The sequence below is a fragment of the Lonchura striata genome, chromosome 3 (genome assembly GCF_050655825.1).
Source record: "Lonchura striata isolate lonStrDom1 chromosome 3, ASM5065582v1, whole genome shotgun sequence".
NCBI lineage: Eukaryota > Metazoa > Chordata > Aves > Passeriformes > Estrildidae > Lonchura > Lonchura striata.
Genome location: NC_140705.1, coordinates 32,666,386 through 32,738,474, shown reverse-complemented (window position 1 = coordinate 32,738,474; position 72,089 = coordinate 32,666,386). Strand labels below are relative to the sequence as shown.

Sequence of the window (72,089 nt, the reverse complement as noted above, 5' to 3'; positions counted from 1 at the left end):
ATAATATGTAAACAGTGAAGAATGGTAAGATTTGAAATATCAGGGATTGTTTCCATTGCTGGAATTAAAAATATTTTTTAAACTTCAGCAAAAGAGGAGCAAACTGAAATTTTAGAATAGACTCAAAATGGATTTAAATGTTGTTTCTATAAAACATAAAAGAAAAAATGGAAGGAAAAAGACATAGAATAATAGATTGTTTAGGTTAGAAAAGACCTTTAGGATCACAGAATCCAACCACTAATCTAACATTGCCAAGTCCACCACTAAATCATGTCCCTAAGTGTCACATCTATGTACTCTTTCAAATACCCCCAGGGATGGTGACTCAGTCACTTCCCCTGCAGTCTGTTCCAGTGCCTGACCACCCTTTTGGGGAAGAATCTCCCCTAATATCGAATACAAATCTCCTCGGGCACAACTTGATACTGTTTCTTATTGTCTTTCGCTTGTTAATTTTCAGAAGAGACTGAATATTAAGTAAGAGAAGGAACTGGAGGGTGTAGTCCTCTCTTGTGGGGGATGTGGATGGTCTTCTCTGTGATGCTCCAGGAGATGCCTTTTTCAGTCCCTTTCTTCAAACGCTCCTTTCTTTGAAGAGAAGAAATTGATCATATTTACTTATAATTGCTATTATTCAAGCAAAAATTTATGCAGCTTGAATTGATGCAGCTTGCTGCTATTGTCAGTTTTACTGCAACATATTAGTTGGTCCCTGATTATTTTTATTATCTCTTTCAGAAAAAAAAAAAAAAGTGACTATGATCTAACATCCAGTTCTCAGGATGTACTGCTGAATACAAATCTCCAGATGTCTTTCTGAAACAATTGTCCAAAGGACATACCAGTACTGACACTCTTGTCCCCAATACTGTGTTATTGAAAGGGCTAAAATTGTGATACAGGGTGATGTTTTCTAACAAAAAAAGAACTGGCATTTTTTAGCTGAAAATATGATTGAAGATTGTACAGCAAAGCAAAGTGAATTAAAATTTTTAGTAGGCAGATTGCCCAGAATGGAGCCTCAGGAGATGTTTAAAAAAAAAAAAAAACGGATCTAAGCAAGACAAACATGAAGTACATTTTAAGATCTTATTACTAGAAATACATATGTAAGTGATTTTTATCACAGCTGTAAATACCAGCATGAGTGCCAAAAGATCCACCTCAGGACATCCTCGTTATAGCTCTTAATTTTAGCTCATCTTAAATGAGCTAACCTTGTTATTGAAAGCAGTCCAAGGGCAGCAACAGAGAGCAACATGGGTTCACATGCACTGCTGGGAACTGTTGAGCTGAGAAGCCATGCACTATCCTGCACAGTTCTCCATGCTGTTCCAATAAACAGAAATTTGCATCTGGTACCCAAATAGCATTTTTTAAGGTATACCTATAATATATAGCACAATAGTGACTGCTGCCTGATATGAAGTGTTGCTTTCTCCATAAGAATATGACAACTTTAAGAGATGATGATAATTTTGTGCAGAGCCATCTCTCCTATTCTGTTCTGACAGGTTTAAAACAAAGGTAATAATGAAAAATCAGGAGATTTCCCTGAGAATCAAATGTTGCAGGTTGACTGCATACTTCTCTAATTGATGGAGCATGAAAGCAGCAGAAAATTAGGAAAGGAACCATAGTTTCAGTAGCAAACTGTGCTTGTGTTAACTCACTGCAGCAACATCTCCTCCCAAGGTTTCTTAAGGAAGGAGGTTACTCAAAAAGTAACCCATAGATTAATGGCATGAAGGAAACAACCGCCAGGAGTGATGGAATCCAAGGTACGAGAGCTGAAATTAGCAATTAGCAAATGTCCAGACACACTCTACCAATAAAAGATTAGAAGGCTTTGTCCACCTGTTTCCACTGGGTGTGTGAGCAGCATGAAGAGACATGCACAAGTTAGGATAATCCAGTAAACAGAGGTAAAATAGCAGTCAAGATATGGCAGTACAGTGTGGGCTAGTAAGGAATGTATTTGATAATCACTGGCGACTGCTGGTGGTACAATTATCAGCACTGTGGTTATTTGAGGAACCCAGAGCACAGCCCACATTGTGGCTCTTACCAGTGCTGCTGCTGTCCATCCCATTTGTGGGTGAGCATGTGGGGAGGCCAGTGGAGGCAGTGGGTTATGCCATACAGAGCATTACTCCTGGTTGCCTGCCAAGGTAACTCCAGGCTCATTGGAAGGGCGACCTACATGCAGTAGTCTTGCAGCAACACTTGTTTACACTTTGTGTGGAATAGATACCCAGAGGTAAGACAAGACAAAACAAAACTTATTTTTAAAATTAAGGCTGTGAATAAACAGCTATCCCATACCTAAAGTGCATCACAAGAGGATTTGTCCCCAGGGAGAAAAATACAAGAGTAATCTAAGGGGGATCACCATGGCAGTGCACATTTCTGATGCTGTGTAGCAGAGAAACCCCATCAGTTGTCCTGTTTATTACCTTATGCTCTGGGAAAGTTGAAATTCAAGATTATGACACTTTAGAAGACCTTAAGATCATTGTCTTAAGCAAGCAAATGTTCTTAACATCACTGATATTAAATCCTTCAAAACTGGAGTAACAGCCACAGGTAGGCAAGGTTGCTGGCATTTTGACCCTACCTAGTATGTATTACATATACACTAGGAAAACTTGATTATTGGCTACAGTAATTACTTGGCAGGACGTTGGCACTTAGCCTCATTCTCAGTGAGGAGGTTCTGTAGCCATGTGGTGTTCCAGTGTATGAGCATGAAAACTAGTTTGAAAAACCTGTCCCCGTTTTCAGTGGTGAGAAGGGAGTATAATTATGACCAAATTAAATATCTTGATTGAGAAAAATGAAGATCCCGTAACACCAAGAAGCAATGCAAGGGCTGTCTTCCAAATAGAGAAGCCTCTCAGGAACCCTTCAGGCTTAACACTGTTTGAAGGATTGTATTGGAAACTTTAGGCTATTCATGTCTTAAATTCCAGTGGATGTTTAGACAGCACTGAGCCTATTGAAGATGGCCTGAGTTTCAAACAAGGCAGCAGCAAAGATCAAGGACTGAACTAGCATAAAGACAAAGTGGGCAAATGAGATGACTGGAGTATATTAGAATTAGCAGTTAATATGAACTGTCAATGAGTGATGTAAAGGAAATCTACTCTACAGATGTTGAAAGTGGTTTCAGCAGATGATCTCTATCATTTCTGTAAAGCCTGGATCCTGAATGTTTACAGGTACTCCTGCTTGCCCAGCCACTAACCAATACAGGCATATCCCATGCCTCAGTACCAGCTATTCCATACAAATGGGTAATCTAATACTTTCAAGATGCTTTAGTAAAACAGATTACAAATAAAAGCTGTCTTATTAACCAGAGGTATTACTTCAAAAAATAAATTAAAACTAAAGATAATAGAAGTTAGATTTTAAGATCTTATTAGAGCAGTAGTGAATTATTCACTGCAGTGTGGAAATTCAACATAATCTAGGTGGATAGGAAGGAAGATTTTTTTCTCAATGTTGAACTGAAAGAATCAAGTGTTCATGGCTGAAGAAATCCCATTCCTTATAGCTTATACTCTTATGTGAGCACTCTAAAAACACTGAGTCCCTGAGTCTCATTTTGTCAAAAAAAGTGCTTGCTGTCTCTCTGAAGTCATGATATCTGAGTCCCTGATTTATTTCATTTCTAAACCAAAAATACCTACAAAACATTTTAAAAGTCTGCCTAGTTCTCACTCATCATTAGGCAGGCACAGCAAAATTTTTTTTTCATTGGAATCTGAATTCCCAGGTGTAAAACCACAATGCTTTCTTTATACTAGTTGGCCAGAAGACTGGCAGAGCAACCAATAACATCAGATCTGTTTTTGCCCTGGTCTTTATCTTACACGTCTTCCAATAAGAAACCATATGTGGTCACATATTTATACCATGAAGGTACATTGAAGAGAGGAACATATCAGCCAGTTACTGTGGGCTAAGATGGGCTCTGAGTTTAGCCTAATTGCCCATGTTACCATGCACACCTGTCTGGTTTAACCTCCAAAGAATGTGGTAAACAGGTCACCTCTCAGTAAGCTCAATTTTACCACAAGGTAAGACTAGGCACAGAGGGGAATATTGATGAGTAGTTGATATGTGGGGACTTCAGATCCCTAGACTACTGCTTGCCATCTGCCCCCTTGCTGTTCTCCTAAGTTTGATTGCTTGTAGGTCAGGGACAGTAACTGAAATTGAGAAGAATAATTATTTCCATTCAGGAAACCCACAGCATCTAGCTTGAAGGTATATTTCAAGATTTCTCCACAAAGAAAAATACTTTCCTGTTTATTTACAGAGGTGGCAGATTAAACTGTGGTTTTGTGAATGCTGTTACATATTGAAAGTGGAAGGATCTGATTACATTAAATTACATACTTTCTAATGCAATTGTGGAATTATTTGCAGGTTGATTTTTTTATATCCTTTTCTGAGGAAAATATGTTGCAGAATACCCTGTAAAGGCCAGAAAAGACATTTTCAAGGACTGCTTTGGATGCTTGAAGAGAGAACCATTTTCTCTGAAATTTGCTTTCTTACAGTCCTCAGTTATCTGCCCAGTGGCCACGACCTTCCAAAGATAATTGAATGTCTTTTCAATTACATTGGCCAGTACTTTGTGGGTGTGTCCCATCAGGTCCAGTGTGTATGTCCAGTTTATCTAAATAGTCCCTAACATTAACCTCATCCACCAAGAAAAAGTCTTTCTTGCTCCAGAACCTTGATATATCTTAGGAAACTCTGAGATTTATATGAGAGGATTTTAAGGACAGAAATTTAGAACTATGATGGCATTTCAAAAACAAATTATTCAATTCTCATGTATAAAAATCATGTGGTTAGTGAGTAGGGGCTCAAACATGGTCTTATTTTTACATGTGGTGCTGGAGAGTCTTAAATTAGTTAACAGCAAATGACTCATTTCAAAAAACCAAGACATTAAAATACACGAGAAAGTCACAAAATTACCTCAGACTTGAACAAAATGCCTTATTATTTAAAGAGGACAGGATAAAGGTGCTTGAGACATAACTTAATTGCTGTTAATCTTTTCTGGGAGAAAAAAGTAAGTATTACAGTAGTCTCAAAGTTAGTAGGAAAAAATTCTGAGGAACTAGTGTCTGGAAGATAAAACTGGAGACAAAACACAGCACTAAACATAAGCACTGAAATAAAGCTTTAATGAGGATTTGTGAATAATCATTGACTCAAATTTACTCTGAAAGAATGCTTTTTGTCAAAGTTTATTTGTCTCAATACAAATGTAATACAAAGAAATGCAGCGAGTCTGATACATCAACACGGATGTTAATTTCAGGGTCCTGACTTAAAACTCTTATATAATTCATTCTAGAGGTCCTGTCAGTGAGTTTGAAGCAAAACCAATGTCAGACTTTAAAAGTACAGCCTGTGCTGAAGGGTATGGTTGATACTGTACATCTAAAGAATGCCAGTCAGGCTGAGGTATCTCTGATCACTATTGAGGTATGAACACCAAAATTAGATGGGAATTAAAAACATGCAGTGCATGGAAGATAGAAAAAAGCTAGGAAAACATGAGATCATTTCATCAGAAGGAGAAGAGATCCCACTAAACAGTGAACATTTTGAAACTCCTACTCAACAGTATTTCAATAACTTTTGTACTAATGAAGTTTCCATAGAATTATGTCCATTTTTTGCTATCATGGACTAATCATTTGAGTGTGTACATTACTTTGCATTCTTAACAATGCAGCATTGACTATGGTGTTGGTTTTGTTCTAGATAAACATGCCAGAACTATCAAATGCATTATCATGTTTGTTTTATATTTATTAGTTACTTTTTGTTTCCTATTTTACTTACCATACACTGAGTGACTGGGTTGCATAGCTGTATAGGAGGTGTAATTCATATGACATGAATATTTTGTGGAACTCTTTTTTGCATCAGGGTTTCTACCATTATGTATCTTAGTCTTCTCTCTTCTCTACTCCATCTGTTGAAATGGTGAATTTATCAAGATAATTTCAAAATAAGACTTCTGTGAGACAGTTGTCTCAGATGTGACCTTTATGTTGAACAGGGAATGCATAATTATTGCAAGATTTACGCAGCTTTTATTTGAATTATAAATTTATCAAAATTTTGCATCATAAGAAGCAAAAAGGAAGCAGAAAATAAGCTCCATTAGAGAATTGAAGAACTCATTAACAGTTCTGAGGGAATAAACGGAGTACTTTAATATACTTTCAAGAAAGGTGGTAATACTGTATTTGCAAGAGAAGCTACAGTTAGATTTATATGTGCACTACCTCTCTGATAGGATGATTATGGTTGTACTATATTAATGTCTTCTCCAAAAATCCCATCCTCTTTGAGAGAATTCCCAAGTCTACATTGTAAAAGTATATTCTTAAGAATTCTCTCTGCTTTCACATCATTTTTCCCAAGTAGAAGACCCATCTATTTCCTCACCTACATCTGTCTTGTTTGCATCCAGATGCAGCTTACTGCTGCATGTTTTACTCCTGTTCCAGGAGGCAGCCCCAGGTCCCTGAACACCCTACCAGCTGGATTGGTGCTGGAGCCAAGACTGGACCTCCCTTCCTTCCTTCCTTCCTTCCTTCCTTCCTTCCTTCCTTCCTTCCTTCCTTCCTTCCTTCCTTCCTTCCTTCCTTCCTTCCTTCCTCCCTCCCTCCCTCCCTCCCTCCCTCCCTCCCTTTCCAACCACAAGCCTCTATGCCTGTTGGGTGCTCCCTTTTCCTAGGAGTGGGACACCACACATACAAAATCAGGCCTTGAAATTATACCTCTAGGTTATAGGAAAATTCTGCAAATATCCCTGATATAACAGCTGTCTGGTATGGGACTTTCCAAGTGTCAGTAAGATCATCAATGTCACTCAAACACATGTTATTTATCCATTACATAAACACACAGAAACTGAATTGCTGAGGGTGGTCTTCCATCATTCTCAAGTGGTACTCAACATGAGTATGTGTCTGTATCACAGAGTCACAGAATTGTAGAATCATGGAGTGGTTTGGATTGGAAGGGGACCTTGAAAATCACTTAGTTTCACCCCCATCCCATGGGCAGGGACAACTTCCACTAGACCAGATTGCTGAGAGCCCTATCCAACCTGGCCTCAAACACCTCTGGGGACATAACAAAGGTATGTATTGTGACATTGTTAAAGAGTTAGGATGTTTGCCTTTTGGGACAAGAGAGATTTTATTCTCTTACTGATTAGGTCATTATAAAGTATGTGATTTCAGAGTATCTTCAAGGAATCCCACTGACCTGCTCCTGCTGTGGTGCCAATTGCTGGATGATGAAAGAATGTGCAGGCTGCAGTGAAAAGATCAGTGTATAGGGAAACTTGCAGTCCTGGCCATGTCTTTGCAGAATGCTGAGCTTACAGAGCAAGCACTTGCACACTATACACGTTATCTTTTCATTACTTGAGCAGATAATGGCAGGCTCTGCTTGCATGCATTTTCCCCACACACACTCAACTGGTAAATCTGGCACACACAGACAGAAATTCTATCCCCTCCCTCTAAGTCTAAGAGGAAGCAATCAGGGAAAATGAGGGATGCCTCCTGCTCCCACATCCCTTATTGCACAGTGACGTGGCTTAGGAATGAAGGAATGCCAGGCAGCCCTGTGTCATGTCATGTGTTGTGCACTGGTGTGGTATGCACATCCATTCTGCTGTTATGGACTGATTTATGTTGTGCATTAGAGACTTTTGGATTTATAGACTCTACCTGCAATAAATGTTTTGGGTGCAAAAACATGTTTCCCCTTCAATTTTCAAGTACATAATACCATTTTTAGGGTACACAGCCATTATGTACAAAAGTAAAAGTATGTGTAGAACAACAGAAAATATTTTTTAACAGAAGAAGTGGAAAATGTTCTCCTCTTAATCTGAGAAAATAAACCCTTGTTAGGAATTGTTATCAACATGACATGCATCTATTCCCATTTGAAATAATGTGCATTTGAAAGCCTGCTCTGAAGCAGTTTGGGACAATATAAACAGAGGGCTCTGTTAAGAATTTATTTTTCTTTATTAACTAGTAAAAACTTTTAATGACTGGAAAAATATAAGCAAGATTTGCTAGGGAAAATAATAATAGAGCATGATGATAATTTTACCAGAAATGGTTTCACTATTGCTTCATACGTGGTAGGTCCTGAAACACATTAGTAACAGAGACTGAAAACAAGCAAACTACGGAAAGATAAGCATAAGTCCATCTGTTAATGCAAAGAAGATTTCTTCATTACTTGGTGACTCAGTAGTGTATTATGGACTGCAACATGTATTAGTTATGGAAGTTGCCATTGAAAACAAGCACTCACTAGCATCTACTGACCACTGCAATTCCTGGGGTATGAAGTGGACTGAGGTGTACCTTGCCAGCTATAGGGAAAATATAGACAAGCATGAAAAGAAGCTGAGCTACGAGAGGAGTTCCAAAAAAGCAAATGTTTAACAAGGCTTTCCCCATCCCTCTCAGTCAGAAAAAGCTTGATGAGAAATAGCACAGTCCAATGACTGTAAGAATACCAAGTTCCACAGTCCATCCATTTGGGATAATTTGTCAGTGTTAGTCAATTCTTCTTAGTCTACTGCTATGTTAGAGCTACAAAAATATCGGAAGAGGTGGGTACTCTTCCTTAGTATACAAAATTTCTTATATTTCTTCAAATTGCAAAGACAAAAGAGGCCCTAGTTTCATACTTAGATCACTTCCCTTCCTTATTTGTAGTTTACCAGGTACAGGGAAAAAAAGAAGCGCAAGAGAAATGCTCTTTTCCCATCTTTACACAAAGACAAATACAACTCACAGCCATAAACCACTAATAAACTCAGTGAATAAACCTGGATACTGCAGCAAAATTGAGGATTCTCTTCCTGTTCTGTTACAGCTCACTCATGATAACCATAGAAAGAGTCTGTGGACCTTTTTCTAAGGTCCACCAACCTTAGAAAGGTCAATTCTCTAAGACACAGCTTTTTCTTAGTTCAGTGCTTGTAGCATTCAGAAGAACATCTAGTTCACCCACTGCCAGAGGCTGACTTTGAGATCTGTGGTCATCATGGTGTCTTCTCCTACCTCTCTGCCATTAGCATGCAGCTTCTCAGTTACTTTCACCCATATCCTACAGGGAAAGGTTGAGAGAGCCTCTGTTCAAAATTATATTATAGCAGTGATGGTGGCTCAAGGAGTTGGCTGTTGGTTGCTTATACCAGCAGCTAACTCAAACCATACTATGACTCAGAGAGCAGCAGGAAATGTGACTTGACATTGTGTTAGATGGCATAACTCTGACGAACTGTGTAGCAAATGGAGAGGGACACATGGAAAGTGAAACACTGTGCTAATGTCAACTCATTAGGAAGTTGTCCAGTACATGGAAGAGTGAAAAGGGAAAAAGCAGGGAAAATAAAAACATAGAGATAATTGCATTAATAATAAATTGAAACTAGTTTAGCAAAGTGTTTGCTTCTTTCATATAGCAAAGCAGGAAGTTAGCTGCACAGGATTTCTCCTGCAGCTCTGGTGATACACACTGATGAGTTGAACTGTAACTCAGTACAGTTAGTCTTTGGCTTGTGCCATTTCTCACACTGATGGCAGGTTTAGACATGCAAATAAGTGCTGGACAACAATGGCAGTAGGGGAATGAGGCCAGGAGGGAAGAGGACTGTTGTGGGGGAAAAATGTACAGCAAATCTTGATTGAAGGCAGGCTCATACGTAGGGACACCAAGCTCACTGAAGGTGTGAACAAAACCTGGCATTAATAGCCTATGTCCCCAAAAATGAATTGGCAGCAGGAAATATTCATGATGCTGAAATGAAATCACCTGCACTAGCAAACTCTAAAATGCTCTCTGTCTTCCTTTCAGCATAAACCAGCTGTGCTTCTTCACAGCTGTTCTGAAGACTTGTCCAGGAAGTAGGACTCAAACACTCTCAGACTGTCTTCATAAGAGAGATGCTCCACCCCTTTGATCACTCTTATGGCTTTCCTCTGTGCTTCTGTGCTAAGGATCCCAGAGCTGGACACCGGTGGGGTCTCATCAGAGCAGAATAGAGGGACAGAATCACCTCCTTTGACTGTCTTGTCACACTTTTTTTGATACAGCCAAAGGTATGGTTGATTTTTTGGGCTGCAAATGCACATTTCCAGCTCTTGTCCAGCCTCTCATCCACCAGTACTCCTAGTCCTTCTCATCGGGGCTATCAAAATGTTTCTTTACTAAAAGATTGGATTCCATGGAATCAAATAAATGAAACATACAGACACACAAATATGTCAAATATGTGGAACAGGTATTTGACCCTTTGCCGTGTGGCTCGGTCCTCAGTCTGGCTATATCTGTACCAAGTTTAGTGTATGATTGATGTGAACTCATCAGTAATTACTTTGTGCACACCACACCTCAACCTATTTACTTTGAATAGGCCGGAAGCAAGGACCATATTACACTGTTTGTATTGATTTGGGAACCACACCTTATGATTACCTTATCTTTGGGCTATGATTGTGAGACATCCTCTTGTATTTACATTTATGCCACTGGTTTTCTGTGCACCTGGGGACAACTTATCAAACATGCTATGGCTCCATTTCTTCATCTCTAAATTGGGGGCAATTCTTTCCTCATGAGATTGTTATGAAGACACATTCATTAACGTTGATAAACAAAGGATATCCTGGGGTGAATGAGAGAAACATGAAAAGTATTCTTATAATTCATATTACGACAGTACATTCTGCTCGTATGTACAGGGAATATACACAATGGCTCAGAATGGGTGAAGTTTACCTGAATAGTAAACTATACATTAAGGGTGGAATTAATTTTCTTTAGTCACCTAACACCTACTAGTCACTGCTCTAGGCTTTTTTCATTATTGATACAGGTGGAAAACCTCAGTCGATGACTTTTTTATTTAAGGGTGATAGAAAACATCTTCCTCTACAAGTATCTTTTTCTCCCCACTGGCTATGGAACCTGGAGCAGCTCATAGGGAATTTGCAGGTGCACAAAGGAAAGTGAGACTAAGCACAAACTTACCATTTTGATCAAGAAACTGCTATTATTTATTACTTGTTCATTAGAATGATAAGGCTAAATATCACCTATATTGTACCCACCATATCCTTTAAAGTCAAGTTGGATAGCCACATAACAAAAATTATACAAGTGCATACCCAGCTTTATTATTGCACATGTGGTTTCTTTTTACACTGTCTTTCTAAGCGTACAGACACAACACTGGAGAATCACCTGTAAACTCCAGAAACTTCTAATTCTGCAGGCATGAGCTCAGGTTTCTTCACTAAATGCATGGCAAGCCCTAGCCCCAGGAATTGAATATACAGCAAGAATCCATTTAAATTTAACATCAGAGCTGACCTCACATTTGGAAGAAGGAAGGAGGAGTAGGAAGAGGTGAAGGAGGTGAACTCACCTTAGGTACCCATTTAAACATCAATAAGATCAGTGAGTCATTGTTATAGGTCACTATACCTATATAGGAATATTATCTTGGCAGCCTCTAGCCATAACATGGACCAGATGCCATTTCCACTAGCCTTCCCTCCTATGGCCAGAGCATTTTTCATGCAAACATGTCAGAGTGTTCTAAAACTGCCAATAGCAGACTTGCCTGCAAGATATTTTTATCTAAACTTATTTTGCAAGGCCTTTATGGTAAAGGCTCTGTTCTTGCTGTAGGTGTGATTTCTAGCATAAAGGCTCCATTTCTAGTCACTGTGGCATTACAGATAAACTATTACTATTTGCAATTAATAGTATTCCACCCATGGGTAAAATTCCATTTATACATGTGTTAGACATACAGAATATTCACATTTTAGGATATAGTGCAAGATATTTTAACATATTTTATATTGTCATGCAAGAAAAATCTCAATACATTCATATGGAGTCTGAGCCCAAGTGGTAGGAAAAGTTGGTGTAATGCTATATGTGGTTTAGTGTTGGATTTTCTAGGTATAATGGTCTTCCAAAATTCCTGTGATGACCATGGTGGATAGTCTGCATTGTACTGCAGTTATTATTATTAATCACAGTATTGTCATTTCTACACAGTAACATATTTGTGGTTATCATTACACCTGTACATTCACAAATATTCCTTTACAGTATGACTTAATCTCAAAATGAATTTGAGTAAATTTGGGATTATAAGCATTACCTGATCATAAATCCTATATGATGTACTGTGAGATAGCATATACTGAAAGTATAGTTCAGGTCATGTAACATTGTAACCTGTGTCCTTTTGCACATATCACAAAAAAAAAAGACTAACTACATCTAGGAATAGATTTCATTTTTACTTATCATAGAAAACTTTTCTGTCAATTCTGACACATTAAATGCAGTACACATGGAACAGAATACAATCTGCATCCCACCTAGCCACTTCACAAGTAAAGCTATCTCATTTGAAACACTTGTAGTGATATTTTACTTCAGTGGATGCATATCTTTAATTATATTGATAATATTAAAAACCCCAAACAGAATAGAAATTGAAAAGCCAGAGTCCAAGAGTATTAAAACATTAAATTACTTGGCCAAATGACTCAGTTAAATATTAAAGCTGATTTTTCTCTAATCTTGAAACACTAATTAATTTAATGTGTATTAGAGAAAACAGATTTAAATATTATCACAAATGTGTAACTCATTAACATGACTCAGGATCATGACTCAATTACAAAGGCAGAAATTTTATTTCATTAAAACAAAAATAAAATAAGTAAGCAATTAATGGCCACCACTAGGTATTATGAAATACAGATTTTGCTAGATAGGTTCACTGTTTGAAGATCAGAAGTCAGACCAAAAAAGGTAATGGTACTAGTCTATAAGATAAAGCTTCTGTAAGCATCTGAATTACAGGAGTTTAAAAAGTTAGAGGTGCAAAAACTAGTTAATTTAATTTATATGGATTAACAAGTAACTAAGTGACAGCAAGGGTAACTGCAAATGGACCATCAGCTGTATGGAGCACAATAATTTCTGAGAAACCATTGACAGACCCGGCATTCACATTTCTGTAGAAATCCTAAAAACTTGCAAAAAACTTTGGTGAACAAAGTTTTTAACACTAACCATCCAAATAAGACTAATCTGGTTTGCAGTCCAATAAAAAATCAAGAAGTTACTAAATGAAGAAATATTGATTGAATTCCTACATAGAGAAGAGATTACTGACAATAGTCTCATCTATACAGTAGGGCTGGCTAAGACTAAAAGCTGCAACTGGAAATTCTGGCAAGAAAAAATATGGTAAGTAACATCTTATAAGTAATTAATTCAGAAAAAGAGAGAAGTGGAAACTCTTGTATGCCACAGAGATGGAAAATATGAAGAAGTCAAAAAATATATTACTTTTCTTTGCTGCAGAAAGTTACATAGAGGCTATTTGATAGGCAGCCAGTCTGGGCTAAAAACAGAGCAGAGATGGTGACAGCAACCAATAAGGATGTTTCATCTGGTTCTTGACACAATAACCAGCAAGTCTGAGGGCTATAGCCAGCAGCTCTGGGCTGGCACTGAGTTATGTGTGCATGGGCTTGCACTTTGGCAGAAGTTTCTGGTGCACTCCCTTACCCCTGTGTCAACAAAATACAAGAGATAGGTTCTCTTATAGTCAGGTACTGTCCTGTACTGCATTTTTCTTTAGGTACCAATATTGTACTGTGTAAAACCTTAAAAAATTAGAAGTATTTATTCCCCTCTGTACTTAAATAGCCTCTGTGGAATTTGAATGCAGCCCTGGAGCTAGCCATGTACCTATAGATACCTTTCCTAGAGCATGCTGGTCTAATGAATGCTACTATATATCATATATGGTGTATGGATACCAGTACTGTTGCATGGTGTTATTCTGTTGAATTTCAGAAAATGTTTGTCACCCATTTCTTCAGCTTGTCAAGGTGGCTCCAACAGCAGACATATCATCCAGCATGATGACTGCTCCCAACATTTGGATATCATCAAAGAACTTGTGGCAGATACATGCTGTTCCATTGTCAAAGCCATGAATGGAGATGTTAAATAATACTGCTCCCAATATGAACGCCCAAGGAATACCACTTGTAAACAGACAGCACATCATTTTCAGCATGTTGCTTAATACCTTTTTTTTACTCACTTTAATTCACCCAGGTAGTGAACAAAACTAATGGGTAAACCCACCTACCCTGTCTGCCTAGTTTAGCTCCAAAGATGCTGTAGGAGCAGAGACAAAAGTTTGCCAAAGTGAAGGGCAGAAACAAAAGTTTGCCCTCATCTTCAAATCCAGTCATTACAATGAAGAATGTAATGATGTTGGTCAAGCACAATACGCAGTTGGTAAATCTGTACTTCTTTTTTCCCAATCACTTTCTTCTCTCTTATGTGCCTGTACATGACTTACACAAGGATTTGCTTCTTAACATCCACAAAGATGAAAGTCAGGTGGTCTCTATTTTCCAGCTCTTCTTCCTTGTCATCCTGGAAGATGAGAGTGACATTTGCTTCTGCAGTCATTGGGAACTTCTTGATCACTGTAACCACTTGAAGAGGTAGGAAACAGCCTTGCAGTAGTATCAGTCATTCTTCCTATTTGGCTCTGTGTTCAAGTTGCTTGAGTAATGCCTAACTCAGCCTTCCTCTAACACTGGTTATATTCCACCAAACACATGGAAAGCCTGAGAACAAATTTTGCCAGTAAAAACTGGGACATAAAATCCTCCACCTTTCTGACTCCTTCATTACTACGCTACCTGTTCACTTGGCCTTATTCTTCCTCTTGCTGCTTCCTTCATGTACTTCACCAATTTTTACTTTGGCTAGTCTTTTAGTTTTTAATTCAATCACTTCAGACTTGGGTATTCCTTCTGTATTTATCCTAAGCAGCCCATGCCTTCTTCTGTGTCCCATAAGATCCCTTTTTCCTCTCCAAGCCCCGTCAGGAGCTCCCCATTCAGATAATCTGGCTGCCTCACACCTGCATTGTGTCCTGCAGATAGAAGCTGATGCTTCTCATGCTTTGAGACTCACTCTCCTGGGACCCTTTTTCTTTCAAAGGAGAAGATCCAAGGAACTTGCACAACAATAATCTCCCTGAGATCCTCTTCTTTTAAGTTCAGAATAGATATCACTTCTTGTCTCTTTTGCTTTCCTTCTTCAATCTTATAACTTACTATGTCTAGACCAAACAATCCTGGTTCATTTGTTATTAGAATCTGCTAGGCAGAAACGAAACCAATATTTTAAAAGAAGAATTTTTTTTTCATCTTGACATATATCAATAAATTGATCTTCAGAATATACTACTGTAAATATTTTATTGTACTCTTATAATCCACTATCCTTGGCCTTCCTCACATTGGCCACTTTCCCAATGAAAAGACAAGTATTATACTTCTCTTGGTGTTCTTGCTATAAACAATATAAAATAGGTGTCCATAAAGACTCTACTGAATTCAGTGGAGTCCTGCTCATTTACACAAGATCTGTTCCAAGTATTGATTCATAAACTCTTGAAATAATTCAGATACAGAGCTATCCTTTTGTGTCCATGAGCCTCTCATTACTTGTGATTATTTTGGCAGGTATTATAGTTTCTGATTGGCCTTTGTTATTTGGACATACTTTAATATTGCCTCTAACAGATAGATTCTCTTCCAATGTCAGGCTTCCCAGGTTTTGGTTTTAAGCATCCTGCTCCATTACATAGATAAGACCTAATAGTTTGAGACAAGGCCTGAGGCAAAATAAAGATTTGTGGGTAGATGCAGAGTTCATAAAATGTGTACATAGATAAAATGTGCTTATTTAGTGCATGTGCACTATTTATTTAGTGCAATGTGCATCTGCTCATATACAATAATTGTCTTTTAAAAACACTAAAGTTTAAGGTGTCAGCTTCCCCTTTGAGAGTCCACTTATCTGCCACGTAGAGCTGTGACTCTTACCTTGGGGACAGGTGACTTCATTCGCACCAGAGCTTTGTAATCCTGGTAAAATCTCCCTGAGTATTAATTGCCGCTTGCGCTAAGAATGGATGGCTCAGAGGCTAACACCAAGCCCAGTGCCACAACACCCTGTAATGGGCAGTGCAAATCCCAGCAGGAAGCACAGTCTGTCTGCAGAGCAGCCCTCCCTATGCATTTCCCTGCCTATCCCCAGGCAGGAGAGATGGATGCATGGAAACTTGAGCTGAGTGTGAGCAGGACATGGTAGAAGATTATTTCAAGGCCCTTTATGAGGTAATGACTGTGTTTCTGATTTCAACAACTAAATATTCATATTTTCTATTATCTCTTTCTGCTCTTGTTTATTCTCTCAAAGCATGACTGTGTTATACACACACATACACATAGATACTACAAAATTTTCTACTGTGAGTCCTGACAACTAAAAGATTTACAGTAGTCACTGCACAAAAACTTAGAGCAAAAGCTCTCATATGCTTAGTAAGAAATTTGAATTTCACTAGACAACAATGTTTTATGTGTCTGTCTTGCCTTCGACTATCTGCTGGATCTTCAGGCTCTTTTCAAGTAGTGTCCTGAGGCTCCTGCCCATGCCTGCATATGGCACTGAAAAGACCAGTGAGCCATGGATTTATACCAGGGAGTGGCAAAGACACAGCTAGTTTAAAGGACATGCCACAAATTTCTTCTCTATTCCATTCCAAATAGTTGGAAGTGGCATCACTTTTCTCTAGGCTCGGTTTCCCCATAAATAAAATTAAATTCATAATGCCAGATTACCTCAGTAGGGCTATATAACTAACCTATTGTGTATAAAATGTGTAAGCCTGTGGCAAATACTTTCACATGATTTTCTGAGGATAAGACAGCACACTTATAATGAGGACTGGCACTCAGTCTTGTCCATCCAGAGTGTGCAGTTCCACAGCGTATCCCCCTGGCAAATAGAAAGGTGGAGCATGAGCCAGGTCACACCAGTTCAGGGGCCCAGAGGCTGATACAGCCTTTATGTAACTCCTTTACCACAGTTTTGTCCTCCACACACCACACAGATAAAGGGTAAGGACAGCACCATCATTACCACCCATATTCACACAGCTACAGCCGGAGACAGCACAATGGCACCCAGCTTGCACAACCAACGCCCTTCCACCTGACTGCGTTGCTATAAGCAGCTTCTGCAGGGGACTATGCCCTACATTTCAGGCCATTACTAGCGCAGAAGCAAAGGTGCAAGATCATCCCTACAAACAGCTACACACCTTCAGGAGGCTGACACACCCAGTGAAGTGGGTGCAGTAGCAGTGACACACACCTATGGAAAAGGCTGGATTTGGGAGTTAGCGACTTGCTGCAGATCTGACTATACATGTTGCTGTCATTTCAACACAGTGCCCTCAAAACATCAGCCCATAGTTTAGCATCGTCCTTCTCCAGCATGTACACATATGAAGTCCTCATTGCAAAAGCGTGCTTGCCACACCTCACAAATGATAGATGCTGTGACAGATACCACTGCAGATAAAAATCTTAGCTGTGTAAAAGTATGAGAAACTATATAAGAAAAGTATCATTAAGGCAGAGTGAGGCACTATATATACAGGTTTTTGTCATCCTCATGTCTGTTGAACATATTTTTAAAAAGAAGCTGAAACACAGGCCTTTGCCTATGAATGTATGTGCACCTGTTGGGTACACAACACATTTCATATACTGGATATGCACATTAGCTTCATGGTTAGTGCCATTTCCAACACAGGTATCAATTATTAATTAATCGCTCAGAATGGTGCTGGGAAACACTGGACTAAGGGCTCCTCTTCTGAACAAGTACCAAAGTGCAGCAGTTCAAGCTAAATGCAGCCCAGCACTGCAGGCCAACACTTCCACCCTCTGCCCAGACTGCAGTAAATGGGGTTTGTCCCACAGTTTAGAAAAAAACTCTAAATATAACGATCCTGAGTCAAATCACAGATATATTTGAGAGTAAAGTCTGATATGGCTTGGGAGAAAACTGCTCACCACTTCCCTCATCTTCCTGGCATCTAATTTTTATGCAGAAAGATGAAGAAATGTCAATATGTATAGAAAGCCCTTTGGAAACAAAACTTGCATTTACTTCACTGGGAGCATTCAGTCCGGCTCTTGACCATTTAAACCAGGATATTAAACATACTTTAATTCTCATATTTCTGTTAGAGCCACAGTAAAAATGGTTGATGTTCAAAACATGAAGTTGACGCATATGAGAGATCCAATCCCGTGCTGGTGCCAACAGCGAGGTGGAACCTTGTGGGAGCTTACAGCTAAGGTAACTTTTGCCCAAAGCCTGTACTGAGCTTTAGCATCTCTGGACACTTTCTGATGCATCACTCCAATATATTTGGTTATTTTGATGCAGTTAAATGTATGAAAGGACAAATGGAATCTAGCAGATGGTTTAGAAAACAAAAAGCCAGATCTGTTTCAGATCCCATAGAAGACTGTACTGTGGAATACCTGTGTGCAGAGTTACCCCACCTCAAATTATGGAATTAACAGTGTGTTGCATAATAAAGAAATTAATTAGTGCTGAAAGACACATAATTGGTTTTAATGTTATTATTTTAAAATATTATGGTTGTATGAAACCAGCTTATTTTAAGCTTTTATAGTATAAAGCTGCCTTAAATCAGCCTCTCTGTTGAAGCAGATACCATTTGTATTATTGCATATGAATGCACTTGAGCCTGTACTTGTTGATTCAAAGATCAAATGAGCTTTTTTTGGCTCAGCTAGCAGTCTTTATAAGGCGTATCAACTTGAAAGTTTTAATGCAAGGAGCATTGCAATTGGACAGGCTGTGCAAGAAAAGCCCATTCACTGCAAATTAATGTGGTAATTTATTTAATCACTTTCCCTCCTAAGACATTGATGGAATCAAATGAAAAAACATGAGAATTAGATAATTCAAGTAATTAAAACACATTTCTAAACTTAAATGTGTTTTCACCATTTAAACACATTTAAACACATACTTTATGCACCTTCTTTACCGATAAGTGAATAGGTTGTCCCTTACCACATCATGTAACATTTAGATCTGTCGATTCAAGAGATTTTATGCTTTCCCACCAGGTAAGTTCCTGGTTTTGGTGATTCTCTTTGTAGCAAGGTAGAGTTCTTTTACTGCTGTTTTTGTCTTTAATTGAGCTGCCTGGAGGGATCACTGACGGCAACATACCAAGCTCCAACTGCTTTCTTCCTACTACACTTCATACATATGACCAAATATACCTGCATTACATTTTCCCCTTACAGCAATGTCATTGCTAACCTGAAGCAAAACCTGAGTGGGAATACTTTCAACTACTGCAGAAGCATCTGCTGATTCATCAGTCATTATGATAGCATATGCTTCACCGAAATTAATGAATAAATGCATTTTTACAAGCATGACTAAAGGCACTGATCATCGGGAGCTTGTAACATTTCTATCTCTGTTTCATGAAGAAGCAGGAAATGGTTTGAAACAGCTCTGAAATGTCATTGGAGTTTTTTTACAAAATACATGGAAGAAATACAGTTTGTATCTGGAATGGGAACTGGCAGGAGAGCTTTCTAGATCCACCTGTCCCACAACTTCCTGTTACCTTCTGCACCCTTCCTAAAGCACAGAGTTGCCTGCTGCCAGCATAAGCACCCTGGAGCACTGGGCAAACGGCTGAAGCACAGCTGGGAATTCATGTGTGTGCTCCTCTGGGATCAGCTGCCACAGATCTGCCTTTTCCTAGCAGAAACTTGCCCATCTGAGATGTCCAGGTTTTAGGAATAAGTAGATTATCAAGTAGAAAATTACAACACTGACCAACTAATGATATTGAAAAATCAAAAATCATCATTTTCTGACTACCATGCTGAAGATTTCCTTGGAGAATATTTTGATACTATGCCTTTGGATGCCTTCCTCCTTCTGCTCTCTTTAAGTAGAAGTCTCAGCATTCTTAAGGTAGCATACCCTGCAGGGTGCACAAATGTAGAAAACTAACTGGGATGTGTTTGGAAGCCTCAGACACATACCTAATCTTAAAAGTATGTCCACATATTTGCAGGCTGAAAGTAAAACTAATGAAAATAGTTAGCTGTAAATTTCAGCATATTTTTTTAAGGCAGTCTCAAAGTACAGAGGAAGTTACTCTTGTTAGATAGTTCATCTTCTCCCTTTTGTCCAAACTCTGCAACTCAGTTGTGGCTCCTCTCAAGCCTTAATGGCTCTGTGAAATTATCTATGTACAATCATATTGCTAATATAAAGGATTTAATTGCCATCAAGGAAAGTTACCTAATCAGAAATAAATGAAACAGTAAATTGGATGATATAAACAATTTATAAACAGTAATTATTGGTGTCAGTTATGCAAAAATACTTCCACAGAATAAACAGGCATTCTAATGAAGAATTAAGTATATGTAAGCTATAATAGAAATAATTATTAACAGAAATATGTATTCATATTGCTAATATATCTTATTCCTTTTTTGTTCTTTGGTGGACTGTGGATCTTCACTCCTTGTGCTGGTGGCACTCTCTTAAGTCCATATCTTGCACAACAGGGCAGGGAAGTGCAAATCTTTGCCATGTTGATTCACTCAGAAGCCGTTGTTTCCAGCATGTGGCCAACACAAATGGCCACATACAATTTGAGGATTATGACTCAATCTCCTGGTTTCCTTTAGATTTAAATGATAATGTTACAAAAAGTTCTGAAGCTGTGCTTTAGACAGTGCTAACCACAAATCAAGATACTAAATGTCCAACAATACACTGCAGTAGTTTCTCCTTTTGGAGGCAGAGGAAACACAGCTAACACTACACTGTCTGCCTCCTTGCAGCTTCAGAAAGCAGGTTGGTGTTCAACTTGCCCTACCAGTGATAGATCCATTTCGGAGCTCTCATCAGACCTTCTGCCACGATCATCACCATCAAAACAAGGCATAAGTCAAGTCACTGTAATTAATGAAGAATTTTGATTGACTGTTCTCATGTGCGAGAAGTAGCAGCTGTCCATACATCCACATGTGATAACCTTGCTTCGCTCCAACTTTCAGCCAGCACTGGGGTAAGTTGGATTTCCCTGTCCATTGAGGCCTCCAGGTGCTGACATAGCTCCTCTTCATTTTCCCAGCGTAGGTGATCCCTACTGCCAGCCACCTGGTTTTGGTGCAGTTACTCTGCTTCCACTGGATTAACTAGTGATGTCCAGTGTGCCTCTCCTGTCCATAGGGCTGGGATCGCAGCAGCCAGAGCAGTGCAGGAGCTAAGCCGGGGCTGACTCACCCAGGAGGAGGAGTGCGAGCTGTGCTCACCAAGACCAAGTGACAACAAGTGATAGAGGTGCTGCTGCACCGGAGGAGGGAGAGGCAGACACCATCTGATCTGTTGCCTGCTAGATGGAAAGCTTGCAGCTTGGGTGGAGCAGGTCCCCTCCTGCCCCTCGCTCCCGAGGGTGTCATGCAGCCATCTGCACTATGCAAGATCACAGGGCAGACAAGCTGCCAAGGAGATAAGAAGCAAAGGGTGTGAGGAGCAGGTGGTGCCTTTACACCAGACAGAGGGTTTGCTGGGACTGAAACACAGGGTGCAGAACGGATGCTTCTCCTGCAGCACCCAGCAACACTCCGGGCAGCTGAATCTCTCTGCTCCATGAAATGACCATAAAGGCCATGGTCCAGGAGATAAGGAGAGGTGTGAGAAGGGCAGCTGGGTGTTACTTGGAGAAGGCTGGTCAGGGAAGTGCCACCAGGTGGTTGGGCAGGGAGGTAGTGAGGTCCCGTTGCGGTTGCTGGTGTTATCCGTACTGGGAGGAGAAGGGATCTTAGCGAGGGCTCCTGGAAGCAGCAGAAGAGCCTCCATTCGCACTGACGGAGGTAACGCCAACACCGCTCACGCCGGTCCCTCGGCGTGTCCGTCAAGGGGTAGCAGGAGGGGAAGAGAGAAGAAAAATCCAAACTTTCCCCCCCTTTCTGGTAAAATAAAAAATAAAAAAAATCCTATTTGAACATAAAAAGCCAGGCTGAGAGAACAAGCGCCTCCCCGCCACCCCGCACGCCCTCCGAGGGAGGAGGAGCGGGTCCCGCACCTGCTCCGCGGGGCCGCCGGGCGCCTGCGCGGCCGCGCCGCTGCGCGGGGCCGCGGGCGCCGCCGGGGGCAGCGGGACGGCGGCCACGTGACGCCCCCGCCCGCCCCGCACCGCGCCGGGGCTGCGCACCGAGCCGGGGCACCGAGCCGGGGCACCGAGCCGGGGGCACCGAGCCGGGACACCGCGCCGGGGCTGCGCACCGAGCCGGGGCACCGAGCCGGGGCTGCGCACCGGGAGCACCGAGCCGGGGCACCGCGACGGGAGCACCGAGCCGGGGCACCGAGCCGGGAGCACCGAGCCGGGAGCACCGAGCCGGGGCTGCGCACCGAGCTGGGGCACCGCGCCGGGAGCGCCGAGCCGCGGCACCGAGCCGGGGCTGCGCACCGAGCCGGGGCACCGAGCCGCGGCACCGAGCTGCGGCCGCGCCGCGCCGCCCCCCGCCTCCGCGCCCTCCACCCTGCCCGCGGGGCACGGGAGCCGGTGACGGGAGCGAGGCGGAGTCTGGAGGGAAGATACGGAGAGATAGAGATTTAAATCACATCCCCGGCTGTAGAAGGGGCAGCAGCAGCAGCAGCCCCGGCGCAGAGGCACGGACGCACGCGCCGAGACAGGTCTGCCGGCTCCGCCGCTGCTGCTGCTGCTCACCATGGGTGCCGCCGCCGCCGAGCCCCCCAGCGCCATGGGCCTGGTATCCAGCGTGGTGAACGACACCCTGGAGTTCTACCGCTGGACCTGGAGCATCCGAGGTAACGCGCCAGGGCGGCCGCGGCCCCGCCATCGCCGTTCCCGGCGCCCCCCGCCCGCTGCCACTGATGCGCAGCGGCTCAAAATGGCTCCATCTCCCGGGAGACGCGGAGCGCGCTCCGGCTCCCCGGGATGGGGCCGCGGCGGGGGCAGACCCCCCCACTGCCGCCTGCCCTCCTGGCCCCTCCGGGTGCGCTCGGTGCGGTGTTTGTTTATCCGCCGTAATCCCGTGTAGCGGCCCGGGGTGCGCGGGGCATCGATCCGCGGCAAGGTGAGCGCGTCCCCCCGGCGCCCGCGGATGGACGTAGCGAAATCCGCTTCCCAGGGCCGTGGTTCCTCCGGTTCTCTGCCGCCGCGGCGTGCCTTGGGGTTGTCATACGGGCATCTGATGTCGGAGGTAAGCGAGGCCCTCCGGCACAGCCGGTCTTTGGCTTCTGCGGCAGGTGGGAGCCCCACGTCGGCATCGCGTGGAGTTCAGCAAAAGAAATGAGGAAATGGTTGTTACCGCCAGTGCAGCAGCTTTTCATTTTCTGTTAAATGTGTTTGGGTCAGTCCTGCTGTTTTCCGTTTTCAATGTGCTCCACTCCTGTATTGGCACTCCACGACTGCAATGTGGCAGATGCTGAAGGAAGAGTCAATGTCTTGGAATATGGAGAAATGTGCAAAAGCAGCTTGCAGTGCTGGGACAGCAAATGAGGTGGTACCTTGCTGCAGTGACCGGTAGCTCTGGAAGTGTTACTGGTCAGCGTGAATGGTTCTGTCTCGTGTGTCAAATGAAAGGAGTCGCTTTCACAGTTGCTATTGTGAGTAGCCACGGGCAGCTGGCAGAAGGATCATTTACTCCTCTGGATGTTTTCTTCACTTTCTCGTTGTTCACGCAGCGATGAGGTTTAGCTATTTTGAAGCACACAGAGCAAAACTGGAGTGCGTGCAACTGTGGATGTATTTCGTGGCAATGTGATAGGTGGGAATGCGGGGCCTTTGCTACAGACGGGAAGCTCACTGCATCAGCAGTCTTTGCTTTTCCGCCCCCCCTCCCTTCTGCCATCTGTCAGATAATAAATTAATATTATGTTATAGATTGAATGAGCTCACTTTTTTCACAATTTGCCTTTCCATAGCTTCTGTGTTTTGCTATATTTTAAAAATTGAGCCTGCATTATTTTTCTCTTCTGTTTTTAAAACTGCCAGAATATGAGAGCAAATAAAAATGCTTGCAGCAGCACTGCATTGTAATCTGCTAGTGTTTGCTCTCTGACTCTTGCAACATACAATTGTTCATAGACTGCCAGGTAACAAATGAAAGAAATGCTATTCTAGTCAATCAATAGCATTTTCAGATGGATATAAAAATAGATGTGGGTACAAAGTTGATAACTTTATCAATTACTTGATTTGTTTGAAAAAAATAACACAAGTTCTGATGTATTTCCTCAACTTCAAAAATGTTAAGTCTGTCAATTGACCGGGTCTGTTGTAAGCAAAAATGATCAGAGGAGGGAAAAAAAAAAAAAAGGAAAAGCAAGTAAATATTAAGAATGTAACGATAAGTAACAGTGATGCTACACATAGAGCAAAGTTTTTTCTTCTGCTTCTTTGGAGGATGTTATTGCCCCTAACATATGTTTAAGTCTTACTAATTTACTAATGGAAAAATTTTAATTTTTGCTTTAAGTTCGGTAGCATTGCTGTTAAAGCAGGATTCCATTGTAATGAAGTCATCAGTGCTATCTTGTGGAGCTTCTTGTTCAGATTTTGAATTACAGCAGGTCCCTTCAAGGTTAGTTTTGAGTAGAGCCTAAGTCACATGACAAACACATTACAGTTCTTATTTATACCCAGCTGTATGTGGAACAAGGTTCTTCTGTAGTTTTTACAGTCAGGTAGGGATAGATGAAATATGTAATATGTCACATTGTAGTTACAAGAGTTACAAAGTAGCTCAGGATAGAAAGTGTTATTCATGAGGCAATGCTGTGTGGCTCTTCAATGCTGTGAAACAATTTTTAATGCCCTAAGTTCTGCAAAAATACCTGCTCAGTTTGCTGCTTTTCTGCATGTTTGTTTGTTGAGATAAAAATAATTGTCTCCCTTTGCCATTTCTGAGTGAACATACAGCATACTTTCATGTAGTGATATGGACAAGGTAAGGACATGTAGTGATAGGACAAGGTAAGGGCTTCAGACTGAAAGAGAGTAAGTTTAGATAACAGGAAAAAATTCTCTCCTGCAAGGGTGATGATGCACAGGAACAGGTTGCCCAGAGAGCTTGTGGATGCCCTGTTCCTGGAATTGTTCAAGTCCAGGTTGGATGAGGCTATGAAATTCTAGTGGAAGGTGTGTCTGCCCATGGAAGGGTGGTTGGAAGTAGACGATCTTTAAGGTCCCTTCCAACCCAAACCATTCTATGATATGTTAAAATTGTAAATTCAGCACTGTTATGAATTCATGCAATTCACCTTTGTGTTAAGAGCTATGACAGTAATGTTGCTCAACAGAAAACACAAATTATGGCATGCAAGGCCATTGCCTAATGTTCAATATCATTAAATAAAAAACTATACCACGCAGCAAAGTTGCTCAACAAATGATGCTATGCAATAGCATTACACAATAAATCATACTGAAACACTACTACACAGCAAAATTACACAACAAAATGTGAAGAAATTTTATTCCCACTACTACTCCTACACTTATTCTCTCCATTTCCCACTTCCATGTTTTATTGAACACTTGTGTCTTTAGCCCTGTTCTCTGTATTCAGCAAGATTGTCTTGCCAGTAGGTGTTTTCTCCTGCTGCCTCGGACTCCTGTGATGACACTTGTGTAGAACTGTGCCAGAACATCCCACTGAGTCTTGTGCTGCTTTATTTTTGCACATTAAAGGTTTGATCATTTTTCTCCTCTGCTTTGTGCTATTTAAAAAGCAACTGACCTTTTCTGAGACCAAAAAAAAAAAAAAAAATAAACCCCAAAAGGCCAAGTATATAATGAGCCTAAATGGATTTTGAGTTGATGTTACAATTTCTTTTAGCATTAAGCATGCTGTCTAAAGTTGATTTGTTTGTGGCTTTGGTTTTTGAAGTCTTGCATTTGGGAGTAATAGCAGAGTTCTGTGACTTTTTTCCCGAGTATATTATCAAATACATTTTCAGCATTAGCTTGATGCTTTTGCTTGTTCATTTGTTGTAAAACTACTTTTTTCTCTCCACCCTTGACTACTTTTCAGACCCCTTTCATGAAAGCCCAGTATCCATTGTAACCATATATTCACTTAGGAGGCTGAAGGACATAAGTTAGGAAGCCATAATCTTCAAGAAGAAATAGAAAGGTCAAAAACATGTTCTTAGCAGTCATCGAGAGCAAAAAAAGAGGTGGTCAGAGGAACAGTTACTATCAGGAAATATGATCTAGGAATTCCATGCTCTTATTTCTGTCAGGGCATGGGACCAGTTGCATGTAATTGTTAGGGCAGGGCTTCCTTCTTTCTCTCAGCTCGAGTAGCTGGTTGGGGTTGGATTTGCCAGGAAGGATTAAGGGTATGATTAGATGACTGAGCAAGTGACTTAAAGGGAGGTTCCAGGCTGAGTCCAGGGGAACTATTAAGATGAATAACTCAGGACACAATCCAGGAAAGTAGAGTGTGGAAATCTCAAAATGTGGGTGAAGAGACCATTGTCAGCTGGGGAAGGGAAATAGGAGACTGTGGCTTGAAAAGAAGATTCATGAAACACTGTTCAAAAATATTTATTTAGAGGAGCTACTTAATTTGAATTTACTGAACTAAGGAACAGAAGGCTTTACTGACTTTGGGTGAGAATGATTGTTCTTGGAGCTCAAGAGTTTAAAGGAAGCAGGGCCATCCCAGGCCACGTGGGGCTACTTTGGAACAGCAACTATTTACAGCTGTTGCAGTTAATAAGATTACAGACTTTTTCCATCAGTAGGAAAGGAGAGATGCAAACTTTCACTTTAGTGGTAGAGTAGTGTTCTACCTAGCATCTTGTTCAGGAGCAACCTCAATTGTAGGTTTTATCAGTTGGGTCAGAAGTCAAAAGCAGTGAGGATGGAGAAGATGTGAAACTTAAAACTTGTTGCTGAGAAGGTGAACCAGTGGAGCAGCTTCCTTGAGAACACTGATTGCCATGAACACTTTTATTAAGAGATCTTGGGGCCAGTTTAAAATTACCCAGGAAGTTCAGGTTCATTTTCTTTTTCAGTCCAGGGAACAGAACCAGAACAAAACACATTTATTCTTCCCTTGTACCTTCCCCCATAGAGAACCCAAGTATGACCAAAGGATCCTGAGTGTTTATGCTTGAGAATAATTCACTGGGGTGCTTAGCAGAGCACTCTGAGTGCAAGTAGTCCCTTGTAGCTGAGGATTTGTGCCAAAGCTGGAGGCAAGTAGAATGGCAGTGAAAGTGCTTCAGAGGATGATGATGGGGAAAGAGAACGAAGGGTGAGATTAAGGTTCATGAAGTCTGTTTCACAGAAACAAAGCAGAACATGTTCCTAAACTTTCAGAGGGCTGGCTGAGCATCAGATGTGGTGATAGGCACAATACTTGTCTTGCAGATACAATATTCTCCTCAAGGGAATAGTTTCTTCAGTCTCTGGCCATGACTGCGTAAAACACAAGGATTAGACAGGGAGAAACATACTGGAAATGGAAAAGCTGTCTGACTGGGCTGGCTGTCTGGCAGCAGAAACACAAAGGAAAATCCTGTGGCAGAAACAGCACATGGAGAAATTGATTGTGAAAGTAAAGAATATTAATGCCTAGATAATGAGATTGCTGTCAACTAAACTGAGCAATTGGAGCTTATTTGATTCATTTGACATTTAATTGCCAATTAGTGAAGGGAGGGAATTTATTAGTGAAGAAAAAAATAATGCTTGGTATTGAAGGCAATTTGCTGAGTGTTTGAGGGAAATTCTACCCCCATTTCATCATCAGGAGATTTTATCAGATTGTACAACTCAAATGACATCATCAGAACTAAACAGATACCAAGCATTTTTGGAAGTGGAAACGTCATTCAGAAAAGTACATTAGTGAAGGGGAAATGTCTACTTAGAGATCTTGGGTCAGCAAGCTTCAAGACCTTGGTCATGAAGCTAAGGAACAGAAGGCTTAGCTTCATGACCAAGAAAATAGGAGAAGCAAAATGAATTCTATGCATAAGAAGCTGAGTTTTGAGTGGAAGACTTCTCTTTTCTAAAATGAAGGAGGAGAAGTTGTAGGGATATATGCAAATCTCAGCTCCAGAAAAGACATGAAACAGAAAAAAACCTTCAAAGAGCACCAGCAAGAATGTAATACAAACTTCTGTTTGAACACTTATCAGCATATTCCAGAAGGAAAAGGAAATGTGTAGACAAAATGACAAGAACATAACTGCATATTTGAAAATTCATTCTAAAACTATGTAGGTAGCATGTCTTTAAACCTTTGAAGGAAATAAGTTGTTATGAATACTCTTAAAGGAGAATCCATGGGAAAAGATCTGGAAATGGCTGTATACAGAATTTAAGCAAGCTGATTGCATGATCTTAATACCTGCTGCAGAAGGCCAAATTATTAGATTTTTAGAATTCAGCACATGGTAAATTTCTGTTGCAGAGTTCCAAGCAAATAATGTTTCTCAGCTGAGGCATCATGAGGTGCAAATCAATATGTGGTCCTGGAGCTCATAGGGCAACCAGAGGTGAAGAATTCTTGAGAATTTGAAATACCCTTGCTATGAAGCAGATGCATTCATCCCGGAGACTCCACTGTTAACACAGATTGATCAAGGATAGTGGCTGAACTCTTGTTCATAGATAGCCATCTCTAGTTGGAGCACCTTGACTACTAGGAGTGTTCATAGTTGTTGCCCTGCATTTGTGCTGTGCTCAGGGTGAAGGGGCCTGTGGTTATAGATATGAACTACCAGAAGAGGCTGTATTTAAGGCAGCTATGCTGTGCTGTCCTGTGCAATCAGGGAAGAATGTCAAAGACTGCACAAGGACAGGTAGTAGAAGAAGCTTAGGGAACATAGCATGTAGTTCCTCTTAAGGTCTTGTAGATCAGGAGTGGGTGAGGCAAGACTCCACTTATTCCTCTGCCAGTTCAGATAGGTTTTTGGAGTTATTTGATTGATTAGGAGAGCATTTAGATAAAAGATGAATGAATGAAAAGACTCCAAACAGATATGGAGAAGACTTTGAGAAGAAGAACTTGCTAGGATGCAAGGCTAAGTGAGAAGAGGCTGTTGTGTGTACTGAAGAGTTTTTTGAGGTAGGGCAAGTGAGGTTAAATGAATGCCTGAATGGCCTGAAAAAACTGGAGCTAAATGAGAGTTCATTTGTCTAAAAATAATTGACCATTAAAAGAATGACAGCTTTGGCTTTTAAAGAGTGTTGATATGACTGGGGTGTTCCCAGAGCACAGAAGTTGTGACAGTGTGATTTTAATGACAGATCTGATCCATAAGGTAGGACTTCTCTGACTAGTAAATATATGACAAGGCCTTGCTTTCTCAAGCTGTATTTGGAAACCAAGTTGGAGCTACCACTGCACTTCATAAGGATCTCTTTGAGTGGGACTGACTGACACCTAATTTAGAAGGATGTAGATGCTGAATACAGTTCCTGGATTTTGTGTGGTGACAAGTGGGTACTCAATGTTGTCAGACTCAAGTGCTTCTGAGTGTATGAACTTCAACTTGTGGAATTTTAAGGATGCAAATGAAGGCAGCTCTGAAATTCAGGCTTGGCAATACTTAGGTGTTAGCCCTGTTGGGGTTTTGAGTACTGCATCCCAGCTACTAGGCAAAGCAGTAAGTAGCTACAAGGCAAGCCTGGAGATGAACAGAGTGCAGCGTGGTTTGTATTAACTCATTTTGTGTGTGCTTGGATCTCAAGATAAGCATGAACTAAATTACCTTTCTCTCATGGAAGGTGAGGGAGAATAATCTACCAAGTTTGGCTTGCATTTGATGCAAGATAGGGATGCCTGTGGGCATCAGTTACCCTTGGTTTTGTGTTGCTTGGTGCCTTGAACTCAATTTCTTTCTTTAGGTACTTGAATAATTTCAGTGGTTTGATCCTTAACTCCCGTCCTGGAGCGTTCACTCCCTCTGTGGCATTGTGTCTGCATGTACCATGGGATTCTTCCCTTGTGTTTGCATAGCAAGGGTTTGCTACTAGGGGGACTATGCTAGAAGCTTCCCTCATGTCCAACAGAGCCAATTCCAGCCCATTCCAAGGTGGGCCCACTCCTGGCCAAGGCTGAGCCAGTCAATGATGGTAATAAAATCTCTGTGACAACAGTCCCACCATCAAAAGCAGCATGGCCAGCAAATTGAGGCAGGTGAGTTTGTCCCTCTACTCCACTCTTGTGAGACCTTCCACCTCTGGGGTCCCCAGCACAAAAAGGACAATGACCTAACAGAGCAAATCTAGAGCAGGGCCACCAAGTTGTTCACAGGGATGGAGCACCCCTCCTATGAGGAAAAGCTAGGAGAATTGGAATTGTTCAGCCTGGAAAAGAGGAGACTTTGGGGTGACCTAATTGTGTCCTTCCAGTAGCTGAAAGGAGCCTACAAGAAAAATGGAAAGAAAGTTTTTACAAGGGCATGTGGTGAGAGGATAAGGGGGAATGGCTTCAAATTGAAAGAGTGAAGGTTTAGGTTAGAAATTTTTGGAAAAAATTCTTTATTCTGAGGGTGGTGAGATGCTGGAACAGGTTGTCCAGAGACATTCCCAGTCTAGTGGAAGATGTTCCTGTTCATGGCTGAGTTGTTTGCAGTGGATAATCTTTAATGTCCCTTCCAAACCAGGCCATTCTATGATTTTACAATAATGTATTTAAGAAGAGGGGGGAAAAATGGCACAGAAGTAATTGCAGCCAGAGAAGAGAAGAATGAGAATATGTGGTACTCTGCAGACATGGAGGTCAGGGAAGGAAGGCAAGGAGGTGCTCCAGGCACTGGAGCAGAGATTCCCCTGCAGCCCATGGGAAAGACTATAGTGAGGTACCTGTGCCCCTGATGCCTTTGGAGGTCCATAGGGTGCAGAGATCCATCTGCAGCCAGTGGAAGAGCCTCACACCAGAGCAGGTGGATGCTATAAGAAGGCTGTGACCCAGTCACAGGAGAAGGCTCCTGGCAGGAAGGATCCCACATTGGATCAGTCTGTGAAGAGGTGCAGTCTGTGGGAAGGACTCAGGCTGGAGAATTTAATGGAGGACTGTCTCCTGTGGGAGCAACCTGACATTGGAGCAGGGGAAAGGCTTCTCCTAAAGAAGAAGCAGCATCAGAAACAGCACATGATGAACTGACTGTAATCCTTATTCCCCATCTCCCATTGCCACTGACAGGGAGAAGATAGTGACTCAGGGGTGACGTTAAGCCTGGAAAGGAGGGAGAATTTGGGAGAAAGGTGTTTTTCAGGTTTGTTCTACTTCTCATTATACAACTCACATTTTGATTGGTAATAAACTCAAGTAACTTCCCCAAGTCACATCTGTTTTGTGCATGACCGTAATCAGTTTGTGACCTCTCCTCATCCTTCCTACTCTCTCCAACTCCCTGAAAGATGGCTGCAGTCAGGTGGGGGTTGGTCTCTTTCTCCAGGCAGCAGCTGACAGAATGAGAGGACACAGTCTTAGGCTGCACCAAGAGAAATATAGGTTAGATATCAGGAAAAAGGTTTTTACAGAAAGAGTGATAAAGTACTGGAATGGTCTGCCTGGGGAGGTGGTAGAGTCACCATCTCTGGAGGTGTTTAAAAAATGAATGGATGTGGAACTTGGTGCCATGGTTTAATTGAGGTCTTAGAGCATGGGTTGGACTTGATGATCTTGAAGGTCTCTTCCAACCCAGTGATTCTGTGATTCTGATTAGCTCATGAGCCTTATCTTCTATTTTCTCTGCCCTGTCCAGCTGAGAGGAGAGTGATAGAGCAGCTTTGGTGGATACCTGGCCTTCAGAGAGGTTCAAACCACCACATCCCTAGTTTCACTTTCTGTTTCAGCATAATCATGAACTCTTGACTGTTTGGTTTGTTTCCACTGTATCTTCCTATTCCTCTTACCTATTTCTGCTACATCCATTCTTCCAGCTCTTGCATATCTTGTGCTTAGTTTACATGCTTAACTATGGTGTTCTTCTGTTTTCTTTTTTTTAAATCTGCTTATAGATATTATCTCCTTGATTCTTTCTCCCCATTAAGACAAATAAGAAAACAAAATGTTTTATTGCTTTCTGAATGTTCCTAGAACATTGCTGAAAGAAGTGAATTTGTAACCCATGTCTTTGACTTTTTCTGTTGAGCCAGCAAATGTCTCTGATGTGATTTTATGTCCTTCTATTCTTAGAACATCTCTTAGAACATCATTGTAACACCTTGTTTTTAAATGGTTTGAGTTAAAATAAAGGAAAGAAAAAAAAAAGAAAGTAGTTAGTAGTTAAATCGACTACCTGGGTTGTAAATAGGAGATTTCATAATCATATTTTCTACACAGTTTTTATATTAAGTGGTTTACCAGGAACAGATATGCCTAATAGAAATACTATAGAAATACTTACATACAGAGTACCCTAAAATGCTTTGATAATTAGGTCAGGTTTTTTTCTACTCTGTCCAATCTCCATTTCAGTGATACCTTGATTTTTTACGGTGAGGGAGAAACGTTATTGCTGAAACCATTAGAGATGCTTGGGGCCCATGTGTTAGCATGGAAAGTAGCACAACTGTGGAAGTGAAAAGACTTGGTTGTAGCAGTCGTTTGGACGTGGACATTATGTAGCTTCCAAACTGATGATTTTGCTACTGTGTACTTAGTGAATGAAAAATTCAGACACCGATCATTCTTTTAATCACTTTTGGGTTAAAAGCATTTTGTCATTCAGTTCATATTTTGAAAATCAGCATTTCAAAATTAGTCTTTTTTTTTTTTTCTTTGTGCTTGGTTCCTCACCCCCCCCCAGTTTGTCATTTTTGCTGATGTTAAACGGGATGTTGAGGAATTAAGTTCTAAATGTTTTAGAGTTTTGTTTTTCCTTAGAGGCTTTGACTGATGTATTTGTGTTAAGCTAACAGAAGACCAAATGCTTCTCACAACTGTAAATTTACTTCTGCCTCTGAACTTTGAAGAGCTAATGCATTTCAGTAACTCCTTTTGTAGTTTTTAATCAAAACAAAAGTCTCATCTCATTCATCCTTCTGTAAAACCAAAGTGATGAGGAGCATCCTTGTGATAATGCAAACAGGAAAAACAGGTAGTTTATCAGAGAATTTTCTGTGCTGCTTCTGCAAATTTTCTCCAGTAACTTTCTGGTATTATTCTTAGGTAGATTTCACTTGCCATTGCTGGTTTTCATACATGCTGAAGCACTGCATTTAAAAGTCTCTAAATGTTCATCTACAATCCCAAATAGCTGCGATGCAACAGCATCAATGTAAGTTGTTTATGTTTGCTGTTTAGTTAAAGATCACTATCCTTCTGGTGTGTAAGCACATTAGACATGTCCCTTGTATGCTGAGTAGGTAGCACTTCTCTACAGTGGATAAGACCTTGCAGAGTTATTATTGAACTGATTTTAATAATCCTTCACATTTTTCAATGAACTTATGTTTAAACTGAAGGACTCCAGTAGCAATATCTGTCTTTGGAGAAGATCATCATACCCTGTGATCATCCCCTTCAGCATTATAAAACTCTGGGTGGGCCAATAGACTAATCTGTTATTGCAATATTGAATGTGCATAAATCCTGTGTTTGTATTACTGCTTACTGATACTCCTACAACTATTTTCATAGTGCCAAACCCCAGTGCTTTTGTAGGAAGTAGTTACATGTCCAGTCTGAGTTTAGACACATAGTTTTGACAAAAAACATAAACGTTTGAATAGAAGTTTCAGTAGAAGAAAAGCTTTTTGAAGTGTGTTTTGTGCAATACTGCTACTGCTTTAGAAATACAGAGACATATGCTGGATCATAAAGTCTGCAACTAATTTATAAAATTACATTGTATAGTAGGGTTGGGAGTTTTGTATGCTTTTGTCTGTTCGCTCCATAACTTATAATATTTAAGAAAAAGCACGCAGGCATCATTGCATTGGGAATGCATCTTGCATTTGTGATGTTTGGAAAAGAAGATTTGGCAACCAGAAGAATACTTCATGCCTTAAGGGCTTGTATCTTGCATATCTTGTGTAAGCTTCAATAAGGATTATATTTTTGTAATTTCTTGAAGCAGAGCATTTGTACTGTCCCCACAAATAATCATTATCAGTGGAGGAGATAAATATAATTTGAGCAAGGCAATCTCTTTGGATGTGAAAATCCTGTGACTTGATGGCAAATTGTCATGTGTCCTGAACTTCATAGTAATTTCATTACTATCCTTGTATTCCATTACACGTGTATAATGTAATTGCTGTATATAGGCACAAAGACAATATGGTATAAATGACTGCTAGGAGTCCTGAGAAGACTGGGATGCTGGTCAGAGTAATGGGAAGGCTAGTGAAAATATATCTGGCCCTTAAACAACAAACTGGGATTTGGCCTTCCTGTTACTTTAATGGGAGTTTATGAAACACATGCACATTACACAGGTGTTCATTAGCTGCAGGAGATGTTGCTCTTAGCTGTGTGGCATTTTGATTTTATGTTGCTGCTTACAGCTTTAAAGAAGACTAAGCAGTCCATTACAAAGCCCTGAAATTCAAAACAAAGCCACAGCTGGTTATGGGTGGTACCTGTTAGTCTTGCCTTGTAGTCTTGGTTTTGGGGCAGGCTTCTCTCATTTCTGACCGCAACAGAGTTTTATACAGCAAACTTAGAATATGTGGATTTCATTGTTTTGATTTTTGGGGTGTGCTCTCATTATTCATTGTTCTTGAGGCTGAATACTCTTATTCTTGCACTTTAGTTTTATGTTTTATGACTTATTAAAATGACAATGCTTTGCCGTAAGATGTTGATGTCTCTTGTTCTTGCTCTGAACATATTTGTTCCTGACTAGTTAAAGCTTAAGGAGAGACAAAGTACTTAACTCAGATTTTTAGATCTGTTATCAAAGATTAAAAAAAACTTGCTTTCTCTCTACTGATCTACTAAGAATGAAAAAAAAATATTTGAACCAGATCAGCTGTTATGCCTTTTTTTTTTTTCCTGGGTTTTGGGAACCTTTGTGCATATAATATCCTGTGCATGTCATCCTTAGTTTACCAATACCATACATGGGAAGAAGTCCTTTACTGTGAGGGTGGTGAGGCATTGGAACAGGATGCCCAGAGAAGCTGTGGATGCCTCATCCCTGAAGTGTTCAAGGCCAGGTCGGATGGGACTCTGAGCAACCTCTAGTGGGAGGTGTCCCTGCTCATGACAGGGTGATTTGAAGTGGATGATCTTTAATGTCCCGTCCAACCTAAGCCATTCTGTGATTCTCTGATACTCACAATTTTGTTTTCTTGCCAGTTATTACCACCATTGATACTGTGACATTATGATAATAAAGAATTTTTTGCAAGATAAAGCAGCAGGGGCTTGACTGGTTCCTGAGAAAACAGTGCAAGTCTGATTTAAATGTTTGTAGAGTATACAGAGATGAGCATGAAGATGATTTTACAATTGGAAAATATGCCTGCAGGTGAATGAGATTAAGTGTTTCTTTAAGGAAAATTAAAAAAAAAAAAAAGGCAACTAGTGACGGACCTGATAACTGTTCAAAACTACCCAAATGACGAAAGAAAAACTGATGTGTCTAGGCAAGAAAATTACACTGAACTAGTTAAAGTTTAATCCTAAACTTTAATCCTAAAGTTTAATCCTAATTTTTTTGGCTGTAGAGAGCAACTTTATGCTAGTTAACATTTTACATCAAGCTGCTATATGTTCTACCAGGCTTGCTGCCTCTGAAAAGTCATATCCTGTACTTAAATGGGAAATTCTTCTTAGAAAGATCTCTTGGCTTATACATGTGTCAATGGAAGCTTCATGGCCTTTGCTTTGTAGATGATATTAGATTCTTTCTGAGTTAGATACAGGTATCTTTGGCCCTGACAAACTCCTTAGAAACACCCATAATGCCAGAAGACTGCAGACATTGCCAAGTATGATAGGTGAGAAAGAAATGTAAACTAGCGATTCTTTTTGTCCCAGTCATTTTGCTTTCCTGCATCAATCTGTCTGCACAATCCCTCCTAAGAAGACATGGACTTTTTTGCCTGAAACATGGATGAGGCTATAGGGATATAATTTTAGTTAATGCAGTAACTTCAATCTGCTATTACAGGATTTCTCATTAAAGAAACTAAAAACTGATATTTTTAGCAATGGGTCAAGAGGAAATGGCCTGAAGCTGTGCAGGGGGAGGTTCAGGTTGGATATCAGGATAAATTTCTTCACTGGATGGGGTGCTTAGACATTGGAATGGGCTGCCCCAGGAGGTGGTGGAGTCACCATCCCTGGAGGTGTTCAAGAAATGACAGGACATGGAATTTAGTTGCTATGGTTGACATGATGGTGTTCAGTCATAGGATGGACTAGATGATCCTGAAGGTCTTTTCCAACTTTAATGATTCTGTAACTCCACTAATTGAGGAATAGAGTGCTATCTGTGCAATGAATAATCAGTAGCAAAGCAGGTAAGTTAATTCAAACAATGACAACCTAAAAGAAAAATTCATTTGGGGCCATATGAACAGCTCTATTAAAATAATAGTAAGTGAATAGAAATTTTTTAATTCTACAGATTTTCCATCCAAAAATATATGGCCTCTCAACTTTCACTCTGCATTGTTGCTTCATTTTCAGTCCATGTAGTCATGTACTGTTTTAAAGGCTAATTTTATAGCTTTTGTTGTTGTTGTTCTGAGGTGTTAGTCAGAGACTGAACTTTTTTCTTGGAATTTCTACTAACTGCTAACAGTAAATCTACTTTTAAATTATTCTCATGTATTGCTCAGTTTAGTTTAAAAGCATAGGGTCTAATCAGATGGATGCTTATTCAAGTTTACTTTCAACAGATCCAGTCTGCAGCGGTTGTGTAGCCAGAGCGAATCTTATATTCACTTTTAAATATTTACATGACTGAACCAGTATTTCTAATAATAATCTTGGAGAGAAGTTTATTGCCTATTTATCTGTAGCCAGAAACAAAAGGGGGAGGGAGGGGATCACTAAAACACTAAAATCACTGAAGGAATCTAATGTGAAAATTCCATAAATAAGGTGTGTGAACTTATATTTCTCACCTTTCTTTTTTTATATGATATGTGTTTTCATTTTGTAGTTATTTCAGTTATAGTGGTAATGGAACTAACAAGATGTGGGACATTCTTAGATAATTAAACCACTGGTTTATGGAACAGTACTTCAATTAGGTAATACTGCTTTGCCTTCCTTATATTGTGGAGTTAAAATTTTACTTGTTCAAGGAAATCTTTCTTAAACTTGAGGCTGGCTTTGAGAGTACTGTTGTTGAAATAAAGGTGATCTGCAGAGAGCTCTCATAGAACCACTTTTAAATGCTCACTGTCATTTCTGCAGTGTCTTTAGAAATGTAATCGGACAGATGGATGTGCTGGATTGGCACTGTAAGTGTCTTTGCTGAGAATAGTATCAATAGCTATTAATAACTTTGAAAGTCTCTCCAGATAAATAAGTGAGTACCGACCTTATAGCTCAGGAATATATATGTTGTTAAACTGAAGATTTTCTAAGTATTTATTTTGAACCAAGCATGAACACAGGGAATTGCAATAAGCTTGCAATTTAGTGATGTAATATTTTCTCTAAAACTGATTTTAAAAGCAAAGATAATCACCACTGTACTGTTTCAGGATTTCTTGAGGTGAATGTCAAAGTGACTGTGCTATGCATTTATTTGCTTATTTTTAAGGTTTGTATTTCTTGGGGAAAGAAAACAATTGATCAAATGCAGGAAATTGAACCATCTAAAATGCTATCAGAAAGGAAATGCTGAACCATGTTTAACAGAAATGCTTGCATATTAAAACAGTTACAGTATGCTTCTCAAAAATTTCTTGTGATTTTTAATGCTAGAACACCACCACTGCAGCCTTACTTATTGAAATTCATCTTCACTTTCCATCCATATTTCAGTATCGGTTAATTTTTTATTATGACCTCATTGGACATTGCCAGGCAGGGTATTCAGTCCTTTTCATTGGTCCTGCTCTTCTTCTTGCTTTGAATTAAGAAATTAAGAAAAGGGGTTTATATGTGCATTTCTTGTTAATTTACCCACAAAAATAATTACATCCTGCAAAGGTAGGTACTTCAGGGCAATTTAAATTATTTATATACATATAAATAATGTAATACATTTACATACACGTATAAATATATAGATAAAAGTTCTTCTGGTTTTTGCCTTTGCAAGGTGTAACTTTAGAATGTATATATGCAAAATGGCAGGAAAGCCTTTTGTATATACATTTTTCCTGCTATTTCCTTACATAACAGTTATTTTCTATCAAGAACATGTACTAGATGCCTTAGTCTAGGCTGGATTCATTTTTGATATAAAGTGCAACCCTGAGTATTTGTTCTAAAACTTTTCCCAGGTTACCAGAAGAACACTGTACTACAGGCTGTGCCATTACAGCAGACATTTTATTTGTGATCGAATTAGAATCTGGGTCTTGGGATTTGAAAGACAAACGCATTAATCCCCTGAAAGATTCAGTCAATCTCTGTCAATTCTAATCAGGTAAAGGCATTGGTCTTTTTGCTTCACAGCAGTTGGAGGGATTTATTTCAAGCTTATTTCATCTTTGAGGTAAAAATGTCCCTTTTCCGTGTGAAATACTGCAGGATTTAATGCACTCATATGTCCCCTTTAAGCTATCACAATTCTCTGTAATTTACAGAAATCAGCACCAGGTAGTAAGGAGGACAAAATTATGCAGGTTTTGCTAAAACAGAATGGGGGCTGGGAAGGAGGAAGGTGTTGGAGTAGCTTGGAAAATTTGCCACTTGAGGAGATGACTTAAGATAGTGAATTTATCTTTGAAAGAGAGCAAGGGTCTGCATTTTACAGAGTTTTCTGTGTAAAACATGAAAAAGCAGGCTTGCCAGGTAAACTGAAATGAAATTGGTTTTGTATAACCTTCTGTGTAATAAGAATGGAGTTGACTTATGATGCAACAAGTTACTTTGCTTTATCCAGGAGAGATCCTGTGATGAAAAAATTCAGGGATTAGTAGTATCATGTTTTCTGATGCCACAATACTAGTTAAAAATAATCATATGCAGAAGCCCCTAGATGCCTTTAAAATAACCATAAGGTGGTGTTTGTAGTTAGCCCAGTAGAATAGACTGCTCTACTGTTTTGGACAGCATATACTCCAGAACTGAATTGCCTACCGTGTTCCCTCTCATAGAAGAATTTTGTATTTATAATTAGTTGTCCTAGGGGAGGTCAGGCCCCCAAAATGGCAATGTTGGATACCCTGTGCAGTGTGTTACAAGATTTGTATCAGTAATACATGTTTTTCCTGTAAATACTTCAAGACTTTTCTGAGATGTGGTGGCTCACTGTCCAAAAACAAAGGGAAAGTAACAGGCTGAGACCATGGTATGGAAGAGTAATGGCAGCTTCTTAGGTGTTCTTATATAATTGTCAGAGTTAATGAAATATATTTCTTTGTTTTCTCCAGTGAAGTCTTTCAATTTGTTGTATTTGTGGAAACAAGGTGGAAGAATTGCTTACAGTGCTGATAAGGTGTGAGGCAAAGCCTACTTTCATCTGGGTTTTAATATAAATTATCCCTTTGTCTTTCCTTTTGCCCTCTAGTGAACCCTCATTCTTCCATCTAGAAGTGCAGAAATCTTTGTCTGACACAAAAAGAAATCTGGAACAGGTTGTGGTTTCCTGTTTTCAGCAGTGGGTGGTAATGTTCATCTCCTGGCTAAAATTCAAATCTTCGTCTGTCGCATTTCTTTGTATTGCCACTTTAGTGTGCAAGATTATCATGAAACAATGTGTTAGAGAATAGAAGACAGATTCTCTAATGTGTTTTTTTCTGTTTATCCTCTTTGTATTCCTTATTGCAGGAAACCTGGGAAAGCAACTGTGTTGCTTGCCTCACCTGCTCTTAACTCTTTGTACATTACAGTGAAGGGAGATCTAGATTTGATTAAGCATGCCACTCATTGGCTATTCCCAGAGCTTTCTCTTAACTGAGAGACACCTTTTTTCTTGTTTCATGATGAGTCCTTGCCTTTTACTTAGCACCAGGTAGATGATGAGGTTCTCTTCTTTTTTTTTTTTCCTTTTTATTTCTTGGTTGTGGGGTTTTTTGGGTTTTTTTTTGTTTGGTTTGTTTTTTTTTTTCTGGTGTTACTTTTTGTTTTTAAATTCAAATTGGTAATCACTAAAGGCAAGAAGGAACTAAATTGTAAAGAGTGTAATAATTGCAATGCATTAGTGATTTCAACTTTGGTAGGTGGTTTCAGGAGCTTGACAAAAAGTTAAGTGGTAGCTGTCTTCTCTCACTCTGTTCAGGTCCTCTTTTATTAAATCTATCTTATTTTTTGACACTCCTCCCTGTAGTCCTTGCCCTACCTTGCCCTTGGCTTCTTTTGGTGGCTGTGGCCACATGGCTGAATCCCATCATTCCAGCAGCATCAGTGTCCCTTCTTGACGTTTCCATGCATTAGGATGAATTTTCTTTTCTGGTATTAACAGCCATAATGGAAGCAGTTAGGTTTCTCTTTCTGCTTTTCAATTTCTTTTTAGGCCTCCTAGCACTTGGAATGGGCAGCTCAGTTATTATTAAATCATCTGGAAGTAAGAATAATCTGTTCTCTTCATTTCCTCTTTCCCTAGATCACAGTATTTGATGTTTATTTGAAATAGAGGGCCTCATGAAATTTGTTCCTAAAATTAGGTTCTAATTTGTGGCCTTAAGTACAACAAAGGAAACAAGAAAGAAGTGTAGGAGAAGTAATGACAGCAATGTTTTGTACTTTCCTCATTTTCTTGATAAGAAGGGTTCTCTAACTTGCTGGTTCTATGCCTGGGATCAGGAATTAATGTATGGTATAGGGATTTTTATGGTCTTTGACTTACACTTCTCTAAAAGAAACTTGTCCTCTAGGTGAATCTCTGGCCAGCTGCATTTGTGAGTTTGCCCATACTTGACTGAAGGCAGATGTTTCAGATGTTTGAGCTTCCCAAAGAGCTCTCTGATGTGATTTCCATGGGAACTGTAACTGGCCTAAGCATCGGGAAAATAATCCAGTTAGTATCATAGAGGTGTGCAGTATCTGAAGTTCTGATGGTTATGAAATAGTAACCTTTTATCTCTTGCTACAACTTGATATTAGCCTTCAGGATGGGGGGCCATGTGACACATGGGACAACACAGGCACTAAGTAAGGAGGTGTCTTTGCAATCTCATCTCTCTTCTAGCAGAGCTGTCTTCTAATCCTAGATGTCACTGTTTCGTCAGGCTGACACTGCTTTTTTCCATACTGATCTAGAACTTAATATAGCATATTCTCAGCTCTGAAATATGTGTAATGTAAGTGGATCCTGTGAGTGACTGAAGGAAATACTGTAAATAAAACCTTTGTTTCCCATATGGCAGCACAGATTGACTAGAACCATCCCTTTAGAGCTCTTTTATTTGGTTGTTTTCTGGTAACACTGTTAGTATTCTGTCTGAAACATGAGACTGACCTACATCAAGTAGCACAGGTTATCAGCATAGAACCTGTATAAAATTGATAGGAAACTTTCTAGTGCCTAATTTTAAATAAAAGCTACTGGTTTTATCTGTATTTTGCCCAATTCATGTATCTTTCGTTTGCGGTGGTGATGAATATTTGATTATACTGCCACTGCAGACATTATTCATCATAAGCAAAATTTGTTTGGGGGATTAGTGAGTTGATTTGTATTTGGGCTCATGTGATTCTGTTTGCTTTATTGTTTTGGGTTGTAGAACTGGACAACAGAGCTTGAATGACATAATGAATCTCTCTGTGAGATAATGTGATATAGTACGGCTTTTAAAAAAAACCTATTTTCTTTAACCTTCCTAGAAAGAATGAGTGCATTATGTTTCTACTATCTGATGCAGCTATTCCAGGAGAAAATAAAACTTAACAAATTCAATGCTTAAAGTGATGATGGAATATATTTTATTCAGACCTTGTTGACTCCTTCTGTTTGCTTCACTCCCCCAGACAAACGTGTTGATGACTGGCCCTTGATGCAGTCTCCATTTCCAACCCTGACTATAAGCACTATTTATCTCCTCACTGTCTGGCTGGGCCCCAAATGGATGAAGACGAGAGAGCCCTTCCAGTTACGCTTCCTCTTGGTTGTTTACAACTTTGGAATGGTTCTGCTCAACTTCTTCATTTTCAAAGAGGTGTGTATGCCCTCTTGCAAGAGGGAATTCTTACTGAGGTTTGAGGATGTCAAAATGAAAATGATGTTGCATATTCTTGATGTCTATTGAAAATTAATGTTTTGCACAGACTTTTAAAGATGAGTTTGCCTTTGAGGAGAGTATTTCTACAAACACGTAGTTTCTGAAAATAATTGCACTAAATGAGTCAATAGAGAGAATTTGTGTTTGACGTATTTCAAGTTCTTCTTAGGTTTATGTCTAAATACTGGAGAGACTAAAATCTGTAGATTTAACACCCGTAACTGATACTTTTTTTCATCTTAATAATCCTAAAGGGTATCAGAATGTATCTTGTTAGAAATTGAGTTATTTATGCTTTCAATGTGATTATAGTATTTAGAAATTCAGATGTCTGTTGTCTGTAGTAAGGAAAAGTATCTTGTCTGGAAGTTATCTTTAGGAATAAAAATGAAGTGAACTATACCTTTAAATAAAAATAAAAGAATACAGACTTCTAATACTTGGTTTGCAATGTTCTGAGTGTGTTACTTGTAATAAATTTCAGAGTTGCTGAATTTTTCCTTTGTTGGATTTTCTGGACAGAGGGAATGAATAGTAACACTGCAGTGGATCAGCTGTGTAGCAGTAGCTAACTGGGATTACTTAACAATTTGGTAATTATTATTCAAGGATAACTGTACAGAAAATGGCTGATGCTAAGTTTATGCTGCTGTGATTGCTCAAGGGGATCAGGAGTTGTCTTCCTGGAAGATCATAGATTTTCAAAATCTATTTCCAGAAGTAAGCAAATTAACAGAGCAGTTAAAATTACAGCGTTGCAGAACTATCTGGTCTGTTCTGTACTTTTGCGAGGAAGAAATGGTATATCTGATGGCATATCTGCATTTTGACCCTTTCTCAGAGCTCCTAGCTTAAAATCATTAATCATAAAATGATTTCAACTTCTCTTTAAGACATGGTTTAGTAAAATTTTAGCCATCACACCTTAGTCATAATTTTGTCTAAACTGTTTTCTTGGACTATTCAACAAAGTAGCGTGACAGGTACAAAAGAATTTAATGCTGACATGAAAGCATAGTTGAAGGAAGAGATTAAATCCAATCATCTTGGCAGGCTAAAACTGAAACTCCTGAAATTAGTTCTGCAGTGTTGCTGCAATGCCTGTTTTTTTTTTTCACATATTGTTTTAAACTTGTTTGTTTCATCCATAAGCTTAATTATAACAAACTTGCAGTCAGATAATATTCAGACCTATGTTCCTTATAGGATATGTGTTTGTAGCATTTCCAGGTCACTGAATTAACATAAAAATGAGTGGGACTGCATATACATATTTATTGTTGACATGCTGAAAGCTCATAACTTTATACACAGAGGTTCTAATTTCCTCCTCTCTCCTAGTGGTAGGTTGTTATTCAGTGGATGTTGAGGGAATGGATACAGCACTTCCAGCAAGTGTCTTTTCTTGATTGTAGAGACTGATAGGAGGAAGGCGCTCAAGTTTCAGTTGTTCCCTGTAACAAGGCAATTTCTGCTTCCAAAGTTTACAGTACCACTGTGACACTATATTCACACAAGTTTAATGTAATTGTTTTGAGTAAAATGATACTGTTTGTATTTTGTGTGTGTTTGTAAAGTTTCCAGACATTGCTAAGAACAGAATTTTAATGTGAAATACCTTTAAAAGTTATATTTAAATAAACATCCTGATGGAAAGCTCTTTTATTCATCTGTGGTAGCTGATGTTAAATAGTAAGTCATAAAGCGTAGTGCAAGACTCATATGCTGAATTCAAATTCACGTACAAATTTGGAGCAAATTTTGCTTAGAACATGCAGAAGTCACAATGGAATGAATCCTATTTTGCCACAGAATCATGAATTTCTTATTTTACTTCAGGGCAGTCTGGTGAAGTCAATTTACTGCCTTCTACCAAGGGAACCTTGGTAGAATTGTCCAGTAGGTCACAGTAGAGACGGGTTGGTTTCTGTAACAGTGCAAACTAAACTTTCCCTGCTGTTCTCTCTGAGTACTGGATGTGCTTGTGCCCATGTGGGACCACACTGTAATTCCAGTTAGTTACGGTAGTTTGTAAATGGACTTAGATGATGCAGAAGTAGTTTAGTTTCTTTTCTAGGATAATTTCTGTGGGCAGTTCTTTCATTTGCCTCCTTTAACACACGTGCAGCAAACAAGTCCAGAGGTTCACAAGGTTTTGTGTGTTGTAAATAAGATGGAAGTCAGGTTAGTGGTAATAGTCAGTGCTTGTCCATTTTTTGAAATCTTTTTCTATCACCCCAATTTATGTCTGCTCCACTGTTGTTTCTCTTTGATCCTTAATAAAGTGGGATTACTTGGCTTTAAACGTTCTTGGATTATAACATTTATGAATGTCAAGATTAGAAGTGTTACTTGAACTTGTAGTGCTCTAGAAAACTGTACTTCTTTGCAATGGGAACTTGTTCAAATGTCAATTTTATCTCCTCCTGTCGAGGTTTTTGCAATGTGCTTTGTTTGGAGAGGCCCTACAGAAGCATTTCAATTGCTTTAGGCCATTTTTGTTGGCACAAAATGGGGAACTTTTCTCCATCCTTTTTCCCTCACTGTGTTTAGTGGGTATTCAGCTTTGGCTGTTCACAGTGAGGCGGGTGGGTGGAAGAAGTTGTGAATTTTGATTGTTATACTATGCTAAGAATTGTACATCCAAATTGTCTAATCCCAGTCTCTTGAATCCATACTGGGGATAGCTTTTCTCTCAACTGTAGTGAAAGCAATTGGGTATTTTCTCTTTCTGAAGCTAGAGCCATCAGAAAGAATATTTGTGTCCAAAGGTCATACTAGAACTTGTTGTACAAGACTCTAATTATCTAGGCAGATATATGCAGGGGAAAAAATGAGTGCTTTCTTTTTAATTTATAAGAAAAAAAAAGTCCATAACAATAGGTTGTTAGTACTAAATATTGTCTTTCTTCAATAGTATTCTCAGGACCCATAAGAATATTTTAAGTATTTCTGTTCCGGTAAGTTTGATGTAGCAAGAAATTTGCTGATAATTGCTATAAATGTGCTTTATGTATTATATTTCCCCTCATGTATGGCTTTAATATTTTCAGTTGTTCTTGTCATCAAGAGCTCGAGGGTACAGCTATGTCTGCCAGACTGTGGATTATTCAGATAATGTTTATGAAGTTAGGGTGAGTATTTCTTTTTTGTATTTGTATATGAATGTGTGTGATATATAGCACTACGTGATGATTTAAGCCTTTTCTGAAAACAGTGTTTCCACAGCTGCTGTCAGCAATGACTGTATCCCGTTACATCCTCACAGGCCATGCAGGTTTGACTACATCATACGTAGCAGGTTTAATCATAATGCATCAGCTTGTTTGTGCTTACTTGCATCTGACTGCAACAAGTAAGGGGAGTCTTAAAGATACCATCCTTGGCTTCATCTGCACAGCTGTACAATGCAGGGGAAACTTTGTGTACATCCTTTGCTTCCTAGATTTGCTGAAGTTTGAGATACCAGGGTAACCGCAGTAAAGGTGGTGTGTTCTAGCTAGATCAAAGCAAGAGAGATTTGTCATCTTGTGGTTGCACTTCACCCATACTGGTGTGGCAACTCTTTGTCTCCTTTACCCATGTTTGGCTTTATGAGGTCTTGCTGGCATTTGGCAAATGTATTATCAGTACATTTCATTGTACAATCTTAGATTTCGAATATCTGGGTTTTGGAAAACATCCAAACTGAAAGCAAAGTGCAGTTCCTTGTTAATTTTCATAATGCTGTTGCTTAGCTCATGTCCTAAACCTTATCTTCCAGCAGAGCTGACACTAGAGTCTCTCAGCTGTTCTTGCAAGTTTCATGTGCAGATTAGGACACGTTCCTGAAAATGCAGTGAAAATATGTGTTATGTTTATGGTAGTTTGAAAAATGTTTCTCTGTGAGGTGGCTGTTCATGGGCAGGTTAGTCAAAAGCTTGTGCACGTGGCAGGGGTGGTAGTGAGAACAAAAGGTTTGAGTCTTACACCTTATTTTTAATGGCTGATATTGCAGAACAGCTCTGTGTGTAGATTTTTATTTGCCTTTTTGTAGCTGCCAATCTTTCACCTTTGCCAATACTGCTCTCACCATGTCAGTCACCACAATGATTCTGTTAAAAATTTTGTTAAAAAAACCCAAAATCTAGCAGAATATAACAAGTGCTTGGCAGGTTTGGGTTTTTTAATAGATAAGCAAAATAGAATACCCTTGTACTTAGCTGAATGTCATTGAGGACTGGTGTGGTATATATGGGAAGAATTTTTGTATTAGCTAAATACAAGCAGTACTCTGTTTCATAGCCCCCCTTGTAGGTCCCTTTTCACTGCCTCCCTTGTTTGTGGGAAGCAGTGGAGAGGTCAGACCTGCTCAAATGAATTATCATCCATTTTGTTTGTTATGACAAGTACAGCATTCTTATACAATGAAATAAAGGCAAAATGACCTGAAGAACGTATTTATATCTGGACTATATAGTATGTCCAAATAGGAAGGATTGCTCTAGCAATATATTCTTTTGACTTCCTGGCTTTTTTCTTATTTTTTAAAATTTTATAAAATTATTTCCCAGATTTGTAGATTTGCTTAAAACTTATCCCTGAAGTTTAAGTTGTAACATGTTCAGTTTGCAACTGAGGGAGTTAGGAACGGGGAAAATGGAGTCCTCTCAAGTTACTGCATCAAGTGTATAGTACGTTATCAGTCAAGATTCTTATCTTGATTGATCATTTTCTGGTAATTCATTTTGAATGAATTTTCAGTTTAGGTAAATAAGTTGCAAATAGAAAATTATACTTTCCACAAGTGTGCTTTGTCGAAGTGAGGACTCTTGGATACATGTCTGTCTTGCTTTACAGTATATCATGCTCTGCATTTAGAAGGTATGCTGTTTTTTGACACTGTCAGACCAGAAAAATAAATAAAAAAAAAACCCAATCCAGACCTCCTCAAGATTTCATTCACTATCGTCTTTCATAATATAAACCTGCGAAAGCAATTTTTAAATGTTTTTGCAGTTTTGAGTATGGAATCAATAAGCATTTTAGCACATCTTTCATGTCCTTTTAATAGATCTAGATACTAAATGGCTAGCATTTATTGGCACCAGGTTAGCTCTGCAGAGAAAAGCTGCACTGCAACAGTAGGATCAATTACAAATGCAATGACCATATTTGCAAGGGAATGAGTGAATAAATCCTGTGTTGCTCAGATAAAGAAAACTGGGACTAGCTCACATGGAAACAGCACTGAGCCCAGAAAGCTCATTATGGAACATGCTCTGAAAAGCAGAGCTTCATATGTGATTTTAATTTGGGGCTTTGAAATTTGGTACTAATGTTGAGAAATGTGAAACTAATTGTATATAGTGGTCTAAATGGCAACATAGGAGCCTTGGTAGGGACCCTGTTTCTGGCTTTTTGGGAATGTGCTGCTGTAATATTGCCATCACATTGAGTGGCCTCCTTTGTGTAAAGCTCTTGATCAAAATAAGGGGTCAAGAAAGCATCCTTTGTCCTTCAAGAGACTACAGAGAGCACCCAGAAAAAGTCCCCCCCCCCACCAAAAAAAAAACAACAACATACCAAGTTTGCCTATCCTGGATACCAGGTAATGTCCTTTTCTGCCTCTCCAACCCACATCATGTATCAAGACAGTAAGCCAGTGATTTTAAAGGAGAGGGAGCAAGTTAAGGGCATGTGGTGTCACTTCCCCTTTACAGTTTAGCAACACAGCAACCTGTGGCTCAGAGACCTTTTGAGTCAGACAAAGCCTCTTTGGTTTTGCCAGTTTTTAGGAGGATTTTTTCCCATGTATTTCTCTGCATATTTTCTTATACTTTATTGTTCTTTTGTCTTTCACTGATGGTTAATTGTGTAGGTAGTTTACACAAAAGGTGAAGAAGCTGGTCCTCCTGCTTACTGTTTTGAACCTACCTACACATGTTAATTTCATTCAGGCTCCCCTGGCTGTTCTACAAGAAACAATGGACAACTGGAGCAGGCAGGGATGAAAAGTAAATTCCCCAGCTGCCAAAACATTTGCTGAAATAACTCCTTTGTGAAGGACTTATCTGATGAATGTAGTAGGTAGTCACTGTACTGACTGCTGGCAGAGAGTTGAGTGGTTTTGTTATGAAAAAAACACAAAATGTTCATGGTATACAAGAAAGAAAAGGGGGAACAAACCTCTTTTAGAGAGATCTACAGATGTATCTTGCAAAAACTTTTTTGGTTATAGCTTAAGAATCAAAATAATAAATGCAAATGACTAAGATGTTAAATCCATGCTTTGTAATACTCCTTTGGGAGCTTCAGTATTTGAAGTGAACAATTTTGTTACACTGTCTAACTTAATGTATGCTGGTGTCTGCCAGTAGTCATTTCCCTGCTCTGCTTATGTTTGTGAGTTCTTGTGTACTAGGCCAAAGTTCATCTATTTTATTAGCATTTCTGAAGAATTGGGAATATGGGGCTTTGTGAATTTGTTGTTATTTTAAGTGTGCTGATTGTAATCATGAAGCCAAGCAATGGTTGTTTTCTGTATTGTAATTGTAATCTACATTGTTAGTATTTATGTCTAGAGCTTGAGTGGTTTCCTCTTATGAAAAAAAACATCATATACTTCAAACATCAGTAAACTTGACTTCACAAGTTCTGTAAACAAAATTCTATAACTGAAAATTCACTATAAAAGCTTTTTTAATTTTTCACATTGCTGTAACCTTCCAAGAAGTACCTGTCCCTTCATACCCCTTAGTGGATAAATGTCTCCAGCACAAAATGAAGAGAAATGGTGCAGAAATAGAGTCCTGCAATAAAACAGCCCAACAGTCAAAAACCCTGCAGCAGGCAGAGGACATGGGATTGGACCTCTTGTTGACCCCCTTAATCCTAGGCTGTAATGTAATCTTTCTGTGCCATCTGGTGTTTTAACAGACTTTGATTGGTATATATGAAAAATACCAGAAAATATATAGTTGTGACTACTATTGTTCATTACAAGGATGTGCCTTTTTAATGCATGTTTCCTTTTCTTTTCAACTAAATCTTTCTTGCATGCAGTATCCAAAGGCTAAAGGTTACGTCATGATTTTTGATGCTTTGCAAAAGAAATTTAATAGTAGCCATCTGCTTCTGACACAGCTAACATATCAGTGTTTTGTTCTTTGTTTCTGCCCTTTTTCACTCATTTGATGCATGGCCTCAGGCAAATGACTTGACATTTGTTTCATTTTTTTCTATAAGCTAATGATAAAAATGTCTGTAGAAGTCACTGGAAGTACTGAAATAGATCATCAGTACACCAAACCTATCAGGTTTGAGAGTAAATGGTAGAAAATTTGATGATATTAAGAGCAAAGAAGCTGACAGGCAAAAAAAATTTACAGGAACACAAAATCAGAAGGTATAATCCTTCAAAGGATCCTGTTGTTTTTCTTAAGTGATGGGAAGCATTTTGATCAAAAGTTCAGATTATTTCTACCCATGAAGTGTAATTGCTTTCTCCACTAGGTGCAATTCAAAAGAAGAGCAATGAGATGTGTTATGTGACTTGTCCAAGAACATATACTGAACTTGTGGCACTTTGGGTATGAGACAGAAGTATTTTTGTAGGATTTTTATATTTTCCTCTGTGTCACAGTAAATTGGCTATTTGCTTGTTGGCTTTTGGACTTACTGTTCCCATATTTTATTAAGAAAAATATCAATTTACTTTATGAAAGATTTTATGGCAGTTTGCTTGTAACTGACCTCCTGGTTCTCTAGAAGTTTCTTTGAAGGGAGGACCTCCAAAGAGCTAAACTATTGCAGTGATGGATTGTCATTTTATGGATATACAGTCCAAAGTGTTTATTGTTAACTTATGAAATGCAAAGATGCTTATCTTAATTTATGTAAGAGATGCAACTTTAGCAAAGACCTGTAAGAGATGCTGGACTGTTATGCTAACCCACTGGGTGTGAGACAAACCTTGATGTAGGTGTTACTGAATACCTGACTACTGTCCCAGAGGCAGTACTGGATATTGAGCAACATATACATGTATATATATATATATATGATTCTTGCACCTTGCCTCTGTGTCTGAGAACTCCAAGATCTGTGGGAGTCACTTTTCTGTCATTAAGCCTCTCTCCAGCTTTAGATATTAATATCTCTTCATATAAAAATGAAAAATTCTGCCTCCCCAAGATGTGAAGTGGGCTAAATCACATCCAGAGCATGAGAAGGGTGTTCATTAATGGTCACATAGAAGGCTGCAGTTTGGCATCAGTAAGATGTGCTGTCCCTCTGGGAAGCTGCAGAGCCTGCAATGCAGATATGCAGCACTCTTCTATGCTGCATTTTTGCTTCTGCTGTAATTTTTCCTAAACTGTTCACCAGACCAACTATGGCTATGACAAACAGTCTGTGGAGAGATGTTGTCCTTTCCCATTGGTTTGGAGAGGTGGAGGAAAACACCATGCAGGGCTATAGCATTGCTCTCTACTGCTCTTTACGATTGCCCTTTATCTCACCTAAAAATATCTGTGTAGTTGGGAAGCTACTCTGTGTTAACTCTTTTTTCTTCTGTCTTCCCTGTGGATTTGAGGGTGTGGTGGGGTTATTTCACACCATATTAACTTATGAAAATCTGGTTTACCATCAACTGAGTCCTGAAGGACAAGGCCAACTTCTTACAAATAGTGTGTTGTGACATTGCCTGCTCTCCTTGCTGGTGGTACCAATTCCAACTCTTTTTTTTTTTTCCACTCTCTGTGTGAGTCACCATCTGGTCTCACCCTTGCATAACAAGCTAGATGACTTACAATGCCAAAACTAAACTTGTTGCTATGTTTTGGGATCTGGGAGGGAGTCCCTACCACCACCATACTCCCATATCATCATATTAGCATATTGCTACACAGAGCTTCTGGGCTTTACTTGCTTTGACAATATCCTAATTTCAGCAGGAAGCCCTGTTTATGTTGCATCCTGGGCAAGATGCACTGTGATGGGTGGATGAGAAAAAGAATTTTGGGTGTGTAGCACTTCCCTGTTGGGTAGATGGATTATATATGTTCAGTTTGTATGGCTCCTGTGGTCTCTTTTTTTCTACTCCCTGAATAGCAGAGAGCCTCTGGGGGAATGCTTCTTTACAGAGGGAGTTCCTGAGAGGGCCAGAAGAAGCTGAGGGAATATTGCTGTAAGGAATGTGAAATCTGTGCTGCATCTAACTTTTTTGGATATCTTTCCACCCGTGTGCCTGTGGTACTGAAAGTCTCACCTTTGCAACTTCATTTTGTCATAATGTTTCTGCCTCATTGTTCTGACCACATCAAAGTCCTGTGGCAGACTTCTGCAAAGCTTAGGAGAGAATGAGGACACAAACTTCCAGTGTTTAGCTGGTAAACTATTCAGATATGGCAAAGCTTTTAATTATATCAGCTCTTTTTTACAGATGTGATTTGTGAACAGGCTCAGAATAATCTTCTTCCATGTCCAGAATAGATGAAAGGAGTATTTTTTTGTTGTTCCCATACTGTCAGATGTTTGACTCCACCTCAACTTTTAATCAAGATTTAGGGAAGGAAGAGATATCCTTCTCTTACAGTAGATAGATGGTGCGAACTTCATTCCATTCAGCTTGGAATCACTAAAACTTACATATTCTCTGTTTTTCATTGCAGATAGCTGCTGCTTTATGGTGGTATTATGTCTCTAAAGGAATCGAATATTTGGATACAGTATTCTTCATTCTGAGGAAAAAATTTAATCAAATTAGTTTCCTTCATGTCTATCACCATTTCACCATGTTCACCTTGTGGTGGATTGGTATTAAGTGGGTTGCAGGTGGACAAGGTGAGTTCCCTTCCTCTTATATGTTTTCGACTGGGCAGAAGGGAGAATTATTATTGTTTGGGAGGAATAGAAGAAAATCTTATCAACTTGACTTAATAATATACAAAACTGTTTATTAATGGATACAGTCTCCTTCTGTGGGAAACATGGGGGAGGAAAAGATAGCAGGGCAGTAATCTAATGAATTGCAAAACTTCTTTTCTTTTCCTCATGGGCATCAATTGCAAGCCTGAAGTTCTGCTTTTGAAAGTATCTGTATCTGTGTGAAACAGAAAGATGTATGTGCCTTGCTTAACTTTAATTTTTGCAGATACATAGAGCTATAACATCTAATTGTGGGCCACATTCTGTGTGCAAATTTAATGAAGTCAATGGAGATGTTGTTTTGGCAGTGTATATGAGTTTGAGGTTTGCTTTTATTTTTATAGAGGCATGTATAAAATTCTGAAACCTTCCCTTGGAGGTGAGCCAATAAATCTGTCAATTCACTTTTAAAACCTATTCATAAAGACACAAGTCTAAATTCATTAACAGCCTTCTTTCCTCTTTCTTCTTTGCTAAAGCCTCCATCAAATAATTTTATTGTTGTTTATTGCACTTGCCACACCCTTCATTACCTACATTATACTCTGGTTCCTGTTGTTTAGCCTTGTCTCTCAAATTGACAGCTCTGCAGAGCTGCAGGTACAGGGAAAATGCCCTTTTTCCTTTGATGTGTGATTTGTAGGCTTGCAACGCTGAAAATACCATATAGTAAACACAAAATACCATATTATGAACACTAAACTCATATTTTGGGTTTGGTGTTTTGTTTTTTTTGAACCATACAAATACTTACTGCATGGGTGGTTTATGCTCCCATTTACTATAGATATTTTGTACTGAGTGGCAACTTACATTGCAATGAAGAAATATGTAAATTTAGTGTCTCTGACTACCTTTTAATTTCTCTCATGTAATATGCAGGAAGCAGGTGCTCAACCAGATGTTTCATGGTCTTTATTTGCAACTGCACCTATAAAATAAGATTATTGGAGACTGGATGGTTGCTTGTAGACTTGCATAGAAATTCCTGCAGTTTTTATTCAACAGTTACAACTATTTCCAAATTTCTTTCAAGTTTTGTGTTCTAGCACTGCCTCTTAGTTCCTAGAGCCTGCAAAAGGAAAAGCAGCAGTTGCTTTTCTGCATTTATGTAGCTGCATAAATGTGGATAGATCTGTGTTCTGTTTTCTAGTTGATAACACACTGCTTACATAGACAGGTCTGTCACAAACTAGACCCTGTTACAGCAACTGGTCCCAGACCACACGGGCATCTGAGCTGTTTGATGTCACCACCTGTTGTCTGTATTGCCCTAATCTTATACATTTGAGCATTTTTGAGCATCTCTGTCAATGTAAGAATACCTTAACAAGATATGTTTCTGTTAAATGGCTGCAAATCTTGACAAAGCAAAGGAGAATGGATATAATGTGGATCATTCTGGAAAATGTTATACTATACACTGACATATTTAAGAATACTGGATATTTTAAATAATAAATAAAGAAACTAAAAATTATTAATTTAGACACACTCGCCTGGTAATACCTTAAAGTTCTTATAAAGAACAAGTCAGGTTTTGCTTTGTACAGGCTTTTTTTGGCCTATTTAATCAGATTTCCATGTGAGTTTTTTGACTTCTTGCTGAGAAGTGAACCTTTTGCATTTAAATACAATTTAAAAGAATAAGTTCAGAGCCTAGTACTTTATACTTTACATTGTCAAATAAAGCTTTTAATAATTCTGTAGAAAAATCGTTGCAGTTACACTAGAGCAACTAATGTGGAGTAAATGTCATTTATGTTTGTTCAACAAAAATATTATAAAAAGCTTTGGCATAAGTAGTTACACTGAAGATGTGACATAGTAGTTGCATTAACATCTGTTTGTGTCAGCACATGTTGACAGCCAGGTCTGTATTGTACTATTCAATATTTTGGAGATGGAATCCTGACACGTCCTGTGCTTTGTAATTTTTACCATTAAAAATAATTATATGAATAATACTAGAAAAGAATCCTCTTTTCTGAAATTACATGATGGTCTTCCCTTCTGTTCCTGGACAGCTTTCTTCGGAGCTCAAATGAATGCATTTATTCATGTCATTATGTACATGTATTATGGATTAGCAGCTTGCGGCCCTAAATTTCAGAAATACCTGTGGTGGAAACGATATTTGACCATATTGCAATTGGTAAGTAATTATCCTCCCTTTGGGATAAAAGGTGTTGCCTCTGCATGGATTTGCATTTGCAGAGCTTTGAATCAGATGCTGCTCCTTCCAAAAGTTCTTCTCTGCCTGACATTCTTCAGTTAGAATACTTTCTGGAGATGGAAGCATTTATTCACCTTTGGAAAAAAATATATGCAGCATATGTAAGAGCTGTGTGAGTTAAAGTCTAATGCTTCCTTGCTAGTTGTTTCAACTGAATAACAAAAACATATTCAAAATGTAGAGAAAATCCAGATCAGTTATTATCCTCTCATTTTCCTGCTTCTGAAAACTGATGATACTACAATAAATGTGATGCTTCTGGTCAAGCACAGATGTGCCTGCGTGAACGTGACAGACAAATACAGCTTCCCTACCACCTCCCAATTCAGCTGTTTTCATTACTTAATGAATTGGTATAAATTGATATGCTCAGACCTACAGAATATATCCAGACATTTTTGATTCTATATTTTCTGTCTTTCAGGTGCAGTTTCATGTCACTATTGGCCACACAGCCATGTCTATTTATATTGATTGTCCTTTCCCTAAATGGATGCACTGGGGTGTCATTTTCTATGCTGTCACCTTCATTTTCCTGTTTGGTAACTTCTACTATCGGACATATAAGCTGCCCAAGGAACCTGTAAAGAATGGCAAAATAGCAAATGGTGCTGTTGCAAATGGAGTAAGCAAACCAGAAAATAATGCGGTGGTGGAAAATGGAAAAAAGCAGAAAAAGGGAAAAGCAAAAGGAGAGTAACTTGATCCAGGCCTTAACCATTGTTGGCAGTGAGGAACCTCCAGTTTGGGTTATAAAAGGAAGAAAAAAACACTATCTGTACCAATTAACCTTAGGTTACTGAAGAGCTAGAACACAGATATTTTCATTATTTATGAAGATTGTTTTAAGAACAACACTAAAGTTGAATTTCTATTGTAATTATGTAATTATCATGCATATGGTCTCTGTGTAAACTTGTAGACTGCTGGTGTTGGTGAATGTAAGGAAGAATTGCAGTTGATTCCATGTTTAGCAGTCCAAAAGTTAATAGTACAATTGATACAGTTTTGTTGGCACCCACATTTCTTGGGGGGCGGGGGGAGGGGAAGGAAGTAGCATTTGAATATTTGTGCTTTCTTTCCAGAATACTATTAAATTTCAAATTATGACATATTATCTAATCAGAATCTGCAACTTTTCTTGTCCTCCTTGGAGAGTACCTTCAGACAGAATATGTGCTGTCAGAACAGTATTTGATTTTTCAGTCATTACTTGATTTGAGTATCTGTTACAGTTTGGTTTTTGTTTTATTATTTTTTTCTTGTGTGGAAATATACCTACCTCTTCATCTGCTGAAAAGGATATTGAGCATTAAATAACTGGTTTCTGGAATACAGAGTCCTCTAATCTAAATATCTGTTAATATTAATTCAGGAGAACATGTTTCCCTGTGGAAGTAAAAGGGATTTTTGGTGGTATCCTTTGATCAAGTCATCATTTTAATGTAAACTGAAATTTTGGAGTGCTACTTTTAGTAGAGCCAAATATTTTAAGAATGTGTAAATATGAACAAATATATTGGTTGAAGCAAGAAGTAAAAATAGGCCTGCTGCTTGTTGTCCATGACCTGGGTTAAATCTGTGGCACTGACTGATACTCAAAATGGTAAGATAATGTTATGGTGGGGAGAAAACAGCATGTAATTCCATTTAGAAATGTTGTGTGCATGGGTAGTCATGCTAACTACAAAACCAACCATCACTTTATTGGGAGAGAGAATTCAGTTTAAAAGTGCTAAATACATAAATACATAGCAAACATAAAATCTTGAAAATGTTGCTATTGCTTGATACCTGTCAAAACTCTATTTCTTAGACTCTTGCAGACGAAGTATTGCCTGATAGACAGGTCACCTTTATAAGTCAAAACTGCTAAAATAAGTAGAAACTTTTAGATGGATTTTCATTTACATGTTACATAAAGGACTTTTTACCATTCCTTTTGTGAAGAAAATAGGGAAAGATTTATACTTCTTCTGAATAATGTGTTTACTGAGAGGTACATTTTGAGCTGCTTAGCATGCAATGAGTAGAAGATGGGTGGAATTAGAAACTATATCCTGGATTACTGTGTTCCTTAGCCATCACTGCAAGAGCTGTATTGTTACTGTCCAAATGCATTCCCCCCCAGCTCTGGTCAGAAACATATCCAGAGGCAGCAACAAACACATATCTAGCAAGTAGCACCATCGGTGCAGAAAGAGTACATGGAACGGTGAGTGTAAAGTGAGTGACACATTTAATAGATTTTTTTTATCTCAATCATCCATTTACTGTTTATAATATACAAGCAGGTTACATATTCTGTGTCTCAGGTTTGTCTTGTTTCTATATAAAAAAAATCTCAACTCAGAAAACAATTCCTAGGAAAAAGAGTTTTGGATGTAGTCTGTTGTATTAGAAAATAATTTCTAATGCTCTAATGCTGGAGTTGGTTCAGCTGAAAGGTGGTTCATCCCTAATCTTCACCACTGTGGATTTTTGGGCAGAATGTAGAATTGTGAAAAACTGACTCTGCTGAACTCAAATTCATGTGACCATTAAGTTTCTTGTCTGCTGTGTGTTCTGATTCTTCCAGCCTTTGTAATGATGCTTTTTTGCATTTGCATAACTGCGTATTTACATAGCGTGGCATGGGGAAGAGGGATGGTGACTACCCTTCCTTCTTGGACAAATGCCACTACCCTTAACCAAGCCAAAGTGCTGGCTGACTCAGTAATTTTGGAATAGCTAAAGGAGTAAATAACTACGGAGCAGATTTACAGCACACCTGCTGCTCCAAGGTAGTGACTAGTGTGAATGCAGTTACCCTGCTGTAATTTCAAGGTCGTTTACCTCACTTTGATTAAAGGGTAGCTTCTTTCTATTTGCCATGGGATGTGGGCAGCTAACTTCTAAATCTGTATCATTCCATGAATTGTGTTAAATTGGTTGTTTGCTCTGTCATTCATTCAATAAGCCAGATCAGCGAAACTGATACTCTTCCTGTGATCTAGCTCTGAAACAGCACCCCAGGACTATTCCAGCACAGGATCAATTGTGTCTTTGCTACACTTTCTGACTTAACAATTATGTCTTGCATGATGGTAAATATTTAAATAACTGAAAGTTAAAATTTTTTCCCCCTTATCATGCATGGAATTGGATTAAAGTTGATTGCAACTTGAATATTTTTGACAAAACTCGAGTAGAAGTCTACTGTCAAATTCTGGAGTAATTGTTAAATACTAAAAAAAGTGAAAAAACCTCATTGTGAGAATGCATGTGTACATACACATCATGTTGTCTGGCCCTGTGCATAAAACCAGTTTGAGAGATTCCCATTTTCATGGGAAAAAAAAAAAAAATAGTTATTAAATTACTGGAACACTGCTGTTTTGAGTACATCTTTTGCAGTATGACTTTCCTAGGTCTATTTATGATATATTTGATTGTTCATGTAATTCAAGTCCCATTACAATCTTGAATATAATGGCCTTATTAAATGTGCATTTTGTAGGCATGGTCTTGAGTGCAATATTTCTGTTTCTGACTATGCAGCCAGACTCACAGAATACAGGGCTCAACTTGTACAGCTTTTTGTTTTTCAAAATATAGGCAATAATGCACATGTGAAATACTGACAGATTCATTAGAGTCATCTTTGAATCTAAGGAAGCTTAAAATTTTGCCATGAAAGTATGTATAAATATGTGTATTTTCTATACATAGTACTGAAATTCAAATTATACAATCTTTCGCAGTACAGTTATTCTTTACAGGGTTATTGGGGTTTGTTCTTCTAAATCCTTTCAATTTATTGAAAAATTAAATTCAAACCATTTGAAACTTTTCTTTTTTTGCCAAGGAATGATAATTTTTTGCTAGGAGTTCTGAAGCTCTTGGACCAGAGTCTCTAAATATTTGATGCCATATAAGTAATACCATTTTTCATTTAGCCTCATCTCTAGCAGTGACAGTTGTTGGATTATTTTAGCACTTTTTCAGTGTAAAATTAAATACAAATTATCTATATATGTATATATGTGTACACATACATAGTGTATGTGTGTGTATATATGTATGGATTCTTAGCATATTCTTTCAACATGTGAAGTAAATTATATTTCTTGAATGTGAATTTGGCAGGAGCTAATAGAATGATTCCTACAGCTCCAGCAGGAAAATGAAGCAGTTTTCCTTCCACAGATCCAGTATCAGTCTTGCAAACATAAATAGTATTTGTCAGTTGTTTTAGATACAGGATTGCAGACAAGACAGAGCCATTTCTACCAGTGTAATAAATATTTTGAGGCATCAGTTGTAGATTCTGAGGGGAGAGATCTCAACTCAGGGTAGCTGTGGAACTATGCTGTATTATGGTAGGGATCATTTTAGTAAGAGTAACTTGCTCCAGGTGAGTCTTTGAAATCATTGCAATCATATTCTCTGTTAAACAGAAAGCTTCTAAAAATAAATCATAGAGTCATAAAACCATTTAGATTGAAGAAGACTATTAAGATGACTGAGTCCAACTATTAAACCAATGTTTCCCTGCAAGTTCAAAAGCATGGCCTATTTGATTACAGAACCATCAATTACTTCCAGCTCCAGACCAGGATAAAAAGGTGAAGGCAAAATGAAAATGCTGCACATTTTTTCAGGTTAACCTAAGGGCACATTTCTTCAGAGAAACACTTGAACTGCATGTGCTGGGAAGGGAGGTAAGAAAGGACAAATAGCTTTTGTGATGGAAGATCTGAGTCCTAAAATAGTTTACAAGCACTAGCTATTTCTTAAAAACTTGAGTAAAACTGTTCATGGTGCATAAAGTTAAACCTTGCATGAAGCTAGTGTGGGCTGAGAGTTATATTTAAAATGAGATTTATTTCAGGTAAAATTGAAGAGAATGGGGAACTAATTAAATATCTGGATAGTGTATTTATCTTGGTTAGAAACACAGACTTATCTAATTTGATACCTAAAGCAAGACACCCATATGACATCTCATTGCACTGCAGTCTGATGCTCCAGCCCCTTTGCTAATGTAAGCAGAGGGAGCTCCATGGGAATGAGTGGGTTGGTTCCTATTTACCTCAGCAGAGTATGGTGAGCACTAAAGAGCAGAGAAAATGCTTGCTTTCTGCCAGTATCCTGGGAGGATCGAGGGAAATGTATGGTTCAGGGTGCTGCTTTTGCATAAGGTGTTCATGCTTTTGTAAACACTGAAAATAAACATTACTTTTTTCATGCTGTTTGAGTTTGGTTTTATACATTCTGTAGTATGTTCTTCTGTGTCCCATCTTGCCTCAAGATGCCTGCTAACTTTAGTGTTGTGTAGATTTTGTGATGTAATCTGTTTAGTTGCCCAGGAGTTTGTGGAAACCATTTTTGTGACATATCCTCCTATTTTGAGGTTACAGGGACTTCCTAATTTTGAATATTGTCCCCAAATAATAATGGAGTGGCTTTGAAACCACTGTTAGGGAACCAACTAAAAATAGGATGCCCACTTAAGCAAAAAAAAAAAAAAAAAAAAAAAATCCCCTAAGTTTCCTTATTTGGTCTTGGAAACATTAACAATTGGGAATAAAATTAGCCATGAAGTTTAGCTTTTGCTGGACACTGTGTGGTGTTAATGAAGTCTCATCCCAGAGAATCTGGAGCACTTTTAGCATTAGGTGCAATTGGTGGTTACATGTATTGGGTACAGTAAGTTCCTTCATTGTCTGCCAAGTATGAGCTCTGTAATCAACCTTATAAAATCAAGTTGCACCCATGTTGCACTCCTAGAACCTCAGTGCAAATAGCTACTCCGGATGTCAAGTAGCAGGGAATCAAGTCTGCCGTCATAGCAAAATATGGTGTGGTCAATTATGTCTTGCACAATTCTCGGCTATTGCTTCAATCCACTGCTTACATCCTCCCTGGATCAGAAAATACACCAAGTGATCAGAACAAGATTTGTCCTTTAGATGATTAACATGTGCTGGGGTAGGCTCTCTCTGCAGGTATCTTTCTTATAACTCTATTCCTCACCAGTAATTAAAAATAAGAATGTGATCAAATCAGATTTATCAGATGATTGGATAGAATAGACTGGATCCTCTGGTGTTCTGTTTTCTTTTTTGTATCGCTTGCTTCTTAACATCTGGGAAATTGGGGTTCAGCTCAAAGCACTGGGTGAGCATGGGCTGCTCTCAGACACACACATGAAGCATGTTCTCAAAGACAGCTTTGAAGGCAGTGCCTTCTATGGATTAGTGCCTTTCAGTGCATTTTTATGCTTGGGACTTCTAGGTCACCTCATGAATTCAGACACACTTTTCTGTTGACTGCCTGGCACGTCAGTGACATCACATTTGACTTAATTGCAAAGATACTTGTTGATGGGTGAGTTTTTGTCTCTTGATCATCCAGGCTCTGATTAGTGCACACTACAAAACAGTGCTGGCAGTTCCTGCCAGAGCACCACACAGTCAGTGCTGCTTTAGGGGAAAAAGCTATTTGCATTTGATTCAGTAGGTGGGAATTTATGCAAGCTCATATGGCATCACTGCTGTCAATTCAATATCAGGTAGGTTTTAGTTTGCTAGCAAAAAGAAAGATTTGAGTTTTGAACTGACTCAGTATTTTCTGTCTTTATCTTTACCTAGACAGCTATTGTTCTTGCAGTGGTGGAACCTTAATTTGTTTGACAAGAAAAACACTGTTACGTTAGTATTTTTTGGAGTGTGTTTATGAGAAAAAATAGAGAAATTCAAGAAACAACTTGGGCCAAAAACTAAAGAACATGAGGTAATTGCTTCTTTAGTTTTTGCTGTTGTCCCTAGATGTTGCAGGAGTTAAGTGACTACTCTATAACTGCTACTGCTGTGTATTCATTACAGATGCTGTACTGGTATACAAGTAAGGCACTTTTGCATAAGTACATTCTGAAGTACATGAAAGTTTGCTTTGTCTTAAATGATAATCAAGAGAGTGATTTATTTAACTACAAATGCTTGGAGTGAAAGTAATGACAAACATAATACTCCTGCATTGGCAGGACTCACTCTGTATTTTCTCATAATCTCATTTTCTCATAATCTTCAGAGCTTCTGAGTAGTTTCTTGCAGTAACAGAAAGCCCTCCAAAGCTGAAAATTGCTGTATAAGCTAAAAACCTGTTTTTGCAGAGCTTCTGTTACTGCTTTGTTTCTTTTTTGTACATGTATCTTCAGGTCAGGTGTTTGCTTACTGAATTATTCATGAGTGGAATGTAGGTCACAGAAAGATCTGTAGTAGCTGCAAGTGAGTAAAATGTTAAAATAAACTTTGGGGCGTTTTACAGTCAAGGGTTTCAAGTCCATGGTGTCATTTGGTACACTGGGTTCACCTCAAATGCTGCTCTTGGGTACTGGGTACAGAAGTCTGGGTCTACCCAGCCTGATAGGAATTTTCCTTACTAAACAACAGATTCTCACCTGGAAATTGGTGTCTGACCTGGTTTCCACACATTTGGCAAATGGCACAGAAGAAGTCCCTGGGCCAGTGAGGAATGGGGTTTTTTTTTGTAGTTCTACCTATTCTCAAAACATCAAATTTAGTAGGGGGTGTTGGAACATTTTCTGCTGACAGCATGAGGTACGGAGTTTGAAGAAAATGTGTCCCTGGATGCAGTGCTTGTAAAGAGCCTAGAATATTTTTCTGCTCTTAGTTGCTTGACATAAGCCAAATATGCTGGAAATGCTCCAATTAAATAGGAAAAAACCCCACCACATTGTTAGGATTTACTCAGAAAGTGAGATTTTAGGTAATAGGTAGTTCTTTACTGAAAAATTCCCCTTTTCCTCTTTGCCCACTTCAATCATTTCATCTGTGCATGCCTTTCTGCTCTGCTAGAGTGGCTCCTTGGATGAAGACTGATGTGTTCAGGGAATAGTTTACTGCTGTGATTTGTCACTGGGACATGTGAAGTGACTTTTTGTGCAGCCTGAAATGTCAAATAGTGGCTGCATATTCTGAGCAGGTTGAGTATAACAATATTTTACGTGTAATGATCTCAAAACCGTGTTTTCTGGATATAATAAGCTAAGAGGAGGAACAGCTTTTTTAAAATTTGGTCTTCCTGCTTAACAAATATGGGGCTACAAGGACAAACTGCAGTTTGTATTCTATGATATGAAGGCACACTGTACATTCATAACCAGAGTTTGGCTGTGGGAAACAGAGAGTTTACTGCACTATAAAATCACCTTGTTAGAGATTTTATATTGAGCTCTTCTGTGATGACAATTTAATAAATACCAGATTTTTATATAAGTCTGACTTTTGGGTATTTTTATTTTAAAGTCAGGTAAGTTTTCTTGCACAGGTAAAATCCCTCATCGTGACTTTTGAGGCTTTTTCATATTCTCTGTGTTAAGTTTCACTTATTTCTGTGAGAATTTCACTAAGGACAGTCCATGATGCTAACAGACTGTATAAAATTTACTTACCATCTAGACCTCACATTGCACACTAGAAATTTTGAAGTATAATAGAAAAATAAGGACCAAAACCTTTAAAATTTTTTCCACTTAGTTTCTTTTGTTGTCTTTTTTTTGTTGTTTTTGTTTTTTTTTTAAACTTTACAATTAAGGTGTAATTACTTTAGTAAAATACTAGAAGTGGCAACATATTTTGAATTTACACAGTGATGGCTGTGGCAGAATTCTTAGAGAGAAAACAGTGCTGCAGAGAAGTGCATGGGTGTTTTTTTTTTTCATGCTTTATGGCACTTTATTAAATCTGCTTTTGATAAAGGATGAGATATGAGACTTGTACGTGCAATGCTTGTAACTCAAACTCTCCTTAATGTCTCTAGTTGCACCAGCACTGTGAATTGCCCTTGTAGTAGAATCTTCATAAGCACTTGGCATAAGTTGCCTGCTCACAAGTCTATAAAATCTCTTGGATCCAGAAGATGTTGTCTGAAGCCCATTAAAAGCTACAGAGGGATTGATTTACTAAAATCCTTGAACTGAGCCATTAGAATTTCACTAAGGAGAATTTCAATTCTAAAGTAAGAATTTGTAATTTTGTAATTTTTGAAATTGTAATTTTTTTCATACTCAGATTTACAGGGTGCCTTTCAAAATATATTTCAGGACATTTTTGGCAGTGAGACAATTTTTCATTCTTTCAACACCTTAAGTGTGACTTTGCCAGCCCCTGTAATCAATGGCTACCAGGGAGCAGCAGTGGGCTCTCTGCCATTCATGGCAAGTATTAGAAGATGGCTGCTCAGCTCAGTAGGTGGTGCACTAGAAAGAAGAAATTCATATACTTTGTAATGTGTTTTGTTAGGAATTTTAACTGACTGGGGAATAAGTGGGTATTTTAATCTGACCAAAATATTCTTGATACTTTCTTCACATTATCTCTTGATGCATATTTTCATGGGGAGTAGGAATATGTGCTGTAGGAACAAAGAGATGCACAAAGTATTAATGGTCTGCTTGCTTTTGCATTGCAAGGATGCTAGAATAACATGATGTTTTATGCAGACAAAGGATTTGAGACTCTGTTCTCAATTTAATTTTTGGTGTAGCAATTTTGGCAGCATGACATCTCAAGGCAATGTAATTCTTTGTTTTTATTGAGACACCAGCAGAATGCTGTGAAGTGCCTCCAAATTTCCCATTATGAGCATAATGCCAGACACCAAGATTAGTTCTCAACATCATTGTGACCTGGTGAGCAGTCCATTCTGGATCTAAATTAGAAATTTAAAAGAATTCCATTATCTGCAACAAAGTCAATATAGTCAACAGCTTTTTTTCAGCACAGTAACTAGGCCAGGATATAGAGATTACTAGCTGCAAAAGCTATGTCTAGAAATTAGGAATTCAGAAAAATAAATGAAAAAACTTGACAGATTGTGTTCTATTTCTTTGATTTAAATAAATTTTAAAAATCATTTCATTCAATACAGCTTTGTCATGTCTTTCTTCAGCATTGAGAAATAAGGTAAAGAAAAATCCCTGAACTCTGCTCATTGAGGTTATTACTTACTGTTCTTTTTGTGCCCTCTTCTATTCCAGTAGCTAAAGCAACCAAATTAAGAAATGCCCTCATTTTTGCTTATTAATGCTATTTATATTAAGAAAATAATATCAGGTTTTAAATCCCCAGCTGGAGCCTGTTTCTCTTTGATGCTTAGAAAAAATAGCCATTACAGTTGTGAAGAATGCTTTAGAAAGAGATTGATGATACACTTAACCAGAGATGAGGATGGGCTAATTAACTATGCTCCTTAATTTCTTTTTGTCAGCTGTTATAATGCAATCTGAATGTTTATGCAAGAATTTCAGGTCTTGAAACTGGAAGTTCCAGAGCAAAATGAGCATTTTATCATTTATTTAGCAAGGAAGAATTTATCCACACTGAGTTGGATGGCCCTGCTGTCCTATAAAAGTTGAAAGAATAAGAAATCATAAAAATATTCGGCCCTGAACCACTTTTAAAATTAAAGTATTCTCATCACTGGTCAATCCTATTTCTTGGGACTGGTTTACCTTTGAGGATTTATGGGATTGACTGAACAGCAATTTAAATATGTAAATAAATAAAAATATCAGATGTCAAATATCTGTTCCAGGTGATTTAGTGGGGAAAGTGAAGATTCCCATACCTGGAAACTGCATCCACTTGCAAAACATTTTTCAGGTGGCACTTGAATTTTGCAGGTTTGCACAACCTGTGAGTTGTCACCAGACTGTGGGATGAAGGGATGAATACAGGTGAGTGGTGGTGAAGGCACAGACAGCTGGATGATGCTTTTCATTACAGTGTTTCCTTGGGAAAACCTGGAGCCTTCCTAAGCTGATGTTTTCTAAGGAAGAGCTAAATTATGTTCTGGCATCCATAGGAAGGGCATTTCTGCAGCTCCACCTCCACAGCTTTAGAGCTTTATCTGATGGGCAATCTTGAAATGGTTTTTCTGGCAGGTACTTACTACAAAAACAAAAGCTGCTCTTTCCAGAGCTCCTCAACATTGGTAAAAGACCACTTTCAGTTGTTTAGCTTTGGGGTATTCCTTACCTTAACAGAGAAAGGAGACCAAAAGAAGACTCACAATTTACTTTGAATGGCCACTGTGCAACCTGTGAGAGATTTTGTATGTTTCCCAGTGATTTACAGGCAAGGATGAGAGGACTAAACAAATTTTGAGCAGACACCTTTTCTGGAGTGTGGTGTCATGCCTTAACAATAGTGTTATCCCTTCTGGCAGGGCTATAAAATAAGGGGATTATTAATTCAACAGCAAAAAGCACAGTAGGTAATTTGTGTTAGTCCTAGCTCTTTGTTTAATATTTTTTTTCCAAGGAAAAAAAAAAAAAGACATTTACAAAGTGGTTGGAATACCTGGTAAGCTACCAGAAACAAGACTTGCAAGGGCTTGGGTAAGGATGACTCTCTCCTTTGATCCTGTTCCTTCTGCAGCGTGGCAGGCTAATACAAGACTAGTGCTGCATCTGCAAGCTCAGTGCAGGACCTGTCACACTGTGGGGTTGGAAATGAGGTCCTGCAGCCACTGCTGCCTCCTGGGACGTGGTGTGTGGAAAAACACGAGAACTGATAGAGCTTTTGCTCTCCTGCCCATGCCCAGAGCACCCTGAATCTTCTCGTGTGATGAACGTGCTGCAACGCGTGCTTTGTACCGTCATGGCTTTTTCAGTTTCTGGCATAAGAGACTGAATCAGTTTGCACAGCATTAAACAGGAATTGTGCTGAATGCTGCAATCAAATGCCAAATCCCTGTATCTCATTCATTAATAAGGTATTTTTTACTGAATGCTGAAATCAAATGCCAAATCCCTGTATCTTATTCATTAATAAGGTATTTTTTAATTTGGGATGTAATTAGTTTACATCATAAAAAACTCTAGATAAGCATTTTCTAAGAAACAGCTGACAAGCAGTCACATGGAAATAATCATAATTGCTGGAATAGAACTAAAACCTTTTTGCTTAAAAAGCTTCTAGTGCAACAGCAGTTGTGTTAGCCAGAAAATCAGAAAGTGTTTGTTTTTGCTATGTATGTCTAGGTGTACACACAAGGACTTCCCAATCATGGTGCTGCACTTTTTACTTTTTCTACAGTTCTTGCAAAGTAAATTGTAAAATGCCCAGCACCTTTGTGGTGTTACTCATCAGCATTCCCAAATACACCCGTTTAGTTGCCCGAGTGCAAGCCCTAAAGCTTTTGTCAGCTGCACAACAGCTCTTCCTCAGCTTTGGTTGTCTCTGAGCCACAGGAGGGAGATTTTTTATAATATCACAGAACTCCTCTGTCCTGAAACTTCAGAGCACTTCGAGTAACACAATGCCAATGATCAGCTGGTTTTATTAGGTGTTTTTATATATGTATTTTATCACCCTCTAATGAAGATTAATGATGTGAAAGTACCACAGCCAGCAACAAAAAAACCTGCATATGGAAGTGTTTTGAAAAGCCAGCTACAGCTCAGGGATGAGACTGGTGGCTCCCCACTAAAAAGGCTCATTGGCACATGGGGTCCAGCCCCTTCACCTTGGCCAGAGGATGTGTCCCACAGGGCTGGCAGTCACCTCTCCACTTCACCCATTCTCTGTTTCCTCATTCCCAGCCTAACCCTCAGCTCATGCCCATCTCTTATGGAAAGGATCGACCAGTCTGGCTCCTGCTGCAGCAGCACTGGCTCAGGCAGGAAAACATGCCAAAACTTCACCAAGCAACAGGGAAACATGAGCAGGTTTGGTCTTGGTGTTGCCCAGGCTGCCTCTGAAGAGCACTGGCTGTGCAAGGCAGGCCTGCCCCTCACCTGCTGACAGCCCTGCGTTATCTCCCCTGCCATCCTTCCCATCAGCTCATTCTGCTTGGCTCTACCAGTGACTCAGTCTATTAAATGGGCGTCATATTTTATTACAAACCTGAGCTAATTAATTACATGCTGTTAGGCAAAAAAAATGCAGGGCAGCTGTAGAGGGGAGCAGTGATGCAATGGAGGTGCAAACAGAAAAGCTGTCACTTCTGGAAAGGGAGAGAAAAGGATTAAAGAGTTAACATAACCAGAAGAGCGGCTTTCCTAAGTGGATCAGTCAATGGAGGCATTGGGAAAGCATGGCTTCACAGGGCTGCTGCCATGGGAAGCACTGCCACCCACCATGTCAGTGCCTTGCAGGCCTGCAGAGATGGGGAGCTCCTTGTGCCTTTTCAAAAGTAGTCATTGCCATCGCTGCTAATTAAAACAAAAAAAAAGTGATGAGTTTCAGAAAAGATTTTGAAAGTTCTTTAAGTGGGGAGCATCTGAGCTAGCATGGAGGGATCCAGAAGAAGGAGAGTTTGGAAACATGGTGGAAAGTCACCATCCTCCTCTGGCCAGTAGTAAAGCAGGAGGAGGAAGTGCCTGCTCATCCTGGCTTTCTGTTCAGGTCAGCATCATAAGTATGCAGTCTAATCAGAAAATGGCAAGGCACCTCTTCCCAGGAAGAAATGGAGAGTTTCTGGCAGCTCTTTGTCTCAGCTGGTGCCTATGGGTAGGGAGGACACACTCCATCCCTTCAAGGGGAATAGCAAGCATGAGGGACATGAGTAAGGCCAGGGAGGAGGGTGACTTTCCACTGGCACATCTGTCTCTTGGGGCACAGGCTGGGATTGTCTTTCAAAAGAAGGCTCACACTGACATGCACACATACATACAAGCACCCTTTAAAAACAATTTGGAAATTTTGGGTCCAAGGCAAAGGGTTAGTGGTGTGGTTTAAGAAGCCAAGAACATCATCATAGATGAGAGCATGAATCATTCAAACCACCTTTTGCAAAGGGGAAGTCGGCAGGAATCACACTGAAATTACCATGGGTGGCAACTCACACCCTGTGAAGGGCTGGCTAAGCCAATTTATTTTTTGCTATATGTTTGCTGCTCATGCTTGAAATCACACAGAAAAAAAACCACTTCTGCTTGCTCTGTAAAATAGCCTGTGTGCTTAGTGCTTGAGCTGGCACATCCCTGGTGGTGGGTTCACCCTAGCTGGGGGCACGGTGACCACCAAAGCCACTCTATCACTCCCCTCCTTTGCTGGGGCAGAGGAAAGAAAATGCAATGAACAGCTCATGGGTCAAGATAATGACAGAATGCGATCACCCACCAATTGCTGTCATGGGCAAAACAGACTCAACTCAGGGAAATTAGTTTAATTCATTTGCCAGTTAACACCAGAGTAGGGTAATGCAAAATAAAAGCAAATTGCAAAACACCTCTCCCCATCCCTCCCTTCTTCCCAGGCTAAACTTTACTTCCGTATTCCTCTGCCTTCTTCTTCCCAGTAGCACAGGGTCACAGGGAATGAAGGCTGGAGTCAATTTATCACACTGTTTCTGCCTCTCCTTCCTCCTCAAAACAGGGCTCCTTACACACTTCCTCTTCTCCTGTGTGAGATCTTCCAGGGGCTGCAGGTGGATCTTTGCTCCAGCCATGGACCTCCACAAGCAGCAGGGGCACAGCTGCCTCACCACAGTCTGCACTATATGTTGCAGAGGAATCTCTGCTCTGGCACCTGGAGCACCTCCTCCCCCACTTCTTCATGGATCTTGGTGTCTGCAGATTTGTTCCTCTCCCATGTTCTCACTCTTCTCTGGCCAAAATTTGCTCCTGGGCAGCAAATTTTCCCCCTTCTTAAATGTGTTATGACAGCAGAGCTACCACAGTCACCAATGGTCTCAGTTTGGCCAGCAGCAGGTCCATCTTGGAGCTGGCTGCCATTGGCACTGTTGGGCATGGGGAAGGTTTCTAAAAACTTCTCACAGAAGCCACCAGTGTAGACCCCTGCTACTAAAACCTTCCTGTGCAAACACAATACACCCTGTTTTCCAATGCCACATGAAAGCAGAGTAAATGAAAGGGGGAAAATTCTTCCCATATGCACCACTACACTCTCAAAGCCAAACCCATGGACTCACTAGAGAGTCCAGCACAATTGGTAGATGTGCACTTGCAGAGCTCTCTGACAAGCCAAGGCTATGTGCACCTTGGGGCCAGCTCCTCAGAAAGCCATCTTTTTTATTTGCTGGCACTGGCCAAGTCCCTCCAGCAGCCGCACAGTGTCTGGTAGGTATCTCAGAGCCCTGGCTAAAACACAGTCAGAAATGGCACAGATTTTTGAATGCATTATTAGCAAATGCAAGTGACTCACTGCTTTCAAAACAGCAGTGTTATCACTGTCTCACTTACCAGAGAGGACAGGTTCTGTGCAACTGAGGAGCTCACAAAGAAATGTATGTCATCATGTGCTGGGTGCATCCCTGGGCACTAGCACTGCAGCTTCTCATCAACGGAAAACCTTCAAAGCAACTGAAAATATAATTGGATTAGAGACTAGAACATTTTTCAAGAATGGTTGTGCACTTCCTGTAGACTTTTTACTTCAGGAAATAAAATTTAAAAGGATAAAGTGTTTTCAACAATATAATTATGTCATGTGTCTCATCCTGTACTCTATCTTTGCCTCTTTAATACTTTCAGCCAGTTTACTAAGTGACATACCATATTTTTGGATAGAATTATAGAACAATTTGGACTAGGAGATCTCTCTGGTGACCTTCTGACCCAATTTCCTACTTAGGTCAGGACCACTTTTTAATGACCAAGAAGCTCCTCAGATATCCCCTTCCCATTACTGAAAATGTGCCTTTCCAAATATTCACTCTTTGGATACCTTGGCTAACCCAGGGACTGGACAGAAGGGGGTTGGAGGTGTCTCAGCTGTTAGTGGAGAGAGTGAACCATGGAGGATCTGAAGCAAGAGGTTAGGGAGGGGCTTTGAGACTCAACTGGCCCATCTGTTACCTACCTGCACATAGAGACAGTCTGGTTTTCTTCTAAAACAGGACAAACTGATAGCCAGCTACTTTCTGGAAAAAATGGTGATTCCTAGAAAGAAAAAAAAAAAAAAAAATCAGAATTTTCAGAATTTGGCATAAGAACAGGGTATATGAGGTCCAACTCCAGGAGCCATGACCAAAAGCTCCACAAGAAAAAACGTTTAAAAAAGGTGAACTTACAACATGCCACCAGGAGAGTCTCAAAGCCTTTTAAGCTGTGCATATAGAGGTCTGTATTTTTTATGAAATATCCAACAGACCAGCACAGAACTTGTGCTCCAGAAGGGAAACAGGACATACAAATGGAAAAACCTGATAGAAACCTGAAAAACAGCAGGCAGCAGCGACATCCTACTAAGGAGAAGGGTAAGAAATGTTAAACAGACAAACAGAAATTTCTCTTACACACTTAGAAAGAAACAGGATGGTATTTTAAAGCATAAAAAAATAAGTGAAGACATTAAAAATCTGCAGGTTTACGTCTTGCTACATACTCATGAGTTCTGGAAAATCTGCCAACAATATAATTGACCTGCTCATTTTCATTTTGAGAACATCCTGATGTACCAGGGAAATTCCTGAAGTCTTACAGAGCACCAGCATTAAGCCACTGATAAAAGGCATGAAGACGAGCATGTTAATGGCACAACATTTATTCTGACATCAACTCAAGACAAACTGACAAGACTGCTGACTGACAAGACTGGACTGACAGATGACAGGAGCAGAAACTAATGCTGCTCAACACTTCAGTGAAAATGTTACTGGTAAATTGTAACAGAAAGAGCAGATAACTCTGGATGGGCAGGGGAGGAGGAAAAAATGAGAAACAGCAGAGGGGACACCAAGGGCAGAGGAGGAGAAGGAAGGGAGCAGGGGAGGAGGTACTCCCAGAGCTGAAGCACATACCCAGTGCACATATGAGGATTCACACCAGGGAAGGTTTGTCCAGCAGCCCAGAGAGGACACCATGCTGGAGCAGGGGAAAAGCATGAGAAGGAAATAGCAGCCATTATGGACTGACCCCAACTTCCATTCCCACATCTCCCTGTGCAACCTGGGGGTAAAAGGAAGCAGAAGAGTTGAGGATGAAGCTGAGCCTGTGAGAAGTGTGAGAAGAAAGGTATTGTTTTAATGTTTATCTTTGTTTTTCACTACCTGAATCTATTTTAATTGACAAAATATTTCCACCCACCTGCATCAATTGTAGTCTGCCTGTGATGCTAACTGGCAAATTACCAAGCTCCCTGTCCTTCCTGTGACACAAGGCCTGTCTCACACATTTTCTGAGGATGGAGGTGTGAGTGAGGGAGCAGCTGGGAGGGCTGTTTGGGAAGGTGAAGCCACCACATACAGATCGTGGGAAGCAAAAAGCAAAGGCATTAACTATTTTAGGAAAAAATCCCAGATGATTAACAAAGCTAATAAATAAAGGGTAAGGAAGCCGATCGTAGGGATATATTCTTGCTTCTCCCAGGAGCCTGTCCTTGGATGCCATAGGTCAGGGGCCCATTGCCATCTCAGGCTATTCCAGAGACTGAAATGGAACACTATTGGTAGATTGATTTTCCTTACAGGTATTTTTTGCCTTGTACACATCTACCAGATTTTAAAAAAAAATCAAGCAGTTTGTCTGGAAGTATTGATTTTTAATCTTGTTGGCCCTTCATGATT

At 39.4% G+C, this 72,089-nt stretch overlaps 1 protein-coding gene and 1 long non-coding RNA gene across 4 annotated transcripts; one reads left to right on the top strand and one right to left on the bottom strand.

Annotated features, from left to right (window-relative positions):
- Positions 1-20,415: 20,415 nt before the first annotated feature.
- LOC146767838 (uncharacterized) lies at positions 20,416-23,039 on the bottom strand. The gene is made up of 2 exons (XR_014953649.1): positions 22,832-23,039; positions 20,416-22,070 (listed from the first exon to the last, which is right to left on the bottom strand). It is a non-coding gene; the product is annotated as an uncharacterized LOC146767838 (long non-coding RNA).
- Positions 22,622-55,881, top strand: ELOVL4 (ELOVL fatty acid elongase 4). Of its 3 annotated transcripts, XM_085574779.1 has the most exons (7): positions 22,683-22,932; positions 31,299-31,371; positions 42,153-42,340; positions 45,457-45,537; positions 52,057-52,228; positions 54,340-54,467; positions 54,973-55,881. In XM_085574779.1, exons 3-7 carry the CDS (start codon positions 42,179-42,181, stop codon positions 55,246-55,248), a joined length of 819 nt encoding a protein of 272 aa, XP_085430905.1. In that variant the 5' UTR covers positions 22,683-22,932; positions 31,299-31,371; positions 42,153-42,178; the 3' UTR covers positions 55,249-55,881. The 3 variants fall into 3 exon arrangements, with proteins under 3 accessions (XP_021397276.1, XP_085430905.1, XP_077638446.1); XM_021541601.4 differs by lacking the exon at positions 31,299-31,371 and having other exon boundaries at positions 22,622-22,932; XM_077782320.2 differs by lacking the exons at positions 22,683-22,932; positions 31,299-31,371 and adding an exon at positions 23,149-23,327.
- The last annotated feature ends 16,208 nt before the right edge of the window (positions 55,882-72,089 follow it).

Coding starts and splice junctions, on each gene's coding strand:
- ELOVL4 (XM_021541601.4), top strand. CDS start 22,833: ATGGGTGCCGCCGCCGCCGAGCCCCCCAGCGCCATGGGCCTGGTATCC. Junction 52,229..54,339: donor GTGGGTTGCAGGTGGACAAG/GTGAGTTCCCTT, acceptor GTTCCTGGACAG/CTTTCTTCGGAGCTCAAATG. Junction 54,468..54,972: donor ATTTGACCATATTGCAATTG/GTAAGTAATTAT, acceptor TCTGTCTTTCAG/GTGCAGTTTCATGTCACTAT.